The sequence below is a fragment of the Eptatretus burgeri genome, chromosome 5 (assembly GCF_056783735.1).
Source record: "Eptatretus burgeri isolate ZD-2024b chromosome 5, Ebu_testis_v1, whole genome shotgun sequence".
NCBI lineage: Eukaryota > Metazoa > Chordata > Myxini > Myxiniformes > Myxinidae > Eptatretus > Eptatretus burgeri.
Genome location: NC_140965.1, coordinates 31276682 through 31348770, shown reverse-complemented (window position 1 = coordinate 31348770; position 72089 = coordinate 31276682). Strand labels below are relative to the sequence as shown.

The 72089-nt window shown below is 44.0% G+C and overlaps 1 protein-coding gene and 1 pseudogene across 1 annotated transcript; one reads left to right on the top strand and one right to left on the bottom strand.

The window, feature by feature from the left end:
- Positions 1-1049: 1049 nt before the first annotated feature.
- Positions 1050-2888, top strand: LOC147026160 (uncharacterized; annotated as a pseudogene).
- Positions 2889-16590: 13702 nt separating this feature from the next.
- DAPP1 (dual adaptor of phosphotyrosine and 3-phosphoinositides 1) lies at positions 16591-70859 on the bottom strand. Its single transcript, XM_085881279.1, has 8 exons — positions 70582-70859; positions 48144-48266; positions 47738-47874; positions 47456-47586; positions 47168-47278; positions 33112-33197; positions 31635-31722; positions 16591-24433 (listed from the first exon to the last, which is right to left on the bottom strand). Exons 1-8 carry the CDS (start codon positions 70614-70616, stop codon positions 24407-24409), a joined length of 738 nt encoding a protein of 245 aa, XP_085737405.1. The 5' UTR covers positions 70617-70859; the 3' UTR covers positions 16591-24406.
- Between the last annotated feature and the right edge of the window lie 1230 nt (positions 70860-72089).

The following is a 72089-nucleotide window of genomic DNA, read 5'->3' as shown; positions in this document are numbered from 1 at the left end:
CCAAGGCCAGCATGGTCTGGGATGATGCAGTTTGTACAGCATGGCAATCATCCAGGGAAATCATCCTTTGTCTTACTTCCAATGATCGACATGAATCCCAGTGACACCACATGCATCTTCTCAACACTGGAGTTTGTAAGTGAGCATGCCTGCCACCACAATGCCACACCAATCATTACCTTTGATCAACCACTATGTTGGAAGGCCCTCTTGATCATCGATGCTCAACCGAAAGGAAGGGACTTGAGCAACATAGTCATGAGACTTTTAGGCTTCCACACCGAGATGAATTTCCTGGGGTCCATCGGGCATTTAATGGCTGGATCTGGGTTACAAGAAGTTCTGGAGCTCATCGATGCAGACAACGCCGTGGTGCACATGATGACAGGGAAGGTGAATGCACACCTCCTTGTCGATGGTGTCCTCAATGCCATGATTGTGTCTGACGCACGTGATGTGGCTCTCCCTCAACAGTCTGGTGAGCCAGAAGATGCAGATTCACAGGAGATCACTGACTCACAGATGAAGATACTCCAGCTAGAGATGGGACAGGAAACCCTGATCTGGATGAAGTTGTTGTCCTCTATGAACATTTGATGAAGGGATCAGTGCCTGCAGAGGAAGCTTGTCATGCTGATGTGGTGCTCAGAATAAAGAAACTGTTAAGAAACCAAACTGAATCCCTGAAATCCTCCAGTAGGACTGCTGCCCTCTGGTTGCAGTGCATGTATATTGTAGACATACTTTGCAAGTTTCTGAGAGCAGAACGTACCAGAAACAGGGCACTGAACCTTGAGGCAATATCAGAAATGCTTCCTTTTATAGCAGCATCTGAGCACAATCTCCACACGAAATTGGCTCGGATCTATGTGCAGCAGATGTGCAAGCTCCAGGAGGAACATCCAGATGTCTACCAGATAATTGAAGAGGGATTCCATGTGGTCAGAAGAAGTGATCGACTATGGGCTGGCCTGTCCGTAGATCTCATCATTGAACAAGTGCTAATGAGAAGCATGAAGACCAGTGGTGGCCTCACAAAAGGGCGAGGGATGACAGAACAGCAGTGAGTAACATGGCTCCTCGCCATGCCAGTTTTCGCTGAAGTCAACAATGCCATGCAAGAGCTAACAGGAGTCAATTACAACACTGGTGAGCAAAACAAGGACATGACAGATGCAAGGTAAGCACGTGACCTGAAGGACACACACGCAGTTTAGAACTATCTACATGAAAGAAACCCCTTCTGCCCTGATCCAAGCTTGCGCAGTGTCTCGACTTTGGTCCATGCACACACTACTGTGAATGTTGAAAGGTAAAGACCATCGAGAACACCATCTTGGCCAGTATGGATGGACACACCACTGCTGAGTACACATTCATGAAAAGGGATCAGGCAATCACCTTGAGCACACAATCATCAGTGAAGACTGGTGGCGAAGCAGTGCAGGTGGATCCTCAACTACTTTTCCAGCGACTCACAGTTGCTGCAAAAGCATCACGAGATTTGGCGTCAGTATTCAAGTATGAGCTGTGCAGTCATCCACCAGCACTGTTTGACACCTCCCTAATGTGTCGACATCCACAGAAGCCAGTGCGAGCAGATGCCATCTGGGCCCTCCTCACACCTGACCTTCCAGGGATCACAGGCCAGGTTCAGTACGTGCTGGATGGTGGAGCACTTGTTCAGCGCATCCCATGGACACGTGGATCCACATACAATAACATCTGCAGGTTGTACACCGAGTATGTCACAATAAAGTATGGGGAGGCAATTGTCGTTTTCGATGGTTATGAGGGTACATCCACCAAGGACATGACACACCAGAGACGAGCAGGTAGGAGGACTGGAGCAACCATGACTTTTGATGAGGGCATGCCTGTTACAATGAAGAAATAAAAGACGAGTTCCTCGCAAACAACACAACCAAGCAACAGTTCATCCACATGCTCAGTGGCCAACTGCAGAAGAAGAACTGTCAGACTATCATGCTTCAGGTGATGCTGATCTCCTCATAGTGCAGAAAGCAGTGGAGTCTTCAACCACAACAAAGACTGTGCTCATCGGTGATAATACAGATCTGCTCATGCTCCTTATCTACCATACCAAGCTCGAGTCACATGACCTCTTCTTCCAACCTGAGCCAAAGAAGAGCACAAATAACCCACATGTCTGGAACATCAAGGCTCTCAAGCAGCAACTGGGTCCCAGTGTGTGCACTCACATTCTCTTCAACCACGCGATCCTTGGGTGTGAAACTACATCCCGCCTGTATGGCATTGGCAAAGGAGCCGCCCTCAAGAAATTCACAACCAGTGATGACTTCCGTGAGCAAGCTACAGTGTTTGACACACCGTCAGCTTCCACAGCAGATGTTGTGACAGCAGGAGCGAATGCTTTGGTCTGCCTGTACAATGGTAAGCCTGGGGAGGGACTCAACTCACGATGACACAAGCACTTTTGTGAGAAGGTGGCTACTCGAACTTATGTACAGCCACAGAGCCTACCACCTACCTCTGCAACAGCAAAGTACCACACTCTCCGCGTGTACTACCAGGTACAGCAGCAGAAGGGAACCGTGGATGAACTCCTGCCGCCAGACTGGGGATGGAAAGAAAGTGATGGGGGGGCTCAACCCTGTCCAAACTGACTCACCACAAGCTCCCCAGGAACTACTGCAGGTCATCAGATGCAGCTGAAAGACAGTTTGCAGCAGCCTTAGGTGCACATGCAAGAAGCACGACATTGAGTGCTCTGTTGCATGCAGCAACTGCAAAGGATCAGGGTGTGCAAATTCATTTCAGACTGAATGTGATGACGATGACGATGATGAAACCAGTGGTTGAGTAACCAGACAACCTAAAATATTATGTTGCCTTATATAGTATAATAGTGCTATTATTTTAAAATAATGTCTTCAGAAGCACATGACTTTTAATCATTACACATTATTAGTTGTGTTGAACATCAGTGCATGCACTATTAAAGTATATATGCCAGGCCATAATAAATGGATTTAAATCATTTCGAAGTCTTATCTGAAGGCACGGGTCATCTCAAAAATAAAACCAGACCATCTTCCAATGGAAATGTGTTTAGTATTACATTTATAGTTTGAGCATTGCTAAATATCCCATTATAAAGTCGCAAAAAGTGGTACCAGAGTACGGTTAAGGAACATTTTGGAAATCAAAAAAAAAAATTTTAAAGTAATTTTAATAATTTTAATTTATAAAAAAAAGATATTTCCACCACTTGGATTCATTCGGACTTTTTATGTTATAGAGGAGGACACATTTATGAGTAATGAACAGTCATCAGATTTTCTGTTGCAATTTGTGAGGTTCAGTCCTTATTTGTTATAAAATGCCTGGACTATATGTTTCCAACAATACAGGGATATTGATATCAAGGATGTCCTCTCTTTCGAACTGTCCCCTGTCCCAGCCTCCTTGTTTGATGAGAGTGGTGCAATGCGGACTCAGTCGAAAGCAATCCTGAAGATGAAACTCCAAGTTGAGCAATCAAGTCGAATGCAAGGTTTCCAGATGCTGTCATCATCGATGAATGCGCCATGTTATGGACTGTACATTGGCCCACAAATGGGACAGTTGAGGATTATGTGATAAACTTCATGGGAACCATGAAATACCACCTGGAGGGTTGTGACGTATACCTGATTTTCGACAGGTACATCAAAATCAGCACGAAACAAATGACGAGATCCAGTCGCGCAGGTCATGATTCAAGTCGAAAACATCAACTCACCTTACACACAACACTTCCAGCGCAAAAAGTGGTCCTAAATGGAGCCTACAACAAAGTACAACTGATATGTTTGATCTGTCAGTATCTGATGACCCACATTGTGGACAACCACACCAAACTGGTGATCACCGGAAAAGATCCCACACCAGTACAAGTATGGAACAATTCCACTCTGCAGAGACAGGATCTGAAAACACACCATGAAGAAGCAGATGTCATCATCATCCATCACTTAGTTAGAATTGTGTCAGGTGTCAGTGGTGACTCACACATCAAAGTGATCTGCGACGATACAGATGTCTTTGTCCTGAAGATTCATTTCTACCAAGGAAAAGATGACTGTGGATGTCAGCATGGAGAGTCCGTGTGCTGGGAGGGCGAACGAAGACATTCGCCAAACAGCACTGAAACACAAAAGCATCGCCAAATATCTGCCTGCTGTACATGCTCTGACCGGATGCGATACTGTGTCGTATTTGTTTGCCATTAGAAAGGCCACAGCGCTGAAGGTACAAATGGGCAGACATCATCCCACCTTACTTGGTCAGGTGTATGCAGACAAGGAAAAGATGATATCTGATGGAACTACCTTCATTGCTGCCTGGTATGGTTCCAAAGTCGAAGGTGATATGTCCACACACCGGTATCAGTTGTGGAAGTCTAAGATGGCCTCCATGTAACTTCGAACTAATATTAGACTTTCAGATGAAGTCAAACTCCATGATTACCTCTGCTCCGAAATTGAAGTCATTGCCCTTATCGCATGATGCCTTTGTTCAACATGTGCATCACGCTCATCATCAAGTCATTATATAGAAATCGGCCACTCAGTCAGACCCTCCGAACTTGGATCCCATCAAGTATGGATGGCAAGAAGGTGAGGACGGTGCGACGTTGTGTCCAACCACACTTCCACCTGATGTGTCTGCTGCACCAGTCACCATTCTGCAGCTGATCAAGTGTGGATGCTCCACCAGCCGGCCATGTTCCACCGGGAGGTGTGGTTGTGTGGCAGCACAGATGTCATGTTCGATGTTTTGCAGTTGTAATGCTGCATCAGACTGTTGTTACGAACAGACAAGGGCAGTAGCTGCTAATCACGATGACGATGACGAAGATTGAACATAATGTAGAACATTGCATTCTTAACAAAGTTAATATTTGTTTGCCTAAAAATAAAAGGTAATTTCAAAATCATATACATGTACATACTTACTTAAAGACATAACACAAAGTCATCGTCCACTATCCACATGTATCCGGATATATTTGTGTAAAAATCGTATTCCAATATAATCATCAATTCATTGATCACTGCAAGTAAGTTACTTCAGCTGTCATTGACTATTATTGTGTGTAGTATTAATATTTGAGGGTTCATCAAATTCAATTTCTTACTCGAAGTGATCAGTGGAACTGAAAAATAACCATTTTTCATATTAAAATGGTGGCAAACTTGAAAATATGAGACAGGTCTGATATATACACCTTAAATTTTATCATTATCGGATTCCTTGACCATGAAAATATGGTAGTAGACACCAAGATTGTGTTTGTAAGTGCATTGGAAGAGAAAATACAGCCCAAAACAGAATTTATCAAAAGTCGGTGGCGGCCATTTTATTTTACGCCTTAAAAAAAAAATTCCTCAAGGGTGCGAGTCTGGCACCCGGCTGATTCCGATTCAGGATAGCTCAGAGATGATGAATCAACCAAAAAAAAAAAAAAAACTTCATAATGACACCAGAACATGCTTTTTCACATTTCCGCTGGACTATATTCACCATCACCGCCTTACCGCAGCACAAAGCACCATTTGCTGTGTTTTGTACATAAGTGTTGAGGAATTATTGACCTTGTTGTGATCGTTGTAGAAGATGGTTTTTACAAATAGGAATTCTTATTATTTAACTGATTAGAAGAAAATTAACTTATTAAAAGGTGGTGTCAAAGGTCAAAGGTCAGAGTCAGTGATACGTTTTCTTTCCCGGGATAACTTGAGAACGCCTGAAGTGTTTATCATCAAACTTGGTACAAGTATGTGTCATGGCACATATATAAATAGATTAGAATAAGGGGTCAATAGTTCAAAGGTCAAAGGTCATGTTTGGGAAAAATGAGATATTTGAGAACAGCTGAAGTGATTTAAATAAAACTTGGTACAAGTATATACCTGGTGTTGGCTTCATGGTTTGAGTGATGGGCTTGGGATCCTAAGATCCTGAGTTCAAATACCATTTGGCTGTTTAATTAATTCCAGGTGGGGTTGACTGTGCCTGTCATCCTTCTCAGGTTGGCAAAATGAGGGCTGGCTTGATGGGATTCTGTGTTGGAGTAGTGACTTGTGCAGGATTGTACCTTGTGCAGTTGATCCAAAGTGCAGAATGAAAGGCTAAGCAGATGGTTTTATCCCTCGTGCTCTCTTGCTTTGGAAATCACGATCTGTAACTTACTTCTCATCCTACAATCTACTCTACTTTAAGAAGAATGGTAATTCCTACATTTTGAGGTTGCATCACATTTTCAGCTGACTTCTGTTGCTTCTTGTCTTGGTTTGCATTATTGAACCTTCCCTTAGCCCTTTACTTGGAGTAGCTTTATACCTTGGGGGTGATTTTATTTATTTATTTCACAGCTCAACTGTTGGCTGACGCAAAGTAGTATCCTACCTGCTTTGTGCTTCTTTTTTTTCTTCCCCCCCTCCCCCATTTCACTTTAAATTGCTACAATTCTGGTTATTTGTGCTTTATGAAACTTGTTAATTTTTTTTTCTGTAAAAAAAATTAAAAATTGTATCCAGACCATCACAATCTAAATTCATCCTTGTCCCACCCAACAACCTATCCAAGTTTTATCAATGCATCAAATTTTGATATTCTCATATACATCATGTCCCTCCACCTTCTATGGCAGAGGTGGGGGGGGGGGGAATTCAGCTGGCCATGGTTACATTGTGGTTGAAGGCATTGCAAATTGTGAATAAATATTGTACACAAGATGAAAACTAAAGGTGCATCGAGGGGTCGTTAAATGCTGACTTCCAACGAAAACGACAGAAAATAATATTTTGGACAAGTTGGTTTGGTGATGAGGACAAGCTAATTCGATTTTGGTTCAAGTCTGGATGCAGATCTGGCCCATCAGAGGGATACAAAATTGAAACAGTTAATTTGTTTGTTTGTCTTGTCTTTTTTTTGGCCTGTCTGAGCAGGATATTTCATTTATGGACCAATTCAGACAAACTTGGAGAGATAGGGTATGTGACATTCATTAGATTTCAATAAAGATCTGGATCCTAGAATTTTAAGAGTTCTCCATTGAGTGATAAGACCAAAAACAATATATAGGACGATACTTTAGATGGATTTTTGACAACTGTGGACAGGTTGGGTAAGTGACAGGCTGGATCTGCCTGGACCTGTTCTTATCAGTGAATACAAAATGCATAAAGCGTTTAACCTGGTGGCGGTATGTGCTTCAGCAAGTGCCATTCTAGTTTACACTTTGGTTGCTCAAAGAAATATAGCAACACTCAACATTCATCAAGGTCATAAATGATTAACACTGGTCTGCATCATTTCAGAGGTTTAGGATTTCTCAACGGTTCTTGCATGCCGAATGTAGAAATGTATCTCATTTCGCACAATCAGGTGAAGTTTTTTTTTTTTTTAATGCTACCAATTTTAAGGAAAAAAAAATCTTTTTTTAAATTCAAAATCAGACTTGCATTGACAAATGTACAAACTATATATAAAATGATGCACAAGTACCATTAATGTGAAATTCAACATTAAAAAGACGAAGGAAAACAGCGACTGAAGTTGGGTGTTGCCAGAAACAACGATATATCTTTTTCTGAAATTGAAATGAAAGTAATTGAGAAGGCACTTTCTTCCACATTAAGTGTACTTGTGTGTCATGTGTATAGTTTGTACATTTTCTGTCACTAAGTCTGATTTTGAATTTAAAAAAATGCTAATTAAAAAAACAAATTTTGATTATTTTTTTCCTTAACATGGAGATAAAAACTTGACCTGATTGAGCGAAATTAGATACATTTCTGAATTCAGCATGCGAAAAAATATAAACCATTGAGAAAACCTAGACCTCTGGAAAAAAATTTCAAATGCTGTCAGTATGTTGATCCCATTGACCATAATTCTTCTGCAAGAACTACCATACTATGTTATTGGACTTGCAGTGGTTTGAGACTTGCCTTGCAAATAGAAAACAGTTTGTCGTTTTAAACGATGAATCAAGCCAGAAACTGGTCACATTTGGTGTTCCACAGGGCTCGATGTTGGGGCCTCTTGATCATGATGACTAATCAATCCTTTGTGGTGTGCTGTTTTTTTATTTTTTGGCTTATGACTCATCTTTTCTCATCTAGATCCACATATTCGTTAATGGTCAATATTCAACTGGAACATGTTGATTGGATAATGACATAGGCTCTCACTAAATTGAAATAAAACGAACTCCATAGCTTTTAGTGATACAATTAAGCCTGGTGTTGGCTTTGGTTAGCGTGGTGGCTTGGGATCCTAGGGTCCTGAATACACCAGGAGGTTGACTCAACCTGTCATCCTTCCGAGGTCGGCAAAATGAGTACCCGTGTACTGGTAATGGGGGCCACTGCATCAGCGGTATAGCCGTGTCCCAACCAATGATGCAATCAGCAGCCACAGGCTGCACGAGAGAGAGAGAGAGAGAGAGAGACACACAATTTGTGCTTCCGGTTCTGGGACCCAATTTTTACGAACCAAAAAGATTTATGTAATAAAAAAAATAGGAATGCCACATTTCTTGGTGTCATTGATTTGTTGAAAATATGAATAATTTATATAAGTGCTGGCATTAACACATTTAATTTCATCCCCCAACAAACAAACTCATATTTACCTCGCGCATGAAAAGCAGGGTTAAGCAATTGGTTCATGTCCGCATGTTCAGTTGATTATCGAGGAACAGCTTAGTTGAAATGAATGTTAAATTTTGAAGAGGAAGACTAGTTTCTTGTTTTACTGTCCTTTGCCTTTGCATTAGTCGCAATCGCATATGCGCAGAGGAGTGAGTATATTTTTGGGTGGACGCTGGACTACCCATATTCTCAGGTTTTCCGTCTGTCTGTGATGGACAGCTCTGGAAGCCAGAGGAGTCAACCGATTTTGATGAAACTTGACTGGTAGGTTCATACCAGGATCTAGTTGTATGCTTTTGAGCACCATTGCTATGGACACCACCGTTGCCTAGCAACGGGACTTTGAAATTTTTGAAAAAAAACCCGAATTTTTTTTCTTTCAAAAATCTGCTTCCACGCTTTTATCTATAATCAACCTCTTTGTCAAAAACTGTATGACTAGTATGAAATTATATTACTATATGCTTTCACCCCAACGTTCGCATTGGGATTCCCTAACGTAGGGTTAGGGAATCAAACACAAATGATGAATGGACAGTTGCTCGTCATGTTTCTATATGGAACAACGAACGGCAAAAATGCCATCTGGTGTCTTATCTACATATTTCAAATTCGCCTTAGTCTAGTAACCACCCATGTCGCCTACCGGCTTGTTACTCTGTCTGCCTCGCAGTCAAACAAAATTGAAAATCATTTCAAATAGGACACTCACTCTAAGGACTATATGAAGTACACAAACAGGCACAAAGAACTAATGTAATGTTCGATAGGGTGATTTAATAGATTTGGTAAAATGGCAGTAAACCCCAAATGTTATTTATGTGACTTTAAACCTTTTATTTAATTGTATTATATACTTGGAAACTGTAGAACACAAATCACCTTCATAATACTTCCAGGAACTACTACAGTCGTGGCCAAAAATATTGGCACCCTTGCACTTTTTCATTTTTTCAAATAACACTTTTCTTGAAAAATAAGTTGAAATTCACAAAAGTATCTGAATTCCACAATTATTTATTTCACTTAATATTACAGAATGTGTTTTTTGATTCAGAACTAAATATCCTTTTTAAAGCAGGAAAAATAAACCCCCTAGACTATATTCGGCAGCACTCCCTATGGACAAAATAACTGCAGTCAAGCACTTCTTATAGCCATGAATGAGCTTCCTGCACCTCTACTGTCAGTTTAACCCACTCTTCTTGTGAAAACTGCTCCAGTTCTCCCAGATTTGAAGGGCACCATCTCCCAACTGCTGTTTTCAGATCTTCCCACAGGCGTTCAATGGGTTTAGATCTGGACTCCTTGTGGGCCATGTCAGCATTTTGTGTTGAACCATTCCTGGGTGCTTTTTGAGGGTGTTTGGGGTCATTGTCCTGCTGCAAGACCCATGACCTTCAGAGACTGAGCTTTCTGACACTGGGTTGAACATTGAGCTTCACAATGCCTTTGTGATCTCCTGATTTCATAATGACATGCACACGTTCAAGGTACAGTACCAGAGGCAGCACAGCAACCCCAAAACACCACTGAAACTCCTCCATGTTTGACTGTTAGGAAGGTGTTCTTTCCTTTGAAGGCTTCATTTCGTTTTCTGTAAACAGATGTGCTTTACCCAAAAGCTTTCATTTGGTCTAGCCTCTCCACAGGACATTCTCCCAGAAGAATTTTGGCTTGTTCAGGTGTGTTTTAGCAAACTCCAGTTGGGCTTTCTTACGTCTCATGATCGACCCCCTTTCATTGGGTTGGCAACGGATGGTATGCGTTGAAACTGTCATACCTTGGGTATCGACTACCAAACAGATTCAAGCTGATGCTCAGAGAGGTACTTTCTCCACCATTTGAACAATCCTTCACTGCAATCTTCAATCGAGTTCTCTTGCGGCCACATCCAGGGAGCTTGACTGCAGTTAGTGCCATGGGCCTTAACATTTAAAATTTTTAATTGTATACATATTATATTAAAAAAAAAATTTCGTCAAGGCTCGTATGACGGTAAACACACAGAACATACAATAAGGGGAGCAGGAGATGGGTGGAAGAGGAGGGGAAAAAAAAAACTGGAATAGACATGAGAGGGATAGGGTGGGATACACAGGGTAAACAATATGGACACTACAGGGACTTTGAGGAAAGCGGTGGGTTTGGGGTGGATTAGCAGGGGAAGATAAGAGATGGTGGTGAACAGCTGTTTTGAAGATCTCAGAGATAGTGGTGAACAAAAGCTTTGTATGTGGTCAGAACCTCAGGTGTGCCAAGGAAGGACTTTGAGGGCCAGATTGGAAATGTGGCTTTCCCAGGGAAGATCATGGCAGATAGTGAGACCCAGAAGCTTGAATGAAAGGACTTCTTCCAGAGGATTGTTGAGAAAGTAGTGGGGGGGAGGGGGTTCTAAACGGTCCTTTCGGAGAGACATGGTGAGAGATTTGTCAGGATTGAAAGACATGTTCCACGTGTTGGACCAGCTTGTGATTTTTTTTTATCCAGATCTGCAGTGAAGAGGCTGCTGCTTGCCGGTCTGAGGGCTGACAGATGTATGGCAGAGGGTGGAGTCATCAGCAGAGTTCCTGATAACATTGTGTGTGGTGGACACAGGAACATCAAGGTCTCTGGAGATAGACTTGTAGCCTTGAGATTGTCCATGCTTGGTTACAATCTTGTGTCTGACGACCTCAGACAATTCTCTGGTTTTCTTTCTTTTTCTCCATGCTCATTGCGCTAAACAGTGACAAAACAGCAGAATGACTCCTTTTCAGCAAAATGACTTTTTCTCAATTTTAACCGGTTGAATGAGTTTTTTTATATATTGCAGGCACCTGCAACTCACTGCAGGTGAGTTCAGTTCCAAAGTAAAGGAGAATCATCTGCTTGATATCTAATTATTTCTAACAACTTTTAAAAGGTGCCGATAATATTGTCTGAGCCATTTTACGATTTCTGTGTGGAATTAGTTAAGATTTCGTGTTTAAAAATAAAAATAAAAATAATAATAATAATTATTTATTTTTGGCACTTTTTGTTTTGTTCGACTGCAAACCAAAAATACATGGAAACCAAAAATTTTTAATTTCAATTTTTTGGGGGGGGGAAGAAATGGTGAATTGTTTGAAAAGTGCAAGGGTGCCAATATTTTTTGGTCATGACAGTATAATCGATTAATATAGCATGCTCGGGACAGTATCATGGTGAAGAAGACTTTGCCAATATGGCTGTGTAAGTAATCACTGCTGGATTTTAAAAATCATTATTTTATTAAAATTGAAGTGTATACCTGAACACTGCATCGGGTATTGTGTTCTATGAACTTTTGTGTACTCTGACATTGTTTACTTGCTTGAGGTAATTCGTTAGTTCCAGATAAGATTTTATCAAAAAAATGTATATATATATATATGTATATATAATTCATGACATCTGTAAATAGAGGTTATCAATCATATACAAACGTTTTCTTGAAAAGAAAAAAATTGGCAAAATAAATGAATTGTACTCATTTCATTTGAGAACCCTTATGTTCCAGCAAGATAAAGTATTGCCAACTTTATGAAATTATTTCCTAATAATTATGAAGTTCACAGTTATTCTACAAAACAAACAAGCATATTCCACCTTCCTTGAGTAAGATCAAATTCTGCAAAGAAAAACTTTTTGCTGGACCCCAATTCGGGAATTCATTAGATTTGGATCTTAAGTGAACTTCGTGCTTTCTTACATTTAAACACGAGCTCAATTTATTATTGGTGGATCGGTAGAGTGGACTTGTAAATCTTTTATTCTGCTTATAAGTGTTTAAAGTAGGTAAAATTTAAGATAATGGTGTAGTTACTAGGTCCACCCCTTTCCCCTGTTCTCTTTCTTATATTTTCTATTCCTCAGACATTATAATGTCTTTACAAATGAGCACTGTATATGTAGATAATAGCAGTCTATATACTACAAGCCGAGCATTTTACATAGATTCCTCCACACTCATGTTGTATACTCGTTTTGTCATTCTACTAATTCGTTTTTTGCTTTGATTTTTGAAGACCATTTGTTTGTTGGTCTTGAGAATGGTTGTATTTTATTTTGTTTGTGGCCATTAAAGAAATAAGTATAGCACATTCTCAAAACATTTTTTTCTTGTGATGTTTTGAATAACTTCACAGAAAAATATTGCATCTTGCACCAAATGAAAAATAATTGTAAACAAATGAGTTAATTGCATTTGTTTTATTATTCTGACTTCCATTCCATTTGTTTAATCCAACCCAAATTCTATAAAATATAATAATTAGATTTGTTCAACAGATACCGGTAATTTAATTCCTTTGGACCAACAGAGGGCGATATTGGCCTAAAATTACGCAATGTTGGATGATCTCACCTGGAACATCCGACTTATTCCCATCTTGTGGGGTTGGCTGAGTGAAATGATTCGGCCCATCTTTCTGGAACCAGCTGGCCAGGCCTGACGTTTCATTGCAACAGGAATTTGGGAATTTGTCCAGGGTGCCAGTGCTAGCCAACCTATTCTTTGTGAATCAAGACAACGTGGGATCTTTAACATCTACCAACTAATGCCGCAGAAGGGACGCCCATAATTTCCATCTGAGTTCTAAGGGAGGACACACACACACACACGATGACAGTTTATAGATGGGTCGAGATTCAAACCCGGCTATAGACAGCTTGGAGGCGAGTGTGTAAACATTCACACCAAGCCCAAAATGACTGGACCGTCCAGCTCGGTTAACATGAAGCCTCCGTCCAAATTTTGCCAATGACATCACTGGGTGAGAAGCCAATATTTATTGGCATCTCACCCATACAGAAATGGTTTGTCGATCGTGTGGAAGAACTTGACTTGCCTGGACAGAACCCTGACTTCAACCCCATCGAACACCTTTGGGATGAATTGGAACACCAGTTGTGAGCCAGACCTAATCACCAAACATCAGTGCCCGACCTCACTTATGTTCTTGCGGCTGAATGGAAGCAAATCCCAGTACTGATGTTCTAACACCTAGTGGAAAGCCTTCCCAGATGAGTGGAGGCTGTTATAGCAGCAAGGGAGGGGGGGGGGACCAACTCCATATTAATACCCATTATTTTTGAATGAGATGTTGGACAAGCAGGTGTCCACATAATTTTGGCCATGTGTATATACATACATATACATATACGGCACTGTATATACATATACAGTGCCGATAAAGTCTACACCCCCCCTTTCAAAATTTCCACCTTTTGTTGCCTTATATCCTGGAATTAAATTGCATTAAATCAGACTTTTTGCACATCATAGCCCAGAACTTCCAAGTGAAAAACAAATTTCAGAAAATTAATTAAATATACAAAACTAGAATATCTTGGCTGGATAAGTGTCCACCCCCCCTCCCCCCACCCCCCGAGTTAATACTCGGTGGAAGCACCTTTGACAGCAATTACAGCTACGAGTCTGTTTCGATGGGTCTCTACCAACTTTGCCCAACTTGATTGGATAATATTTTCCCATTCTTCAGTTCAGGCTCTGTCAAGTTGGGTGGCAGGCATTGATGGACTGCATTATTCAAATCCTGCCACAGACTTTTTTTTGATTGGATTTAGGTCGGTGCTTTGACTGGGCCACTCAAGGACATTTATCTTTTACTCCTCAGCCACTCCAGTGTATCTTTGGCTCTGTGCTTAGGGTCATTATCATGCTGAAAGGTGAATTTCTGTCCCAATTTCAGCTTTCTTGCAGAGGGCAGCAGGTTTTCCTCCTGGATTTTTGTGTTTTGCTCCATCCATTTTTCCTTCTATCCTGATAAGTGCACCAATCCCTGCTGATGAGAAACATTCTCATAACATGATGCTGCCACCACCATGCTTCACAGTTGGGATGGGGTTGTTTGGGTGATGTGCTCTATCTGGTTTGTGCCAAACATAACATTTTGCATTTTGGCCAAAAAGTTCCATCTTGGTTTTGTTAGACCAGAAAACTTTTTGCCACATAGCTTCAGAATCTGTTTTTTTTTTTTAATTTTTTTTTGCATACCTCAAACAGGACTCCAGGTGGGATTTGTTTTGAGTAAAGACTTCCTTCTTGCTACTCTACCATGCAGACCAGACTTGTGGAGTGCTTGGGATATTGTCACATGAACAGAGACCAGTCTTTGCCCAAAAGCATGTAGCTGTTTCAAAAATCCCATTGGCCTCTGATCAGTCTCCTCCTTGCTTGGTCATCCACTTTAGAGTTTGGAGGGATGGCCTGATGTAGGCAGGGGTCTTGGTGGTACCATTCGCTTTCCACTTCTTAATGATTGTCTTGACTGTGCTCCAAGGCATATTCAAGGCCGTTTAAATATTTTTATACCCATCCCCTAATCTGTGCCTTTCCACAACAATATCCCAGAAGTATTGAAAGCTCCTTGGTTCTCATGCTTGAGTCTTTGCTGTGAAATGCACTACCCAGCAGAGGAAACAGCTGATTTTATTCTGATATTATCAGAATCGCTACAATTTAACACAGGTGGATGCCAATTAACTGTGATTTAAGGTGATTGGCTACACCTGATTGGACTTTTCTGACCAATTGCATGTGTATATATTGAAAAATAATTACAATAAATCCTTGGTGCTTCTTGGATAAGCGCATCCATTCCTATACTGAACTAATTTACGACTGCGATTATAAGGGGAGTAGACACTTCTCCAATCAAGATATTTTAGTTTTGTATTTTTAATTAATTTTCTGAAAGATGAAGACTTTTTTGCACTTGGAAGTTGTCGGTTACGATGTGTAAATAAAGGGGGGAAAGTCTATTTAAATGCAATTTGATTCCAGGGTATAAGGCAACAAAATGTGTTGATTTTGAAAGGGGGATGCAGACTATCGACAGGTATGTGGTGGTCATATGGCAGCTTAGCTGCCGGGTAGCTATCATTTCTTGAAGTGCAACCGTCGCTGATGCAGTGCCTCTCTACCAGTACACACACTGGAACTGGTACTCATTTCGCCGACCTCAGAAGGATGACAGGCTGAGTAATCCCCCGAGTGTATTAATTCAGCGGCCGACGGGGCTTGAACTCAGGACCCCAGGATCCCAAGCCGCCACGCTAACCACTGAGCCAACACCAGGCTTTTATCGACAGGTATTGTACATCGTGGTGGATATTCCCCACTGCGCAATGAAGACTGCTCTGTCTGAGGAAAGCCTAAAATGACGTCACTACCTACGTCAAGCCATCTGTGCTTTGCATGTTCAGGTCGTCTCACCACGAAACAAGTTCTTCCACTCATTTTAATTCGGCTTGTAAAAAGCAACCGAACCACAAGATTTGTCATTGATCTTGGACAACTTGCACCTCGGGCATTACAAATTCTACATATGACATGTTCACAAGCATCCAGGAAACGCCACTTCTTTCGTTTTTGATATACATGTGTACAGGTATATTAATTCATAAGGATATACTTTTCTGACTAATTACATATACATATATTGAAAAATAATTACAATAAAATCCTTGGTGTTTCTTGGATAAGTGCATCTCATTCCTATACTGTACAATGTTTTGAACACCACAGGTATGTTCAGTATATTGCTCTTGCTAAACCACGAGCACTATGTTGAAGGTTGATTTGTAATCTCTTTCCATTTGTGGGAAAAAATTTTTTTTCATTTTGATATGCCATACTCTTTCGGAGCATTGGTGCTGTCGAAGCAGTTTCCTGGAGGGTTAAACCGGGTGGTTTGCCATCGCCTTCCCAGCGTTGTTTGTACGTGCTCCATCCTATTAAACGCTGAGCATCAAGCAAGGAAGCAGCAAGAACCATTTAAAAAAAAACTTTGGTACGAGTCGGCCAAAGTTTTAACCACCGACGACCCCACCCCCAGTAGAGCGGACGCTCAAACCATTTCGCCACAGAGTCTGGTTGGTGGTAAATAGTTTACCCCAAATGACCGTCAAATCTCAGCACAAAATCCACCCATAAGCAGATGGAATTTTTTTTAGAAATATCAATACATTTTATTAAAAAACGTGCAAGGATTTTTCTTTCAATAACAATGTAATTTTTTATGATTATTATTATTATTATTTTTAAAACATATACCCAAATAAAATTGGATTTTTTTTTTTCATTTTCACAGTTGTAAGGAAATAATGCTTGGTACTCATTTCCAAATATCCATCCAAATGCAACATCGTCCAATTACAATCCACCATGCTCGATACAGAATGTCCATTCTTAAAAAAAGCAATTTCTTTTTGGCAAGGGTTACAATTACGGACGGGTCGCAAATCCAATGCAGGATACTCAACGGAGGGTGCAAGATGTTGGTATATAGCCAGATTGCCGGCAGTTACTCCAATATTATTAATGAAGGACACCAGGTTATTGACATCCACCAATTAATGCTGACAGATGGGATAACAACCTTCATGTATAACTGAAGGACTGCACATGTAACAGACTCCATGTGAAACGATAGTTTATCAAACCCAAGCGAGACAGCTCAAATGTGAGTGCACATACCTCGAAGCTATCAACGATAGCCTTTAAACCGAAAACTTCACAAAACGTTTCATTGCTATGTTACTGTGTTGAAGAAAATTTGTCTATTTCTAAAGTTAAATTTATTAAATAATTTAATTTCAACACAGGACAAAAGGTCATCATTGCATCCGAGTCAAATAAGCATTCGTATTGTTGAGTGTTCAGGCGTGTGTCCACCCACATGGCACACTGAGATGACCATACCCAAGAAGGTGGCAACCACAGCCTGAGTCAAGGAACTGGTTGCAGCCTGGATTCCAAAATGTTGGAGTAAACAGGCCATTTAACCAAAATACCAATGAAACAAGATTAAATCCACAATGATGGGAACAGAAAATTAACTATATTTACAATTCATGTACAGCACCCAAATTACCTTATAGCTATCCTGAACAAAGCACAGACACAAAAGCAACAGTTCAAACAAGCGCATCAGCACAATCTCCAAATTATGAAATGCAGGTCACGGCGTGGGTACGATGAAATGTATTGAGCATGTGTTGATCAACTTGATGATGAAGTGAGCGGTGGAGGCGATTGCAACTGTAATTTACAATGAAGACAATTGTAAACAAGATGATGAAGCAGTCAGTACCAGAAGACAACATTATAATATCAAGTGCCGAAGAAAAACGGTGCTTTGTTTAGCATGTCTGTTAAAGTGTACCGGTTTGCATTGACAATATCAGCATTGCACAGGCCTTCAACCAATGCAACGAAGAGCCCCACAGAAGCTCAGAGGCCTTGCACAAAGCATGTCACAATGAAAATACTCCAGATAACCGAGTTGAGCTCCACCGGCGCTGGGTTCTGACAAATATTGAGCCTCGGGAGGGTCGTTATTTGCCTTCCCTCTTTTGGGCCTCGTCCTGGTGGAGTTTCTCTCTTCATCAAAGACTATTTCTCACTCTCCATGCACTGCCCTCACTCCCCCAGGAATAACTCTGGCTACGGCTTCCCCTCCACTCACACCTCATTTTTTATATGTGTACTGCACTGTCCACCAAAGAGTGATGACTCCATTTACACCTCACTATCCGAAAACATGGACCAACTTCTATTTTCTCATCAGAACTCTCTCTTCCTCATATGTGGCGACTTCAATTGTCATCATGCCAGTTGGCGAGGTGTGGGTACCTCTCTCACCTGTATGGCACCTCAGGAAAAGCTTTCTGCGACTCATTGGGACTGACTCAATCGGTCAATTTCCCAACCCAGATCTCAACCAATGGTAATCCATCTCTTCTGGATCTGATTTTGACAAATTTCCCTGACAATATCTGCTGTTCTTCCTCCGCTCCAATCGGTTCTTCTGACCACGTCCTTGTCAAAGTGGACATCTCTCTGGCTGTTATCAGAGAACCTCCTCACCACCATCGAGTCTGGCATTTCACTCAAGCCGACTGTCAGGGTCTCCAAGCAATCATCAAACTTCTTGACTGGCTACTTGGTCACTTTATGTACTTTGTTGAGGTTTTGTCTCGTCTCAAACGTTATCAAATCAAACTTATTTTGTTATCAAACGTCTCCCATCGCTACTTTCTCCAACATCAACTCATCCTGGGAATTCTTTCAAAGAAACTTGCTCTCCCTCATGCACAGATTTATCCCCTCTCGTCTTCAGTAGTCCTACCCTTCCTCCCGCCCTTGGTTCACTGAAGCTTGTGGTGAGGCAGTTGTCCTGAAACAACTTGCCTTTGCCTCATTGATAGCAAACCCAACTGAGGGTAATCTCAGTTCCTTCCATGAAGCTCGGACCAAGTGTGTATCGATCCTCAGGAGAGCCAGAAAACAACTTCTTTCTGAGCTCAAGTCTGAACTTTCAAACCTCTCTCCCTCCTCAAAATCCTGGTGGCATCCATTCAAATCTGTTTCTGGTGTATGTCCCCCCTCCATCCCCTCCCTTATCTCAAATGGCCACACTGCTGATACCACACATACCAAAAGCTGAATGCCTAAACTCGGTGTTTGCATCTAAATCTTGTGTCCGAAACCCATCGCTTTCTGTACCCCCCTTAGTCGTACACAAATGTCCCTGGACTCTGTGTCCTTTTCGTCTGACAAAGTGGAGAGCTTACTGTAAAAACCTCGACTCAGATTCTGCAACCGGTCCAGACTTCATCAGCCCACGTGTCCTAAAAACCTGCTCCTCTGCTCTTGCTCACCCTCTCTCTGTTCTATTCACCCTCTCATTTGCTCAAGGTCATCTGCCATCTTATTGGAAATCAGTAAACATTCCTGCCCTGCATAAAAAGGTGCAAAAACAGATCCCTGCAACTACAGACCAATCAGCCTTCTCCAATCAGCAAGGTTATGGAATCCATCATCGCTTCAGACATTAAATCCTTCCTCTTTTCCAATGGCTTGATTTCTGATCATCAATTTGGTTTCAGACCAGGTCACTCTACCCTGGATATGCTGCTTCTGCTCTGCCAACAATGGATGGACGTGAAATCAGAGCGGGGAATCCGAGCCGTATCCCTGGACATATCATGTGCTTTTGACACGGTCTGGTACCCTACCCTGCTCACCAAACTCTCTTCATATGGTATCCAAGGCCATCTCCACTCATGGCTCGCAGACTTCCTCTCCTGTCGCAGTCAACGTGTGGCCCTAAATGGAGTTCTTTCATCCCTTCTTCCTGTCCATGCTGGAGTTCCTCAAGGCAGCGTTCTGGGCCCTGTTCTTTTTCTGGTTTCCATCAATGATCTCCCCGACTCTCTGGAAAATCCTCTTTATCTCTTTGCTGATGACTCCACCCTCTGCCGTACCATCGGTCATCCCTCAGACTGGCAAGCAGCAGCTTCTTCGCTCACTGCTGATCTGGGTAGAATCACAAAATGCTCCAACATGTGGAACATGTCTTTCAATCCAGACAAATCTCACACTGTCACTTTGTCTATCTGAAAGGACCGTTTAGAACCCCCCCCCCCCATCTACTTTCACAACAATCCTCCAGAAGAAGTCCTTTCATTCAAGATTCTGGGTCTCACTATCTGCCATGATCTTTGCTGGGAAAGCAACATTTCCAACCTGGCCTCCAAAGCCAGTCGCCGACTCGGAATCCTCCATCGTGCAAAGTCCTTCCTCAGCCCACCTGAGCTCCTGACCACGTACAAAGCTTTTGTCCAAAGCCTGATGGAGTACTGCTCTCCCCTCTGAACTGGTGCTCCTGCCTCCCACCTTTCTCAGTTTCACGCTGTGGAAACCAAGGCATTTCGGATCATTGGCATCTCCCGTGATGACGCTGCGTCTTTAGCCCTCTCACTCTCTTACCGCAGGCTGGTCGGTGGTCTTTCTGCCTTTACCGTCTCCTCTCTGGCCTTTCCCCCCTCCCCCCTAGCTCTGTCTGCGATTTGTCCCAACCATATTTCCGCAAGGTGCTCAAGGTCTGCCAACAACCCTCTTCTGGTAAAACTACCCAAATCACGAATCTCTGCTCATCTTCACTCTTTCATTTCTCTTTTTCCCCATCTTTGGAATAAACTCCCTCACTCTGTTCAATCCCTTTCTTCCTTCCAGGCCTTCAAAACAGCTGTTCACCACCACCTATCGTCCCCCATCCAAATCCTCAATCTTTTCTACCCCCGTTAATACACCCCAAGCCCACCTCCTCCAAATTCCCTGCTTTCCTTACTGAAAGTCCCTGTACTGTGCATCTTGTATACCCCGTGTTCCCCGCCCCATCTCTCTCCCTTCCACAGATCTCCTAATGTCTCTGTTCCCCACTGTTTTGTCCTTCGCACTCCCACCCTCTTGTCTCATGCCCCCCCCCCCTTCACTGTGCATTGTGTGTTAGCTCTCATACGAGCCTCTACAAGGTATTAAAAAAAGGGCAATCATTGAGTGTTCCATGCCACCAGTCAAAACTTGTTTAGGCATGGTTCCACTTGCCATGGATCTAACTTCCCTGCCACTCAGTTGTGAAATTGTCCAACAATAATGTCCACTTCTGACTGATAATGAATTGCTCGTTAAGTGGCATTTTTACAATGATTATTAACCTCTAAGATTGAAAACACTAAAAGATTCAATCACAAAACAATAATAATTGTGCATGTACTGAATTCTTAGTCCCAAAACAACAATGATTAGATCACCAATCATTACATTCAATAAAAGCAAAACCTCAACAAAGTACAGATATTGTTACTTTCGCAACAATATTTATGAATATGAAACCCAGAATGAAAATGTCACCATGATGGATAAAGCAATGAACTGCTTCATGATTGGATGCCCCTGCCCCTTTGTTCAGTACATCGAACATGGTTTCATTATAAATTGTTCTCTCATTATATAAATCATCGGCATCAGCCAGTCATCTGTTGTGGATGTTGAGAATACCAAAACTATAACCAGGACTAAATAAGTTCTGGGAGGTTGGGGGGGGGGGTTGAGTGGAGGTTTGGGGGGATTTGGAATTTTTTTCCTGACACAGACATGTTTCTTTCGCATTAATTCTTAGGGGAAAATTAATCTCTATAAGCTGCATGCAACATTTACTGTTTAAACAAGCTCGAATGAGCTAGGATCCTCGTCCTCTTAATGATGACATCATAAAAACGAATATGACGTCATTGTGATGTATCAGGTTTGCGATAAATTATCTGTGCTAATGCCCGGCTTGATTCCCGCAAACAAAATTCAAACGGCTTGCCTAGTTTCAGTGATAATGGTATAGGTGATTTCCATTAGTGGCGATATTATGACGTCAACTTTTTTTCTCGGAAGAATTTTTAAAAATCGGAGATGGTCACTGCCTGCGCGTGGGCTTTCTGCATATACATGGCAAGTTTCACGAAGATCCGATGAAAACTCTGGGTTGTGAAACAAAAAATGTCAAAAAATAGGAATGACATCATAAAAATTGATATGACGTCATAGTGATGTATCTTATGTGCGGTAATTCATCTCTCCTCATGCCCTGTTCGATTCCCACAAACATAATTTTAAAAGCTTGCCTTGTTTCGGAGATAATTTGTTCGGCGATTTCCATTAGCGGAGATATTTTGACGTCATAACTTTTTTTCTCGGAGAAATTTTCAAAATCGGAGATGGTTACTGTCTGCGCAGGGTGTTTTTACAGATATATGCCAAATTTCAGGAAGTTTCAAGGAAAACTGTAGGCTGTGAAACAAGAAAGTCCACAAGAACAACAACGTGAGTAAGACTTAGAGCTTCTCCTCTCGGATCTAAAAATAAAAACAAATAAAAAAATGCACCAGTGGATATTATATATATGTAATATGGAATGCACCCCATGATGATGACAGACAGCGAGCCAGATATATGTCTGTGGATTGATTCTCTTTCCAAAGTGTGTGCTAGTATCCCCCCGCCCCCCCCCCAAAAAGGTTAACTGATACTGTGGGTAACAGTGTAGCAGCTGACATTGCTTTGAACAGTAGGCAGTTCTGTGTCTCACAGATTGCAACTAAAGCAGGGAGCTCCATCTTAAACTTTACTGGTGTGTGTATCGATTATATATATATATATATATATATATATATATATATATATATATATATATATATATATATATATATATATATATATATATATATATATATATATATATATATATATATATATATATAGGCCCAATCACATCTCTCACCTATAATTTGAGGGGGCAACCAATCAGCTTTCACCTAATCAATCATCCCCAGGTATAGTGAGGACATTATAATTAACTACCCCTTGCCCTTCCAGCCAAAGAAAGCTGCATAAAGTGACCAAGCAAAGCTAAACAAGGGTAAGCCTTTTGCCATTTCAAACCTGACCTGAGTTCCTCTACAGCTGCAGAGATTCACAAGTGGCATATACGTACCTTGTGTAGCTTCTCTTGGTTGCTTTAAACATCTTTCTTCGGCTGGAAGGGCAGGGGGTTGATCATATATATATATATATATATATATATATATATATATATATATATATATATATATATATATATATATATATATATATACATATATTACACACACACACACACACATCACATTGTTGGAATTTTCTCCAAGTTGTTAGATGTTACCTTTAACAGACTTAATATGTCTTTTAACCCTTTGAACCCTGGCGGCCGGTTCACCAGCCGCTATTCAAACTTTCATATACCTGAGCGGACGGTTTACCGGCAGTTATTCAAACCTCCATCTCCCCAAGCGGCTGGATTTTTCTCCAGGGAGCCCAGGGTGGGGGAGCCAAAAGTCCAAGGAGCTCAGGGTTCAAAGGGTTAAATTGCTTAATCATGATTCATGGATCTGAGGTCAGTTGTCTAATACATGGAGCTGCTCAGAGAATAATCATCTTTGTGGTGCTCCAACTCATTATAAACATGCATACCTACGTGAGTCATAAAAGTGACAAATAAGTGTTAATTAGCAAGTTAATGTTAGTTGAAATAAGTTGAAAGGAGAAAGGAAAGCCAATGAACCGATATTTTGTTCTTGTACCTTTTTGCAAAGCATGTCGCAACCACGAGTCGACCTGCTGGTTTAAAAGCAGACCTTTTCAAACGATAAAGCATGAACATGATGCGTTATGCAGAGAAACAAGTTATTGCATTCTGCAGTGTGGGGGCAAAACATCAAGCAATTCAAGGACCAGTGGAATGGCAAAGCAAGTGCTACGTTTCCGCTTCTTCGGTGAGATGCTGTTTCCCAATTTCTCGAATGCTTATGCAACACGTGCCTTACGAGATCAGCTGTCTGTTGAGGAAAGTCAGCAAAGTGGGCTCTGCATGTAATTTTTCTTTTGCTTTCCCCAGTCTGCAGGCTTGGCTGTGGTAAGTCATGTGGTTTCCTGAGCATGGGTGCTGCCACATGATAACCAAAGCAGAAAGGGGGTAAAATTACCAAAGCTCCAAGCACTTCTTAGAACTACATTTTCATCCTGGTACCGGTGACGTTTACGAAAATTAGTGCGAGCGAGCACTTAGTGCCAGTCCGTTACACATTTTGGCATACCGCCACCAGTTTTCACCGAGACCCGTGCCTGAAAAATTGCCTTCATCATTGCCTGGGTACCGGAGCCAGCAACGAAACAAGGCAGATCAGGGGAGATGATGCCCACGCTGCAACGTGGTTTCAGTTAGTTTCGATCTGGAGCCTCGTACTCGGCAGAGAGTCACGTCAAACGCAAAGTTCCCAAGCTTGCTTCCTCCTGCAAGCTTCATAGTGTAGCCATTTTAGTTGCTCTGCTTCCGGACCTGGTTCTGTTACACAAAGAGGGAAAACAAAATAGAATGATTACATCGAACAGCATGGCAAATCAAAACAAAACACGATCATTGCAAAAATTTCTGGATTACATTTCTGGAGCCAGATTTGAAAAGTCACCTGAAAACATGAATTATGTGAACAAAAGGAACACAGTATAATGCATATGACCATTTTTAAGAATGTTTGACAAGCTTCAGAAGCTACCATTTGTTATAAATCAGGGGGAAAGCTGTCCCTGTGAGAGAAAGGTGAGGCCCACACCGCGAAGGCAAATAAGCATACACACAACCTCCTCGACACTGAATAGATGTTCAGTGTCATAAAAGGCCACACCAGCAGGCCATCCAGCCGATCAAGTAGGGCCATTTTGAAAAAGGACAATTTTCAGTACACTGAACAAAAGGACTAAGCAGAATGTGTATGTAAACAATGTTGTCCCACATTGCTCAACTTCAAAAGTGGGATTATGTTGGAGTATAAAAGTATTGGACAAAATTATATTAGTACTATACTGTTACAACAGAGGGAGAATGAAATACGTTAAGCTAGCGTGATCCATATGTTCATGGAGGTTGGATGATTTTCTGTAACCAGGGACAGATTAGAGTGAAGTTGTCCTGTTGAGATATATATATATATATATATATATATATATATATATATATATATATATATATATATATATATATATATATATATATATATATATATATATATATGAGCAGATACCCGTCTACGATGGGTATGTGGGACAAGACGGATCACAATACTCAGTTACAGTAGTTTCTTTAGATGTTTTGCGCCGCATTCAACAGCTCAGTTCATATTGGTGGCGTGTCTGGGTGACCATGGTAGCGTTTGAGACCGGTCGCTTTAGATTGTTGGCCTTGACACATAGTGCCGGATGAGTAACACGAACGATTTGACATATTCATCGTTTCTATAAAACCTCCATCAACAGATTAACAACATGGCAGGATAAAAATCGTAAATGATGAGTTGAACAAACGTCCTGAACTCATGGACTTAGTTAAGTAAAGCACGTCGTCTGGGACCCGGCCGTCGGTTTGCCGCCAAACGCTGCTGATTGTGATGTCATCGGTTCCCTCTTTGAAAATTCTATCTACATTCGATTTTTTGAATCCGCTATCACCTGCGTAAATACATGGAACACATAATGTGAAGATTTCGGAAGTACGAACAGAATATGTTCGGAGAAAAGTGTGTTAGAAGTTGCAGGCTTACACCCATTATATTATGATGACGTGAGGGGTGGTATGGTTGATGTAGAGCCTCTGGTAGGAAAGTGCGATTCATACGTGTCCTCTCTGTGAACGAAGCAAAATGAGAATGGGACAGGACCAGAAGGTATTGTGGCTGTGTCTGTGTCCCGTATGTGGCTTTAACAACCTCTCTGCGGCCCACGATGGCTCGAGGGGTGATGCGACACCAGCCTTTAATTTGGCCATTTGCGAAGCATATTGCTGTTGGCACAGTGGGTCCGTGTTCACAGACCCGTCGACACGACTTAGCAAAACATAAAAATAGAAACACATGAAGTAACTAGAGGGGGAGCACTCAGGAGAGTGCAAAATCTCCGCCGCCAATCCTGCTGGGTCACTCAAGTGAACCTTATATCTTATTCATTAAATATGATGTCAACAGTGCTGACAGTTATAGTTCTTTTCTCCAACATTTTTTTTTGGGGGGGGGGACCAAGTCCAAAATTTAATGGCATGATCCTTGGACCACACCTAACCCCCCCCCCCCCCACCAAGTTTCGTTGAAATCCGTCGAGGAGTTTTTCCGTAATACTGTTCACAAACAAACAAACAAACCGATGTCACCCGCAGGGTGACCCGTATCTTGCCAAAAAGTGACCACATGTAACTTCTTTAAGGTCACACTGAGGTGAACAGACCTGCTATCCACCAGGAGCGACTCCTTGAGGAATATCTTCCGACGAGAGATTCCGATGAGAATCGTTCTACAGAGTAACCATGAAAAATATGCGTTTGCCTCATAACGTCACCAAATGACGTCATAATGTCTCACGCTTGACATATCTAGAAAGCACTCATCGAGGTGTTCAATTTGAGGAACTACATGATATGGTTCCTAAAACTTGAAAATTTGACCTTGGGGTCAAATATGTTTGACCTAATGCGCTAACCATGAAGGTCAAGGCCAATCGCCACCAAAACTTAATCAACTGAGTGCCAGAACATGAACTCTATTCCCATGAAGTTTGAAGACGATCCGATCAAAATTACTCAAAAAATAAGGGTTTCGTCGACTCCCCTGATTTGCGACAAAGTGACCTTGACCTTTGACATTGAACTTCAAATTTTTATGCGCTGAAAGGGACCTCTATAGGCCTCTGATATGCGAAGTTACAAAAATTTCCAATGATAACTGTGCTCTGCAGAGTGATTTATACGTGATTACAAACAAAAAAAAAACATATGAAGGTCAAGGCCAATCGCCACCAAAAATTAATCAGCTGAGCGCCAGACCATGAACTATATTCCCATGAAGTTTGAAGACGATCCGATCAAAATTACTCAAAAATAAGGGTTTCGTCGACTCCCATGATTTGCACCAAAGTGACCTTGACCTTTGACCTTGACCTTCAAAATTTTGTGCACTGAAAGGGACCTCTATAGGCCTCTGATATGCGAAGTTACAATAATTTCCGATGATAACTGTGCTCTGCAGAATTTTTTATACGTGATTATAGACAAACAAACAAACAAAAAAAAAAAACAAAAAAAAAACATACAAGCTGACTAACATATCTTGCAAAACTTCGTTTTGGCAAGATAACAAACAAACAAACAGAAAGGGGTGAAAACAGTAACCACCATCCATCTTCGAAGATGGCAGAGGTTAATAACATGTTATTACACCATGAATAAAAAAGTTCTACTTTTTTTTGGACAAGATGTCCCTTCGGGTCTTTTCCGGTTTCTTTAAAAACAGCCTGCAAACACATGGCAGCTGTGCAGTACCAGGAAAATACTTTAAATAGATAAAGACTTTATCTGATGGTCTCAAATTAGGCCAAAAAAAAAAAATGTTGCATTGGCGTAACGGGTCACTGAAAAATATGGTAGGTCGGTCGGGATCTTTTTTTTTTTTTTTCCTAATAAATCCCTTCCAAAATCTCCCCCGGCTCGAGTACCACCCTTTTTGTCGACGGGTTCTGTCCGAAACACTTCCGGGTTTTTGCGATCGCGATCGCAATCAACAAGATACTTGAAAACGATAGCAAAACAACAAAAATAGCAATAAAATAGGGTCGGCAAAATTTTTCGATAGCAAAAAAACAAAAAAAAAAAACGTAGGGTCGGCGGAATTTTTAGGGTCGGGCGGGTTACGCCAATGCAACATTTTTTTTTTGGCCTTAGTCTAGATCTGTGATTGTGATTGCCGCCTCAGAAATCTTTAAACATTTGGCTCTCCAAACTATTCATAAGTGACAACGACAATAGATGGTGGTGATCATCAGTGAGAAAACAGCCAATAACTCAAAGGTAGTCAATGCTGACAAATACTCTTTTGGAAAGAGTCAGCCATTATTTTTTCAAACACTGGTGAAATTTCAAAATTTCTCTTGATTGAGCACTGCTTCAGCAGTACCTTGTAATGGACTAGCAACCTGTTATGCACTAATAACTTAGCTATAGAAAAGTTTGTGACCAGTGTTGGGCACATCGATTCTCTCTTGCCTTCCACCCCACTCCCCACAGGGCTGTGGAGCATTAATAACACAATCTGGTTTAAATGGTCTTTGCATCATTGAAGATGTCACATGTGGCCATAAGATGAATATATCACACTTTTCAGTTCGTCATACACAGTTCTTCTTTAAATGGACATCCTGGTCAACTGGTCATAAACTTCATCAATATCTGTATTGTTGAGGAATTACCTGAGTTGCATATTCTTGTCCTTCACACTAATTTGAATCTACAATTTATTACCTCCATCAACGAAGGTGAAAGAGGATGTGTTTTCACCCCTGTCTGTCTGTCTGTTTGTGTGCAGGATATCTCAAAAAGTTGTGGACGGACCCGAATGAAATTTTGGGGACAGGTCAGGTGTGTGACAAGGACGAACCGATTAGATTTTGGTGAAGACCCGAATCCGGATCTGGATACAAGAATTATTTAATTTTAAAAGTGATTCTTCATCATTGAGAGATAGGGCCAAAAACGAGATACAACATAATATTTCAAATATACCCATCAGAGATGGGGAATCCCCCACCATTGAATGAAAAAGGTCATACATATTCCAGATAATGAGGGAGGTGAATTGGAAACACGACACCATTTGGTCATAATCTCGAAAAAGTTCCCCAGGGGTGAGGAACGTAGCAACCAAAAATTATTGAAATCAGATAAGCGGTTTTCCATTTGTTACAAAAAACATTTTTTTCAAGAAGGGCACCCCAGTCGGCCATCTTGGATCCGGCCATGCCCAAAATCAATAGGGTTCTTCCTTTTCAGGTGGTACATGTGTGACCCAAATTTCAAATCAGTATGGCAAACAGTTTATGAGTTATCACCCTCACAGCTATAAATGTTGACGCCCAGCCAGCCAGCCGGATGGACAGATGGACGGACGGCCGGCCAGACAGCCGGACGGACGACCCGGGTGACAACAATATCCCCCTTCCGCCACGCGGCGGGGGATAAAAATGTATTGGGCCCGATACATTCGTGGATCAGGAATTACGTGGCGGAGGTATGCACTCTACCGAATGCCCTTCTCGTTGCATTTGTTTCCTGCTCATTTCCCATTTTATTGCGTGTCGAGTATCGACTAAGCACTGGGATGAGGGGCAAAATTTTGGTGTCCTGTCTGTCTACCCTACGTCACAGTGTCCTTTTCATTATCCGCCTACCCTACGTCACAGCATTACGTCGCATCGAACGCACCGCCATTTTGAATCTCGCGTGCTACGTCAGTGAGAGTTTCAAAATGGCGGCGCCCGAGTCAAACGCGCACGAGGACTGCTTTGTGGATCGGTCTTTTCACGGTTAGTTGCGTGTCGAGTCTCGACTAAGCACTGGGATGAGGGGCAAAATTTTGGTGTCCTGTCTGTCTACCCTACGTCACAGTCTCCTTTTCATTGTCCGCCTACCCTACGTCACAGCATTACGTCGCATCGAACGCACCGCCATTTTGAATCTCGCGTGTTACGTCAGTGAGAGTTTCAAAATGGCGGCGCCCGAGTCAAACGCACACGAGGACTGCTTTGTGGATCGGTCTTTTCACGGTTAGTTGCGTGTCGAGTCTCGACTAAGCACTGGGATGAGGGGCAAAATTTTGGTGTCCTGTCTGTCTACCCTAAGTCACAGTCTCCTTTTCATTGTCCGTCTACCCTACGTCAGAGAGTTACGTCACATCTATGTTCGACTCACTCACATTCCACTCACTCTCTGATCTTAATTAATCCCACCACACTATTTTGTCAAAACCTTGTCTAAGATACGGATTCCTGTTTTCGCATCTATGTTCCATCATAATTACACAATGGCTCGACACGCAATGCATGGGCTTCCACTTGTTAACCTCCACCATCGAAGATGGATGGAGGTTACTGTTTTCACCCCTTTCTGTTTGTTTGTTTGTTTGTTTGTTTGTGAACAGTATTACGGAAAAACTCCTGGACGGATTTCAACGAAACTTGGTGGGGGGATTAGGTATGGTCCAAGGATCATGCCATTAGATTTTGGACTTGGTCCAAAGTCCAATATGGCCGCTATGGCGGCCATTTTGAAAAAATATTTGAATTTGTTTTTGCATTTCTACATGTTTTAAGTGATTTCCAACCAAAAAAAAAAATTTTGTTGGAGAAAAAAAAAATTTCGATTTTATTTGAAAAATATTTGAATTTTTTTTTTTTTTTTGCATTTCTACATGTTTTAAGTGATTTCCAACCCCCCAAAAAAATTTGTTAGAGAAAAAAAAAACAATTTTGCAACTTTTTTCAAAAAAATTTCGATTTTATTTGAAAAATTAGAATTTTTTTTGCATTTCTACATGTTTTAAGTGATTTCCAACCCCCTAAAAAAATTTGTTAGAGAAAAAAAAACAATTTTGCAACTTTTTTTCAAAAAAATTTCGATTTTATTTGAAAAATATTTGATTTTTTTTTGCATTTGTAAATGTTTCAAGTGATTTCCAACTCCCCCCCCCACCCCAAAAAAAATTTGTTAGAGAAAAAAACCCAGAAATTTTGCACCTTTTTTTTCAAAAAAATTTCGATTTTTTTTTTTTGGGCATTTCTACATGCGCGTCGATCTAGTTTAGTTTATTCAATCGTGGTTCAGTCGAGTCCGATCCGTTTTGACCTACAATGAATAGGATATCAGGTTCACTTAAGTGACCCAGCAGTATTTGCGGCGGAGGTTTTGCGCTCTACCGAGTGCTCCCCCTCTAGTTATACATGAGGAACTGATTACTGACCACCTACCATTACTTCCCTCCCCCCAATCCCAATCCCTTGTCTGGAAGCATTCTCAGGTGACATTAAGAATGGTACATTGATAATTTCAAAGCAGCAAATGTGGTCTGTTGAACAAATCAAAATGGCCACATATTTAATTTTAACATAATGTACTAACTTCACGGTTTTTAATTCACGTCATCCTTCAACCATTTGAAGAGTCGCCGCAACAAAGATTGCAATTTCTTTCATGAGGCATTTGTCATTATGATCCAAGTGCTTCGGTGCCACCCACACATACGTATTCAAAGACGGAGGGAAAGGGGTGGAGAAAAACAAATTGAGAAAAGGAAGGGAAGGAGAAATGATCAGGGACAGAATGGAAGGTGAGGAAGTGCAAGAGAGAAGTGACGGGAAGTTTGGAGGAGATGGAAATTTTGGGGATCAGAAAGGGAGGGCGCGGATATAGGACAAATGAGGGGCGGTCAGATTATTCCACCATTTTGCCTTCACAAATATGTACCACCATATCCACCTGCTGTATCAAAGGAAGCACAGCTGCACAATTCGAAAAAGTGAAATGCAATCGTGGAAATACCAGCGCATGCTCTACCTCCAGATAGGGAAGCACCTCGATATCACCAACACAAATTTGTTTCTTTACAGTTTTGAAACACATGATATTAATTGATAAACAACAGCATCCAAAGGAGTTACAAGATGGTGACACTGACCACTTTCCAACGTAGGATTCTGATCCATTCATCAGCTTCCAGGGCACTCTTGGCACAGAGGTAGAAGGTGCGTTCAGAGAATACAAGACTAAGGGAAGAAGACAAAAGTACAAAGTAGTTTTTATGTATTAAACAATGATGCTCATGGCAGAGTTTTGCATAAATTATCGTGCAATACATAAATAAAGAGTACAATAGCGTTTGAACTTTGGATCCCAGCATGGTGAGGAGGAGGAGGAGGAGGAGATTAGGACCATACACTGTGCAGAGCATTGGTGCTGCTTAAGCAGTTTCCTTGGCTATTGGGCACAATCCTGGACGGGTCGCCACTCCGACACAGTATACCAGCATGCTGGCACTCACTTTGCGGACCACAGAAGGATGACAGGCCGAGTTAACGCCACCTGGTATTAATTCAACAGCTGAGTGGGATTTGAACTCAGGACCCAAGGATCCAAAGCCCACCACCCTAACCATTAAGCAAACACCAGGCATATATGATGGTGAGCTTGCTGCATATATGATGAATCTGAAAGGCCACAATTATTTCCACCTCACGGGGTTGGCCAGGGAAAATTTTTGGCCGAAGTCTTTTATGGATCAGCTGGCCTGGCCTGATTTAATTAGACCAAGTAGGTTAGAGCAGGAATTTTGAATTCGGTCAGGGTGACGGTTAAAGCTCGCCTACTCTTCGCGAAGGACACAGTGGAATCTTTGATGTCTCCCAACTAATGCCAGTAGACGGGATGACCAGTTTAACGTCCACCCGAGGGACGGCACACACTTTGATGAATCACTCTGCCTGAGAAACACCTTAGAACGGCAATCGGTAGAGCGCATTCGTCTGGCCAGGCTAAACAATTTACGTTTTGTATCCCATTGATAGACCAGATCTGCATCCAGACCTAAAGCAAAATCTAATCGGCTTGTTCTCGTCACCTACCCAACTCATCCACCAACTTTTGTCATAATCCTTCCAAAATTTTTGGAATTATCATGCTATATATATATCATTTTTGTTGCTATCTCTCAATTATGAAGAATTACTGTTTTTAAATATTAAATTTTTTTTTTATTGGATCTGGATCAGGAAGGATTCGAATTCTTCAGGATTCGGATCTTCACCAAAATTGAATCAATTCATCCTTGTCATACACCCATCCTGTCCACCAAGTTCCATCCAAAACATTTTGAAATATCCTGCTCACAGACAGACAACCAGACAGGGGGGAGAGCATAACCTTGGTCCACCTTCGAATATGGAGGTAATCATTCACCTACCACTTTATTACTCTGCATACAAGCTACAAAATGTATAAAAACATTTACTGAGCTATGTTGGTTCATATATCACATGGTATAAAACTATAAGAAGACAAAACAGGTGGGTCTTACTCGTTGCAGATTTCATATACAACTTATTGTTGATCATTTCCATCGTTTCCACATCCCTGATGTGAAGAGGAGGAATCCTCACCAGAAACAGTTGACCCTCTGCAGGCTGTAGTCAAACTGAACACCTGTGCACTGCGTCAGATCTAATGTTTTGATTGGATGAGTATCCTGAGTGATAAAAACAATTAATGTTAAAGTAGAGTTTATGATAAAATGTCTGAAAATATATTTTACAACGCTAAACAAGGAATCTTGGACACAGGAGGAGGCCATTTTGGCCCATCATCCCTGTGCTTCAGCCACACGCCAATGTCTTAATTTATCAATCTACTCACCTTTAATGTACTCATCTTATTCTACACTTTAAGTAATCAAAGTTGGCTAGATGAAAGGGGGAATTAGGGTAGGATACTGGTAAACCCTTTGAGAGATGCTGTATGATTTTTAGCATCCGTGACCCAATACAGACAGGCTCGACAGACAGTTGTGGAATTCTAATCTGAAGGACGGTGTGCTTCAAAATGCAGCACCCATTGCAGGCACTGTGCTAAGACGGCAGTTTGGTTCATATTTGACTGCGCAGGAGAACGTCTACGACCAAACATCTCAGAAACTAGCCAGCTACCAAAAGAGCTTTCCCTTCCGTAAATTAGATGTGGCTCAAATGTGCCCAAATTTTGTCAGAACTTGGTAGTTAAGTCTTCGATGACTGAAAGAAATGGACATGAGAAAAGGATATTGGGTTAAAGTTTAAAAAACTAATGAAATATCGACAAAGAGCGATGGCAAATGTGTCAATAAAGGCAAGTCGGCTTCAATGGTTTGTCGTGAACTGCGCTGTGTGGCTTGGCCCACTCATATGTTTTTTTGATTTACGTGGTTCACACAGATTCGTTTTATCTCTCTCTGTACATCTTTTGGCAAATTTAAGTGACAAACACTTGAGGAGTATCATGTCACATGCAGAAAATTTCACCTCCATGCATCTTGTATTTGTTATTTTAAAAAAGGCTTCTCAACATGAGGTAAGCAAAAAAAAAAAACACTCCTGAGATTCTGAAGCCATGTGGCAAAAAGTTTTGTGGTCTGACAAAACCAAGATGGTACTTTTTGGCCTAAATACAAAATGTTACGTTGAGCACCAATCCAACACAGCGCATCACCCAAAGGGACTGGGGCACTTGTCAGGATAGAAGGGAAAATGGATGGAGCAAAATATAGAAAAATCAGAGAGGAAAACCTGCTGCCCTCTGCAAGAAAGCTGAAACTGGGACGGAAGTTTACCTTTCAGCACGACAACGACCCGAAGCACACAACCAAAGCTACACTGGAATGGCTAAAGATCAGAAAGATAAATGTCCTTGAGTGGCCCAGTCAGAGCCCCGAACTAAATCCATTCGAAAATCTGCAGCATGACTTGAAGATTGCTGTCCATCAAGGCTCCTCACGCAACTTCACTGAGCTTGAAAGGGCAAATACTGCCCAATGAAGGTGTGCAAAATTGGTATAGAGACCTATCCCAATACACTCCCAGTTTGCATTGCTGTCAACACTTATCCAACCAAGATATTGTGGTTTTGTATTTTTAATTAATTTTCTGAAATTTGTAGAATTTGTTTTTCACTTGGAAGTTGTGAGTAATGATGTGCAAATAAAGGTGGGGAAAAAAAACTGATTTAATGCAATTTAATTCCAGGCGATAAGGAACCAAAAGGTGAAAATTTTGAAAGGGGGTGTAGACTTTCTGTAGGCACTACATATGTATATATATATATATATATATATATATATATATATATATATATATATATATATATATATATATTTATATATATATATTGTTACGTTTGAGGGGGGGTATGCATTCAAAGGGTAATTAGGATGTTTAATTAGGTATGCCATGCTGTTCGAGTTTACCAGGATCTCGATGTAATAAGTAGTAATTCAGTGGTGATAAGTTGTCTAGTAAATGTTCATTTCTTCAAGGGGGAAATGATAAATGTCACGTAATTAGATAGGGACACGGGATAGGGTAAGTGTGTCTGCGTAAACCCCTTTTGGTATTCTCTGAAGACTGGCCGTGACGTCACAGGACAGAGCAGCGGATGGCTCCGCCCCGTGATCACGATTGGCAGAAGGCGACGGCAGTGGGCCAATAAACGGCTCGATTGGAGGTGACGAGGGCAGAAGGATAAAAAGGTTCTGTTCGGGGTCGAAAAGGAAGAAGAAGAAGAAGAAGATTACAACCAAAGATTACATTCTTCTTTTTGATGTGGAACCTGTGCTGGCAGAGAGCGTCCTGGTGGCTGTGCTAAGTTGATCGTGCTCTTGATCATGTCTGGGAGCCTTGCCGAGCCTCGTGCCTCGCTTTGGTTGGCTCTAGGGTTCTGCTGACTCGGAATACGGGGTCGGGCGGCGGGTGGACCTGCCTCCCTCTCCTGCTCGCAGCTTGGCGCGGGAGCTGGTTCCCTGGCGGCTGTGGGCGAACTTGGGCCAGGACCAGGAGCTCGACAGCACCGCGGTTTCTCCTGCCCCTCCCCCCCCGGCGAGAGCAAGGCCGGCTCGTCCGGCGCCGATCCAGGGACAGTTGCGTCCACACCACGGTCCAGCCTGACCACCAGAGATAGCTACGTTTTGTGTGTGTGTGTGTGTGCTTGGCGCCTTAGAAGGTTTGAGATCTCTTTATTCATTGGAATTGTCTGTGTTTTTCCCCACGCCCGATCCCACACCATCCCGTCGAATCGCCCCGGATCCCTCTTCTTGCCGAGTCTTGTTATTTCTGGTCAATAGTAAAAAGAATAAACATCATCAACTCAGTGAAAAGTGACTCGTGCCACCTTCCTCGTCCCGTTTGCGGTAGAGCGATTAGAACCGCCGTCTTTGGGTTATATAAAAATAAATCGCCTCCATCGTTTCGGTTCATTCTACGTTGGCGGGACTGTTCAAGTCCCGTGGACGTCACAATATATATATATATATATATATATATATATATATATATATATATATATATATATATATATATATATATATATATATATATATATATATACATATATACTATCCCTGTGTCGTAAAAGGCGACCAGGGTTGCGTCAGGAAGGGCATCCGGTGTAAAACATGTGCCAAATCACTATGCGGATCATACGGATGATCCGCTGTGGCGACCCCTAACGGGAGCAGCCGAAAGAAAAAGAAGAAGATATATATATACATACATATATATATATATATATATATATATATATATATATATATATATATATATATATATATATATATATATATATATATATATATATACACACACACACACACACACACACACACACACACACACACACACACACACCAGCATCGATTGGCTCGCTACACTCACCTCAGGACATGTCACTACAGTGGGACAAACACTGCCCCATTATTCAAAACAAATTCCCACTATGCAATTCAAAACACCTCACCATACGTCGCTGTAGAACCAGGCTTGTTTTAACTGAGGATAAGTACATGAGTTACACAAAAGTAAATTCAAAATTTTACTTCAGAAATCAATTTGTAATATTTGTGATATTACATTTTTATTTATGAGCAATTGAAGTTGAAGATTTAAGTTAAAAAAAAAAAATTTTCAAAATAAAAAACAATACCCTTTGGACATACACAAGGGAGGCACAGGTGCATCTTGGACGTTTGGTACGATTCCACAAAAGTCTGAGGCAGTAATCCAGTGCAACACAACAAAGACACTATATATATTTTATATACGTATACATATACATATACATATACATATGGGCCGTCAATAAGTAACCTAAAAATGGCGATAAAAATTCGAGAATTTAATGTGTGTAGTTGCAGAAGATATGTTATACCTATCGGTAGGAATCATGTTTTGCCTGTTTTAGATCTGGCAACATTGAGCATATGACGTCAGCAGAGCAGTTCCAAGATGGTGGCTCCCTTCGAAGCATACTCCAGGGAGGAGTAACATTCTGTCATCTGTTTCTTGGGAAGTGAGGGAGTGAATCCCAGTGAAATCCATCGCAGAATGAAAGTGCAACATGATGATGCTGTCGTGATAAACATGCAGGTGTACAACTGGGACAGGAAGTTTGAAAGTGGAGTTTTTTTTTCAGTTCGGGTGCGAGTTGTCTCGGCACCCACTTTGTGGAACCCCAGCACGTTGCGAATGATTAGGTGCGCTGAACCATGGCTAATGTTAAATTTGGAGACAACTTGATCCAGTGTAATGCGACGGTTTTCCCTTAGCACGCGCTCAACTCCTGCAATCATGTCTGGTGTGTCGGCTGTGTGAGGCCGGCCCGAGCATGCAGCGTCTGTTACATTGGACACTCCACTTTTAAATTTCCTGTCCCAGTCGTACACTTGCTGCAGCGATAAACATGCATCACCATCTTGCATTTTCATTCTGCAATGGATTTCACTGGGATTCACACTCTCAAGAAATGGATGACAGTATGTTGCTCTTTCCTGGTGCATGCTTCGAAGGGAGCCGCCATCTTGGAACTGCTCTCCTGACGCCGTATGCTCAATGTTGCCAGATCTAAAACATGCAAAACATGACTCTTACCTACACATACATATATATATATATATATATATATATATATATATATATATATATATATATACATATCATATTGTTACAGTTGTGGGGGGTAGATGGAGGAATTTAATCGGAAAGTTAACACTGAATAGAGTTCTTTGGCCCGTGGACGTGTAGGACACATCTCAATGTAATTAAGTAGGGAGACTGTGAGCTTCAGTGTTGTGTCACCACATGGGGGGTGGTGCGGTGTTAATTTGATCAGGATTAAGGCTAAGTTCCCCCAGTATGTAATTGCCCCCCTGTGACTTTTCCCTCCGTTTTCGTATTACAAACACCATGGAAGAATTGCGTTTTTATAACATGACCAAGTAAGAAGAAGCCCCGCCTCCAAGGGTGACGGCGGGCGAAATCACGCCCCCGAGGCTGATGATTGATGGGCATGACGTCAGAAGCTAGCCAAACATGCCGAGCGGGCGGAAGCCCCGCCTTCCCGGGTTTCGTGCGAGCAAGCCATGCCCCGGAGAAGGAAACGGGGGTTCGGTGTGACGTCAGACAGTGAGATCTGGAGGAATGCATGAAGTCGGTGTGAGGAGGGCAGTTGTAGTCGTGGTAGGAACGTGGCTTTGATGGAGGATCCCACTTTGCTCTCCTCTCGACACGACGAAATGGTTTTCCTTCGATGCATGAAGAATACGGCATGATTCTCATATTCGTGCTGAGGCGATTTGGCTTGCATGGTGAAGCGAGACGCTGGCCATCGATTCTTGGCTGGTCGTATGAGATGGGTCTCAAAGCCTCGTGTATGTCACACCGAAGGAGATGGTGCCATTCTAAGCTGCACGGGGTCTCTGAGCCTTGGTGTTGAATACCGCTCACAAATTGCCTGATAAACGTTCCCACTGCGAGAGATCAACTTGGTGCTATTTCACATGCGTCTACATGTGCAGGACGATTCCAAGTTCCATAAAGACCATCTCTGGACCAAGCTAAGTGCCAGAATAAAGGAAGGATTTGCTTTCATTTTGTTTCCCTTGTCCGTATTTAAGTCTGTGTGGAGAAGTGCCTCGACTTTAGGATTTATTTACTTCATGTTATCATAACCTTTTGAATTCTTGTCCCTTGTAAATATTTATCTATTTTCATTAAATTCCGCAGTTATAAGTTGCTGCATCCGTGTATTTGTCGTGGGGTTCGAGTATAAACCTCCTTGGTTTATCTGTGCCTCTATCGCTCCGCAATTGCGCCCTGCACTTCCCGTGCACGTGATAATCTCCAAGGATCAACATGTCCGCTTCATATTAAGGAAAATAAAAATAAAAAAACGTTCGGATTTCTGGGCTGGTGGTGTTTTTTTTTTCTTTTTCTTTTTTGTAAACATTGTCGAGGCTCGTATGAGAGCTAACACACAATGCACAGCAAGGAGCGCATGAGACAAGAGGGGTGGGAGAGGGAAGGACAAAACAGTGGGGAACAGAGATATTAGGAGATCTGTGGAAGGGAGAGGGATGGGGCGGGGAACACGGGGTAAACAGGATGGACATTACAGGGGCTTTCAGGAAGGAAAGCAGGAAATTTGAAGGAGGTGGGTTTGGGGTGTATTAACGGGGGTAGAAAAGATTGAGGATTTGGATGGGGGACGATAGGTGGTGGTGAACAGCTGTTTTGAAGGCCTGGAAGGAAGAAAGGGATTGAACAGAGTGAGGGAGTTTATTCCAAAGATGGGGAAAAAAGAAGAATGAAAGATTGAAGGTGAGCAGAGATTCGTGATTTGGGTAGTTTTACCAGAAGAGGGTTGTTGGCGGGCCTTGAGCACCTTGCGGAAATATGGTTGGGACAAATCGCAGACAGAGCTAGGGGGGAGGGGGGAAAGGCCAGAGAGGAGACGGTAAAGACAGAAAGATACAACGGGTTTGGGCTAACTACACATGTACCTATGGAGATATCTCACCTGAGGGCCCTTTATGGTGTAATGCGAATTTACACAGACATATATACATACATATATATATATATATATATATATATATATATATATATATATATATATATATATATATATATATATATATATATATATATATATATATATATATATATATTGGTTCATGAAAAAATATTTTCACAAAAAAATAAGTGACCACTATATTCGTTGTTGGTGTGTGTCTGTCTGTCTGTCTGTCTGTCTGTCTGTCTGTCTGTCTGTCTGTCCCGAGAATAGCTCCATGGGTTTTGATCTGATCCTGATAAAATTTTGGTGGGAGGTTTATATCATGATCTAGTTGTGTTTTCCTGAGAATGGGCGTGCTGCGCCCATTATGGGTGGAGCCACGCCCAAAAAACGTGTGTTTTTAGGTGGTAGCCGATTTCAATTTGCATCTTCTCTGAGGGGGTTTGTCGAATCTGACAGGGGTTTCGGTATTTGGTTAGCCCAATGGCATTTGCATAGCCCACACAGAGCTCGATTTTTCATTTTCGTCCCAAGGTCAAGGTCATAAGGTCAAAAACTTAGAAAATTACGAATTTGACATAAAAATCATACGACCGCCCAAACTTTGAGAGCTAGGATGACAATATTTTTATGCATAATCTTGAGGTCATTCCCCACCTAAAGTCTTGAAACCGTTTTGCTCTCCCTCGAACACCTTACCCGTGGCGCCCCCTTCAAGTTTGTTTTTACGCTGATTTCATAAAAGTATGGATAATCCGAGGAGTGTGAAATGCCATATAGCCTATATGACGTTTTATTGTTCCTGGAATGTTCCAGAGGAAGTTTTGCACCAAAGGTCATAATCCTTGACCTTTGACCTTTAAAGTTCACAAAGGTCAAATTTTCAAAGTTGTGGGAATTGAACCGGGTTTTCGACCTTCTTTGACGAACTAACTCCAATAAGCTATAGCACGTATCCTGTTTCCTTATTTTAATGTCCACAACATTGTTTTGTGACCTTTAAAAGTTATGCAAAGGTCAAATTTTGAAAGTTGTTGAATGAAACCGGGTTTTTGACATTTTGCTGCTAATAACCTGTCACCCGTACCACATCATGTTGATCATTTTTATAACTTGGTCAAAAATTATCACATTGTCTCATCCTTGACTTCTGAAACAATCTACATCATCAAATACCGCTCGTGAACCATCGTCGTCTTCAGACTTGTGTGTGTGTACATATATATATATATATATATATATATATATATATATATATATATATATATATATATATATATATATATTATATCAGCGTGGATACGTTGCTACAGTGGGACAAACACCGCCACGTAATTCAAATCACCTCACCACCATATTATTAAGAACACCTCACCTCCACGTAATTCAAAACAACTCCCGCTGTGCAATTCAAAACACCTCACCACACGTCGTGATAGAGACAGGCTTGTACGTGAGTTGCCATGTTGTCATGATTTACACCAAGCAGAATTCAAACATTTATTTTCCAAATTAATTTGTAACATTTGTGATTAATTACATATTTAGAAGCAATTGAAGTTAAAGATTTTAGTTTTTAAAAAAAAACAAAAAACTTTTTTTTCTCCTCAAAATATTTCAAAAACAATGCCCTTAGGACATCCACACGGGAGAGGTAGGTGAAGCCCAAAGGTTTGGTATGATTTCACAAAAGTTTGAGGGAGTAGTTCAGTGACAACACAGGACAGGACAGACACTGCACAAATATCATGGAGTACGGTTGTACTCCATATAGAGGGATGATACTGGCAAAATAATGGCCACCTATTCAAATGTGTACACAATGATATGCTCATAAACTCCCAAAGAGTGAAGTCATAACTATATAAAAGCCATAACTTTTATTCTCAAGCGTTTTCTGCACTACCAAGACTTAAAAAGATGCCAAAATACATCGCGAAAGTACATCGGGAGATAGCTAAAACGCCAATTTGTTCTTCTTTTCATTGTTCCCTTCTCAAAACAATGTAAAACTGTAGCCTGACCTATCTCAATAACTGCTGAACCCATGATGGTGATTCCAAGGCGAGGAAGTTTCTTTGTCTCTGCGCTCGTGTACAGAACCCAAAAAACAAAAATATAACAAACATTAATCGTTTTATTTGGAAAAGAAATCAAACGGAAATGTGGACTCAACCAAATCAGCCTGGGATTGAGGGTGGAAATGGTCACTGGACAGAACCATTCCAAGCAAAGGTGATACATATCCAAACCATCACCCAAATCAACTGAAACAGTTATTGAAACAATCAAATAATATAGATGGATTTAATCCATTCCAAAAATAACAAAATATATAAAATGTTGAAAATAATTAGAACACTTATAACCCGTGAAAAGTGTCGCCACCGTGAGCTCGAGTTAACGTGACCGGCACCATCTTCGTTAGCACCACTTGGCTAACTCATGTCATGCGTGGATCAAGGTGGTTTTGAACGTGTCCCAGATTGAAAAAGCCAAACAAATGTGAAAATGACACATACTCAGGCTCAATAAATTGCTCCAATCCGCGATGGGAAGGTTGTGGAAAGACGTTTCACAGGTATTCTTACATGTTGTTAAACAGGAATGGTGTAGTTTTACTCTGAAATATCAATGCACTATCACAGCTTCTTATTTGGCATGAATCACATGAACCTTGTTGGTAAATTGATTTGTTTGTAGGTCACAAATTGGTTTATAACTTTTTTTATGAAGGGAGGATTAACAAGTGGATTTATTTTAACAGCCGCCATTAATCCCACCTTCTCGTCAGTTTGGCCGGGCTCAGCCAAGGGAAGCTTGAAACAAGTATTTCATGAACCGGCTGGTGCCGGTGATAACTCGACACAGCTTAGAGGCGATTGTGTGATGGGACGTCCAGTTTAACATCCATCTGAGTGATGGTATACACATTGATTAATCACCCTGCATGTAAAACAAGGGATGACAGCTTATAGCTAGGGCGGGATTCAAACCCAAGCTACACAGCTGGGAACGAGCATGAGTACTTCTTGGCTTTCCTGCCGTGATGTGGCGATTCATTACTTCATCACAACTGAAAACATTTTTTACTCATTGTGATCATATAATTTATTTTGCTGTCCAACCTCCGGTATCAAACCACGGTATCGCCATTGAAGCTTGAAGAACGCGTGCCAAGTGGCTTCAATGAGCACTCCACAAAACAGTTGAAGAAACTTTAAAAAACGAAACGTTTAATTTTTATTTGTTTAGTGGCGGGTCATGTAATGAAAGATCATACAAAAAAGGGGAAATGTCGTGTAAAATAAAATGTCACATTTTCAGTGAGCCAGCCACCGCCAGTTACATCGCAGAACAACACGTGGCCAATGCAGCGAGTGTCTCCTGAACTTTGTTGAAGTCAATCGATATGCAGTATTCAGTGACAGTGCAAATATTGTTTAACGCTCGCCAAGTGGCTCAAGCACTCAAGGAAGCACTCCAACGAAACAGTTGATAAGGAACGGCTGACTTGGCAAGCAATGATCCATCATATTAAACACCTCCTGCAGCCACCCAAGCAATGTCCGAATTAGACAAATTAACACTTTTTTTAGGAGTCGGAACTGCTGCTAAGTTCAATTCTGGAGCTAAAGTTTTGTAATTCAGCTTAGTTTAAGAGATTTGCGAGGTTATGGAATTTGAGGAAACTAGTACGTGCCCATTAAAAAAATAAAAAAATAAAAATAAAAATAATAATAATGATAATAATAATAAATAAATAAACCACACAGGCCGTTTCTTCGCTCTCACGTGCCCGTACGTTGTAACCCGTAATGGGGAAACGTGGCTGTGCTTCCCTTCCCCATCGGCCACGCCCACGCAACAACGTGTCTTCCCATTGGTTGGTAAATGAATGGCCATAACTTGGGAAGCACTTGTCTGATTAATATCAAACCTTGAAAAGGCACATCCTCAGGTCCCCAGCAATATACCTGGCAAGTTTCAATTAGATCGGACCTGAGGTTGTCGAGAAACAGCGGTCACACACACACACCACACACCACACACACACACACACACACACACACACACACACACACACACACACACACACACACACACACACACACACACACACACACACACACACACCTGGAATTATAGATAGATTAAATAAATCCACAAACGCTGGCGTCTCCAGACGTTTATAAGCATTGCATTGTACCCAGCGATTCGTAGCTATGATGGACAGGCATTCGATAACATGAATAAGGAAAGTGAAAAAAACAAGTCTGAAGATGACAGTGGTTCATGAGCGGTATTTGACGATGTAGATTGTTTCAGAAGTCAAAGATGAGACAATGTGATAATTTTTGATCAAGTTATAAAAATGATCAACATGATGTGGTACGAGTGATAGGTTATTCGCTGCAAAATGTCGAAAACCCGGTTCGATTCCCACAACTTTGAAAATTTGACCTTTGCATAACCTTTAAAGGTCAAAAAACAATGTTGTGGACATTAAAATAAGGAAACAGGATACGTGCTGTAGCTTAATGGAGTTAGTTTGTCGAAGAAGGTCGAAAACCCGGTTCGATTCCCACAACTTTGAAAATGACCTTTGTGAACTTTAAAGGTCAAAGGTCAAGGATTATGACCTTTGGTACAAAACTTCCTCTGGAACATTCCAGGAACAATATAACGTCATATAGGCTATATGGCATTTCGCACTCCTTGGATTATCCATACTTTGATGAAATCAGCATAAAAACAAACTTGAAGGGGGTGCCACAGGCAAGGTGTTCGAGATAGAGCAAAATGGTTTCAAGACTTTAGGTGGGGAATGACCTCAAGATTATGCATAAAAAATATTGTCATCCTAGCTCTCAAAGTTTGGGCGGTCGTATGATTTTTATGTCAAATTTCGCAATTTTCTAAGTTTTTGACTTTGTGACCTTGGGACTAAAATGAAAAATCGGACGACAAGTTTTCGATAATTCATTTTGATATTCAAATACCGAAGAACCCATTCCATTCAGTCAATTCCCTAGGAGAAGATACATTTTTAATCTGACTATCCCCCAAAAATTGGCTATTTTTGGGCATGGCTCCACCCACAATGGGCCTAGCCACGCCCTCATCCAGGAAAACACAACTAGACATTGATATCGAACACATAACCAAGTTTCATCAAGATTGGATCAAAGTCCACGGAGTTATGCTCTGGACAGACAGACACACAGACATAACGAATATAGTGGTCACTCTGGCTGGCGCTTGTGAACCACCAACTTTATTGTGAAGAAATCTTTGTGACCTGTTCCAAGTCAAGGTATGCTTGAGCAGGCCAAAACACATGGTGGCTTCAGACCCCAGCGAGGTAACCCAGGATACGCCTTAAGACTCCAGAGAGCGAGGTGGCTGAGGATGCACCCAATAAAGGATATAATCTAACAAGTACATTAATTATCTTCACACGGGGTGTTTTAATTAACCCAAACACCCAATTTTTACTCTTGCACTTCCTTGGAGTTTTCTTAGAATGCATGCAAAGTTTCAGGCTACAAGGTTTCATGGTTTTGGAGTTACGAAGGAGACACACACACTGACACACACAGATGACAAAATTTAAGCTCCAGAATCGAACTTAGCAGCAGTTTCAACTTCTAAAAAAAAAAAAAGTGTTAATTTGTCCGATTCGGACATATTTGACATTTTGGTCGTCTCCAGGAGGTGTATGCTTAACATGATGGTTCGGTGATTGCTAATCACGTGCCAAGTGAGCTGTTTCTTATCAACCGTTTCGTTGGAGTGCTTAAACCATTTGGCAAGCCCTCTACAATATTCGCAGTCACTGAATACTGGATGTCAATCGACTGAAACAAAGTTCAGGGGTCACTCGCATGCGTTCTTCGCCACGTGTTGTTCTGCAGTGCAACACGTGGTGGCTGGCTCGCTGAAAATATAAAAATTTATTTTCCACTACATTTCCCCTTTTTGTCCGATCTTCAATCATATTACCCATCACTTTGGCATCGATAAGTACAAATAAAAATTAAACGTTTTGTTTTTAAAACTTTCTTCAACCATTTCGTGGATTGTTTCATGAAGCCATTGAGTGCACGTTCTTCAAGTTTCAATCAATGATGATACCACGGTTCGATACCAGAAGGAGGAAAGCAAAATAAATTATATGTTTACAATGAGTAAAAAATATTTTCAGTTGTTATGAAGAAATGAATCGCCATATCATGGCAGGAAAGCCGAGAAATATGCGAGCTTGCTCTGTGTCGCCTGGGTTTCAATCCCGACCCAGTTGTAAACTGTCAACCCAGTGTTTCACAGGCAGGGCGATTCATCAATGTGTGTGCTGTCTTTCGGATGGATGTTAAACTGGGCGTCTTCTCTGCTGGAATTTCCTTCTCTCCCCCCTCACCCTGATACCACCCCTCCCTCTCACTCCCAACCCGAACCCTCCCTCTCCATCTCCCTCTCCCCCACCACACCTGCTCCCCCTGCTTCCCCACCCTTCCTCCCTCCCCTCTATTGAGCATGTATGAATCAGCTTTGAAGTGAGCCGACCGGAGGGGTGCAAATGTCGCTGCATATACGAGCATGCATGCATGCAGGCAGACCATTGCCAGGTAGACAGCGTGGGCATTAAATACTCCCACCCCAGGTCTCCAAAGTATCCACCTTCGTGTGTGTGTGTTCAGTCATTAAGCACAACTTATCATTCTCTTTGCTACCCCCCCTCCTCTCCTCCCCCTCCCTCTCTCTCGCTCTTCTCCATCCCATCATCGCTCCTCCTGCCTAATAAAATACAGCACTCTCCTCCATCTCTGTCTCTGTCTCCCTTCCTCGCACCCATCCCACCCACAGTGTATATCAATGATTGGTGAGGCGTCGCTCTCCCCCACCCCCCTTTTCCAAGCCCCCCCACTCCCTCCCCCTCCCTCTTTCTCACCTCACCCTTAATATACCAATCAGCGAAGTGACGGGTTGTATTTGTTAGTACAAATATGTGGTGGATATAGCACCACCTTTGGTTGGAGCCGGTATTACAGATATATCCATCCATCCTTTGGGACCATACTCTGTGCAGAGCGTTGGTGCTGCCGAAGCAGTGTCCTTGGCTATTGGGCACAATCCTGGATGGGTCGCCACTCCGACACAGGATACCAGCATGCTGGCACTCATTTTGCCAACCTCAGAAGGATGACAGGCAGAGTCAACCCTACCTGGAATTAATTCAACAGCCAAGTGGGATTTAAACTCAGGATTCCTGGATCCCAAGCCCACCACCCTAACCATTCAGCCAACACCAGGTATGGTATTACAAATCGTCTTCCTTTGTCTTCTTCATTATATAATGGAGCTTTCTCAAAATTATGACATGGAGTATGATATGTTGCGATCAATAAAATTTCTATTTTTAAAATGCCAAAAATTATAAAGCGCATTTCCAAAAATGTGCCACAGCACATGATGATTTCACTGGTTGCAAAAAAAAAGAAAATAAAAAGAGGTTGAGTTGAGGGTAATGCTGAAAATCAGGGACACCATATTGGGAAACAAAACCTGGCTTAAAACTCTACATAAGAATTGGATTCATCTCCAAACTTCACAGCTCACCTGTCTATCTTTGAAGTACTTCAGCTCGTATCTCTGCAATGTAAACCAGCGAGTTTTCCAGGTTTTAACGTGGTTTCCAAGTTTTGTCAGGAAGCCTTCTTTAGATCCCAACTGAAATGTCAAATTAGATAGCATCCTCACTTGACAATTTGCAATAAGCAACCAAGATACACCATTTCATTGCTTAATATTTTTTGAAGTGTATAAATTTAAGGGGACAATAATGTGTACATTAAAATGAACACAAAGCTGGTACGGTGTTTCTGCAGAATGGAATGCACCACATACCGATGGTACATGTGCGCTGATGCTGTCGCTGCTCTGGCCCGATTTAAGGGCAGTGTGCACAATGACCGGATCATAAAAGGTTGGCTCGGCAACCTCCCGAGGATAAGGAAAGCGCACGCGAACCAATGCTCCTGCAGTTAGGAATGAAAGTCAGAAATTCAATGCCGTTCCCAATTACTTTACTTCCTGTACATATCCTGCAATATTATATTTTATCATCTGATCTTCTTTCTGCCTTTCGGCAAGTGAAAGAAATTCCATCAGATGCAAAACTGTTCTCACCGGTCTCACTGCCAAGTAACGGCTCATTTGCGAGGTGGTCAGCAAAGGCTTTAACAGTGGAGAATGAGCTCAGGCCAAAGCTGAAGCCAACCTTCTCTGTCCATTCAACCTGGAAGTGCTTCACCGAGTCCTTTGACCTACAGTGCCAAAGTACAGTCATGTGATACGGGAAAACAAAGCGGGATCATAAGAAGCAACGGATCAGCAAATTGTCGATGTCACAGCCTCTGGTAACGATAGAAACTATACATATGCAAGAAAGCAGCTTGATTTTATTTTAAAAATGGTCTTGCAGTTGGACTGCATAGGCCTTAGTTTGAACCACGGCTTTAAAACTTGCAAGGTACGTTTAAGTTAACTGTAACATGTACAAGTATTCCTCTGTTCACAATGTCGAGAGAAGCACCTGACAGCAAGTGCATAGCTCATGTCCCTCTCTTCACGCCGCCGGAGCAGGTAGCTGCCATCTCGGCCATTGACCATGAGCAGAGCTTCAGCTGCATGCCGGGAAAGGGGTCCATGATACCATCTGAAGGGCAAAAAGCAAAACAAAAAATACATTATCTTGTTGTTAACAAAGGGATATTATCTAGTCAATACATAATTTTGCCAAGAAGCTTCAGGCTGGAAATATTTGGTGTGGTTCGATGAACATACACCAAAACACTCTTATATGAAAGAATCCCCGAGACCTTTAAGATTATTTTACAAAATATAGACCTAACAGCCGAGTTGAGGGCCAATGCGTCAGATGACAAACTCCATGATTTGATTCTGTAGAATCAATCCCAGGCTAAACTCAGAGGCAAGAAATCCACTACTAAGCTACCTTGTAGTTCTCAGGAAGACAGACTCCGTTTCAGATAAAATTGCCAAAACATGATAACATAACATTACGATGGTGATGGTAATGAAAAATAATAACAATAAATAAATTAATTAAAAAGGACAAGGACCCAGAGGCAGAGGTGGATGAAAGCAGTTGGGTGTGGGTTGAGGGTGACGAAGAGGGATATGGCTTTGGAAAATAAGGAAGGGGATTTTTTTTCTTCTTTCTTTTTCAAGCATAAAACCCCAGGAAACGGCAGCTGATTACTCAATAAAGTATTTTTTCAAGTGTCTCGACACATGGAAGTGGAGCTTGTACCAAGAATCACATGCAGGATGAGGACACTTGGACATAGTATTTTTACAGATGGTTTACAAAAACCAATGGGGAAACAAAGCACATCAATGTAGTACACGAGATTTCGAACCAAGGATTCCAGCATCTTGAGCTACGGATCACCAAACAGACCAAGTGTCGAAATGAAAAACTATTTTGGGTACATCGTCACCATATCATTAAAACAAATCTTGGAACAGTTACTGGTAAGATTGCAATTGCAGTACCATGTGCTCATCATGAAAAAACAGTAATGTCACTCGGCAGTCAAACCCGTCATAATTGTTTGTTCATTATCTCCGCCACCGAAAATTAAGGAGTTTATGTTTTCACCGCTTTCTGTCTGTTTGTCTTTGTTAATTGCCAGAATCCTTTGGATTTCGGCAATTATGTTGGTCGGTTGTGTGTGTCATTCTGTGTGTGTGTCTGTCTGTTTGTTTGTGTGTTTGTTTACCCTGCAGCAGCCACACCGTTTCAGCGATCATGACCAAACAGAGTACAGACGTCGGCCATGGTCCAACTTAGACACTTGTCGTTTTTGGTGAATCTAGATCAAAGGTCAAGGTCAAGGTCACAGAAAAACCGAAATACTTATTTTCGCAATAACGTCCGCTAAAATGGTCGTATCGACTTCAAACCAAATCCAAAATGTGCATCTTCCAATTCTGCATCCAACCATATGTCTCATTGGGGTGTCACACCAACACCCTTCTTAGCGGTCGGGGGTCGAATGTCAGGGGGGTCGGGTCAAAACTTTCAAATTGCGATAAAAACGCCATTTCAAGTCCGATTGACTTCCAAGTTATGATCATGACCAAACTCAGTGCTATAACTCATTAAACAGTAGCACTATTGACTTATAAGAACCAAATTGATTTCCAGGTTTTTGTTTTTTCAGACATCATGGAGATATGACAAAGTTATTCCAGCAATTCCTTGCTCAACGAGTAATTTCATTTGTTTGTTTGTGTACAGGATATCTCAAAAGGTTGTGGACGGATTCCACTGAAACTTGGTGGACAGGTTGGGTGGCAAGGACAAATTGATTTGATTTTGGTGAAGATCTGAATCCGGATCTGGGTACGAGGATAATTTAATCTTTAAAGTGATTCTTCACGATTGAGAGATAGGGCCAAAAACGATATAGTATTGTATAGCATGATATTTCAAATATGTATTGGGCTTGATATGTTCTCGTGGATCTGGCATTGCGTGGCGGAGGTACGCGCTCTCCCGGGTGTCCTTCTAGTTCAAATTTGGCATTGTTTTTCAAAAGCATGTTACGCTCCAAATATGACTATTACACTTTGTTGTCAGACAGTGAAAACAGCTCCTATGTTGTAAAACAAACCTCTAACCAAATGCAAAACACACTGAGAAATTACAAAATTTGATTGTCTTCGCAGGAGATCTCAGTCAGGTCAGGTTAGATCTGTGACCTGCTACAGGTACCATGTAAACCTGTACTAACCTGTTCCATGGTCGGGTTGTCGGCGACTAAACCGTCTCCCCCACCAGGTTTTCTGGTGAGGAGGGTGTTTGGATATGGACACCCAGCAGGATTAAAACCAAAACTTGTCAAAGGGCGGAGAAGCTCCTTGTGAGCCAACGGCCATCCATATCTAGTGCCCAACTGTGTCTGCGGACGTCCTCCTGCAGTTGGGTTACTTTTTTATCAGGAGGTTGGTGGCAGGATTTGCACTCCGGCCACCGTAAAACCCTTCATTCCGCAAAAAAAATCTGAAAACCCACTCCTGGGAGTACCTCCTGTGCAGCATCCCTTCGCAGGGCAGCTCACCGGATGACGGGATTGGGGCAAAGCCTCCGGGACCCCCAATCTTTGATGATAGGAGGGAAACCACGGGGTAACATTCCCGGGTCAGATTGTGGGAGAGTGTGTCGGAGTAGTGCTGAGGTGTCATCCACCAGACGGCGGTCTCCTTGGGTTAACCTGAGGTGGTCCCTTCGGGTGGGTGCCTGGAATGTCCCATCCCTAAAAGAGGATGATCACCTGTCTCTGTTATCATCTGAGCTCAAGCGTTTGGACATCGGGATTGCAGCACTCTCTGAGGTTCAAAGACCAGATTGCGGTGAGATAATGGTGGGTGGTTACACCTACTATTGGTCTGGTCGCTCTGATGGTTACCATACCCAAGGAGTTGCTGTAGCTGTGTCCAATAAGCTGACCCCAATGATAATTGAGATAACACCGGTCAACGAGCGTATTATGAGATTAAGGATTCGTCACTCCTTAGGTGTCATTTCCCTGGTCTCTGTTTATGCTCCGACTGAGGCGAGTGATCTCACCGTGAAGGATGCATTCTACGCCATGCTCGAGTCTGTGGTTGATCAGTGCCCCAGACGAGATACACTTCTAGTCTTGGGGGATTTCAATGCATCGACTGGAACTGATAGGGATGGTTATGAGGTGTGTGTTGGTCTCCATGGGTCAGGAACTATGAACCAGAATAGCACTAAGTTCCTTGACTTTGCAAGAAGTCATGGACTTAGGGTGGCTGGTTCATGGTTTCAGCGCCCACAAGCTCATCGCTGGACTTGGTATTCCAACGCTGGCGGTGCGGCAAAGGAGATTGACCATGTCCTCATTGACGGTTGATGGAGGATGATCCAGAACTGCAGGGTCTACCGGAGTGCTCAGTTCCTAAATACTGACCACAGGCTTGTTGTAGCAACTCTAAAGCTGCACCTTAAATCCTGGAGAATGGTACCATCCCAGCTGAGGCTGGATGTTGGCAAGCTCAGGGATGAGAGAGTAGCTGAGGAGTTTGCGAACAGGCTGAGTGGACACTTGGGGGTCTGGGTGCTTTGGGGGGTCCTGAAGAGTTGTGGAGTGCCTTCAAGACCACCGTCCTTGTTGTTGCCGGTGGATGTCTTGGAACTCACCGCAGGGCAAAGAAGAATTTTGTCTCTCAAGGGACACTGGATACCATTGACCAGAGTCGCAGGGCCAGGCTGAATGGTAGAGCTGAGCTGTTCAGGGAGCTGAGGCATAAAACTGTACATGCACTGAAGGTGGACAGGGAGGCCTGTGTGCGAGGAATCTGTGAGGGGGTAGAGCATCACCTGTGGACAGGTGATTCTCGTCTTCCTTACAGGGGAATTCGCGCATTGGGTTCATCCAAGCCCATCCCTCGGAGCACTACAGTTCGAGCAGAGAGTGGTAGGCTCTTGACAGAGGAATCTGAAGTGAAGGCCCGCTGGGCCGGTTACTTTGAGCGGTTGTACCGGGCTGATCCCCCAGCTGTCGAGTTGGACGTCAAGGGTGTTACAATCCCTGTTGCTGACCCTCGAATCAACTGTGGTTCACCTTCGCTTGTGGAAACACGGACTGCGGTGAACCGGTTGAAACGGCGCAAAGCTCCAGGGATCTGTGGCATCCATGCTGAACTTCTCAAGGATGGTGGAAATGCTGCACTCGTGTCATTGCATGCAGTTTTGTGCTCTGCCTGGAACACAGGCATCATCCCAACTGATTGGAAGAGGGGCCTTGTTGTTCCTCTCTGGAAAGGGAAGGATGATCGCCAAGACTGCAACAACTACCGAGGGGTGACGCTGCTCTCAGTGCCGGGCAAGGTCTTTGCTCGGATAATTCTTGATCGGGTTCGCCACCATCTGCTTGAGCACCAGCGTTGACCAGCAGTCAGGCTTTACACCAAAGAGGTCAACGATTGACCGTATCCTTGCTCTTCGTGTCCTAACCGAACGCAGACGAGAGTTTCGGCAGGGGCTGCTTGCAGCCTATGTTGATCTCTGTAAAGCGTTCGATTCAGTGAATCGGGATGTCCTCTGGAGGATTCTTGGTCTTCGTGGGGTGCCACCAAAACTGATCGATCTGATGTCTGAACTCTACTCTGGTACTGAGAGTGCTGTGAAGTGTGGTGGTACCATCTCTGACTTATTTCCAGTTGTTACTGGAGTTCGTCAGGGGTGTCTACTGGCCGCCACACTTTCAGCACTTGTATGGACTGGATTTTAGGGAGGATGTCGGAGAGATCAAGCTGTGGTGAATCGTTTGGGAATGTCAAGATCTCAGACCTTGATTTTGCAGATGATGCAGTCATCTTTGCGGAGACTTTAGACATCCTTTTGGGGGCCCTCAAGGTGCTGAATGAGGAGTCGGAACCGCTGGGATTATGGGTTTCTTGGGTCAAAACTAAGATCCAGGCTTTCGGTGACATCTTGGATGCTGCTGTCCTGTCTGTGTCTGTTTGTGGTGAGGATGTTGAGGTCGTGGAGAGATTCAATTACCTTGGCAGTGATATTCATGTCTCTGCTGGCTGTGAGTCAGAGGTCAATTGACGTCTGGGTCGGGCCTGGGGAGTTATGGATTCACTGGATCATGGGGTGTAGCGCTGCCGGTACCTGTGCGGGAGGACGAAAGTTTGAGTCTTCAGGTCCTTGGTACTTCCAGTCTTGCTCTATGGATGCGAGACTTGGACTCTGACCAAGGATCTGAGATGGAGACTTAATTCCTTTGGTATCAGGTCTCTTCGGAAAATCGTTGGCTATCGCTGGTCGGATTTTGTGTCCAACGAGCGGTTGCTGAGAGAGACTCCGATGAGATGTGTTACCTGCATAGTCTGTGAGCGTCAGTTGCGGCTGTATAGACATGTGGCTCGTTTTCCTGACGCTGATCCTGCTAACCAGATTCTCTCAGCGGGGGAGTCTCGTGAGTGGAGGAGGCCAGTGGGCCGACCACATGCCTCGTGGTTGCAGCAGGTTGACCATCATCTCAATGAGATGGGGATGGGCCTGGCATCTGCCTGGGGGATGGCCAGACGGAGGCCCCTGGAGTACCGGCGGAAAGTGGACGCAGCGACGCGCTGTTCTGGCACATGCTCCCATACCTGACCTGACCTGGCAGGAGATGAAACAAATAACACATCAAATGCCAATGTATCACATTAAATTACTGTGAAATCTAGCATTTACAAATGGATTTTTTAATGACGAGCAGGATTGCTTTAATTTGCAAACCTATTCATTGGTCCAATGCGTGAGACAAAGCAAAGAATGTATTTGTTCACCGTCAGCTCCAGTATATATTGCATTATTTTTGTCTGTCTCTGATCGTGTCTTTTTGCATGACCCAAGTACAATTTTTCCCTTCCATTTCAATGCTAATATTTTAACTTTGGACCATACTTTGTATTTCATCAGAGAAGTGTCTTTGCCTTGAAGGTCTGTCACCATCTCTTAGTGTCCCCAACAGAGCATGGAGGAGAAACGGGGGAGGGGCGAGGAGAGGTGGAGGGGGGGGGAGCAGGCCCACCAAGTTTCTGATTGGGGACACCAAGAGCCCACTGTAAGTTATAGCAATAATTTATGATTTATTCAAGGTGTCTGCGTGAGCTCGCCTACTTTCCATGAAGGACATCGTGGGATCTTTAACGTCCACCAACTATTGCTGGAACATGCAGTTTAACGTCCATCTGAGGGACAGCACACACACTGATGCCTCACCCTGTCTGTGAAACACCAGGATGACCATTTATAAGCTTGGCCAAGATTCAAACCCAGGTTAGACCGCTCAGAGGTGTGGGCACACACCTCCGAGGTTATCCTGCCAGCCCAAGAAGTTTATGGCTGACCTTAACATCAACTCTGCATCAGGGACAGTGGGAAGTCTGCACAAATCCCTTATTGTCAAATTGACATCTGCTCTATTTATTCTTAGGAAAAGGTTCTTCACTGTGAGCTACCTTTCATCTCCCAAGAAATGTGTTAAACATAAACGTTTTGTAAAACAAGAATGGAAAGACCGATTAATTTTAGCTATAGGAGACCAAGCAGGTAACTTATAATTGTGAGCAATAAAGTAGGAAACCATTTTCCAAGGCAACATAAGCCACTTCACCGCTTCGACAGTCTGATCAGATCATAAAACAGCAGTTCACTGGGTTACTCAAGAATGACGATGCTGTTCCAACTATAATAGCAATGAATCAGGGTCCTGAACCTCAAACAAAAACTTCAAGGTCATGTTTTGACATTTTTCATACTTTCTACACAGTTTGGCACCCAGTATTATTTAATCTTTTCACCTGTGGCATTCAAGGTACTACTTCAGGCAAGGAAATGAATGGCATGTGACTGCCGACAGTAATATATTATTGTCTTGTCTGTTAAGGCTGGAAATTTGAGACAAATTATATTCCTGAGATAAAAAAAGGCTACTCCATACTAAACGTCGAGTACCATTTAGCCAATAATTCCTCAGCCAATAAGGTCAGATCAGGAGGTTCCTTTGTTTCTCACCTTATTTATTTATGGAAATAAATAGTGCTTTCTTCTCTGACATCACAAACAGGCTGGTGTACCTCATGGTGTTCTGCGGCTTCTCATTTTCACCTCGAGCTTTCTTTTTTTTTAACCTCCTTAAGTGCAATCTCTCACCGTCCCTCCTTTGCCCACGTGTTCCCACCTGATGGAATACCTCCCTGTGTACATACAGTGCTGTTCTTGAGGAGTGAACTCCAATTCAATGTGGTAGTGGCAATCCACCACCATCTAATGAATAGACGGCATAGATGCGGTTGCAGAAATGGTTTCTGGAAGTTAAGATTGTACAATTTAGCAATAGTTATTTCCATTGTGTATGTTTAGCATAAGCATGACGTAATTTAATTGTGATATAGGATTTGCGTCAATATTTGTAGAGCAAGTTTTCATCTTCTCTACCTTGTGGTTGTCCGAAACCGCTTTTCCCTTTAAATGCCTTAATAATATATATTTTTTTCCTTTGTAATCTGTCCAAAATGTCCTTTAAAGGGGAATTTGGGAGACGTCGAGGAGGTGAAAGTTTTTGTGCAAAGGGCAAACCCCGAAAATTTGAGAACGAGTCGAGAGGCTCAGGGAGGGGTTCCCCCTTGACTGACGGCTGAACTGCCAATCCGTGTGGGGCAGATGGCGCCACGGGGTGGGGTGTCATGAGAGCAATTAAAAACTCGCACACATGTCCAGTTAGGGGATATTTGGTTGTCCAGCCAAAGCTTTTTAATTCCATTCCACTGTTTCTTCGTTGCCAGTCCAGCTCAGTCTGGTTCTGTCATTCCAGTCAACATTTGCGTAGTCCACAGCCTTAGCCAGACAGGGTCCAGGCAGAGTCGAGCAGGGATCTCATTTCACAGAGCCCAGGAGATTTCAGGGTTCCCGCCTCTCGTCTGCACAAGTACGGTGTGCGCTGAGCCCTTGGCAAGACAGTGGGGCAGTTGGGTCCAGATGGAACTTTTACACCACCCTCGTGGGTTGTAACAGGTATGTGAAGTCTTGTCTCTTCTTCGGTCTTTCTCCTGTGGTGTGCTTTGGGTTATTTTGATAAGGACCTTCAACTTTTACGATACCTGGCGCATATTTCGTTGAAAATAGAATTGTATAATAAGTCTCCGTGTTCCTTATTCCCTCTTCCCCATTCATTAAATACACACATTAATTCACTGGGTCTCCATCGAGCTTATTTTGAGTCAGCACGATTGATAAAAACCAGTTTTATCAGCCCTATTGAGGACCGATTTGGCGGGATGCTTAGCATCCATTTCAAATTTCTCCCCCATTGAGTGTGACAAACTGCTCCAGTCGCCATTTTGAGTGATTACAGAGATGACCGGTACATCGCTCGGACAACTGCGGCATCCCAAACTTGGCTTGGTGTAGGAACAAACAGGCCCTTGATCCGGCCCGAAGTGTCTCAGCTGTTTGGCCAATGAAACAGCCACAATGGTATTTTCAATCATTTTTTAAAAATAATTATTTTTACAAACTTTGTTTGCCACTGATGCACACATATGGGTAGGCCAGGCCTACCCAATAGTTACAAAGGCCCAGCCAAGTGTTTCTTTCTTTGATAGTAGCAAATACCACATGTTGCTTCACCGTCGAGAATACTTGGAAAGGGGGGTGGGGAGAGAGACAGAAAGAGGGGAGAGAGGTGAGGGTGAGAGAGGTGAGGTGAGGGTTAGAGAGAGAGTGGTGAGGTGAGAGAGAGAGTGGTGAGGTGAGGGTGAGAGAGAGAGAGAGGTGAGGTGAGGGTGAGAGAGAGAGTGGTGAGGTGAGGGTGAGAGAGAGAGAGAGTGGTGAGGTGAGGGTGAGAGAGAGAGTGGTGAGGTGAGGGTGAGAGAGAGAGAGTGATGAGGTGAGGGTGAGAGAGAGAGTGATGAGGTGAGGGTGAGAGAGAGAGTGATGAGGTGAGGGTGAGAGAGAGAGTGATGAGGTGAGGGTGAGAGAGTGAGTGGTGTGGTGAGGTGAGGGTGAGAGAGTGAGTGGTGTGGTGAGGTGAGGGTGAGAGAGAGAGTGGTGAGGTGAGGGTGAGAGAGAGAGTGGTGAGGTGAGGGTGAGAGAGAGAGTGGTGAGGTGAGGGTGAGAGAGAGAGTGGTGAGGTGAGGGTGAGAGAGAGAGTGGTGAGGTGAGGGTGAGAGAGAGAGAGTGGTGAGGTGAGGGTGAGAGAGAGTGGTGAGGTGAGGGTGAGAGAGAGTGGTGAGGTGAAGGTGAGAGAGAGTGGTGAGGTGAGGATGAGAGAGAGAGTGGTGAGGTGAGGGTGAGAGAGAGTGGTGAGGTGAGGTGAGAGAGAGTGGTGAGGTGAGGTGAGAGAGAGTGGTGAGGTGAGGTGAGAGAGAGTGGTGAGGTGAGAGAGAGTGGTGAGGTGAGGTGAGAGAGAGTGGTGAGGTGAGGTGAGAGAGAGTGGTGAGGTGAGGGGAGAGAGAGTGGTGAGGTGAGGGGAGAGAGAGTGGTGAGGTGAGGGGAGAGAGAGTGGTGAGGTGAGGGGAGAGAGAGTGGAGAGGTGAGGGGAGAGAGAGTGGTGAGGTGAGGGGAGAGAGAGTGGTGAGGTGAGGGGAGAGAGAGTGGTGAGGTGAGGGGAGAGAGAGAGAGAGTGGTGGTGAGGTGAGGAGAGAGAGAGAGAGAGAGCGAATGGTCGAGGTGAGGAGAGAGAGAGAGAGAGAGAGCGAATGGTCGAGGTGAGGAGAGAGAGAGAGAGAGAGTGGTGAGGTGAGGGGAGAGAGAGAGAGAGAGTGGTGAGGTGAGGGTGAGAGAGAGAGTGGTGAGGTGAGGGTGAGAGAGAGAGAGAGAGTGGTGAGGTGAGGGTGAGAGAGAGAGTGGTGTGGTGAGGTGAGGGTGAGAGAGTGAGTGGTGTGGTGAGGTGAGGGTGAGAGAGTGAGAGTGGTGAGATGAGGGTGAGAGAGTGGTGAGGTGAGGGTGAGAGAGAGAGTGGTGAGGTGAGGGTGAGAGAGAGAGAGTGGTGAGGTGAGGTTTAGAGAGAGAGTGGTGAGGTGAGGGTGAGAGAGAGAGTGGTGAGGTGAGGGTGAGAGAGAGAGTGGTGAGGTGAGGGTGAGAGAGAGAGAGTGGTGAGGTGAGGGTGAGAGAGAGAGTGGTGAGGTGAGGGTGAGAGAGAGAGTGGTGAGGTGAGGGTGAGAGAGAGAGTGGTGAGGTGAGGGTGAGAGAGAGAGTGGTGAGGTGAAGGTGAGAGAGAGTGGTGAGGTGAGGGTGAGAGAGAGTGGTGAGGTGAGGTGAGAGAGAGTGGTGAGGTGAGGGGAGAGAGAGTGGTGAGGTTAGGGGAGAGAGAGTGGTGAGGTGAGGGGAGAGAGAGTGGTGAGGTGAGGGGAGAGAGCGTGGTGAGGTGAGGGGAGAGAGAGTGGTGAGGTGAGGGGAGAGAGGGTGGTGAGGTGAGGGGAGAGAGAGTGGTGAGGTGAGGGGAGAGAGAGTGGTGAGGTGAGGGGAGAGAGAGTGGTGAGGTGAGGGGAGAGAGAGTGGTGAGGTGAGGGGAGAGAGAGTGGTGAGGTGAGGGGAGAGAGAGTGGTGAGGTGAGGGGAGAGAGAGTGGTGAGGTGAGGGGAGAGAGAGTGGTGAGGTGAGGGGAGAGAGAGTGGTGAGGTGAGGGACGAGCCGTGAGGTGAGGGAAGAGAGGTGAGGTGAGGGGAGAGAGAGGGGTGAGGTGAGGGGAGAGAGAGTGGTGAGGTGAGGGGAGAGAGAGAGGTGAGGTGAGGGAAGAGAGGTGAGGTGAGGGAAGAGAGGTGAGGTGAGGGAAGAGAGGTGAGGTGAGGGAAGAGAGGTGAGGTGAGGGAAGAGAGGTGAGGTGAGGGAAGAGAGGTGAGGTGAGGGAAGAGAGGTGAGGTGAGGGAAGAGAGGTGAGATGAGGGGGAGGGAGTGGTGAGGTGAGGGAGTGGGAGTGGTGAGCGGAGAGAGAGTGCCGAAGTGAGGGAGAGAGAGTGGTGAGGTGAGGGGAGATAGAGTGGTGAGGTGAGGGGAGAGAGAGTGGTGAGGTGAGGGGAGAGAGAGTGGTGAGGTGAGGGGAGAGAGAGTGGTGAGGTGAGGGGAGAGGGAGTGGTGAGATGAGGGGGAGGGAGTGGTGAGCGGAGAGAGAGTGCGAAGTGAGGGGAGAGAGAGTGGTGAGGTGAGGGAGAGAGAGAGAGAGAGAGAGTGGTGAGGAGAGAGAGAGAGAGAGAGAGAGAGTGGTGAGGAGAGAGAGAGAGGTGAGGAGAGAGAGGTGAGGAGAGAGAGAGAGAGAGAGAGAGAGAGAGAGAGAGAGAGAGAGAGAGAGAGAGAGAGAGAGAGAGAGAGAGAGAGAGAGAGAGAGAGAGAGAGAGAGAGAGAGAGAGAGAGAGAGAGAGAGAGAGAGAGAGAGAGAGAGAGAGAGAGAGAGAGAGAGAGAGAGAGAGAGAGAGAGAGAGAGAGGCGAGAGAGAGAGAGAGAGAGAGAGAGAGAGGTGAGGCGAGGGGAGAGAGAGAGAGAGAGAGTGGTGAGGCGAGGGAGAGAGAGAGTGAATGGTCGAAGTGAGGGGAGAGAGAGAGTGGTGAGGCGAGGGGAGAGAGAGAGTGGTGAGGCGAGGGGAGAGAGAGAGAGTGGTGAGGCGAGGGGAGAGAGAGAGAATGGTGAGGCGAGGGGAGAGAGAGAGAGAGAGAGAGAGTGGTGAGGCGAGGGGAGAGAGAGAGTGGTGAGGCGAGGGGAGAGAGAGAGAGTGGTGAGGCGAGGGGAGAGAGTGAGAGTGGTGAGGCGAGGGGACAGAGAGAGAGTGGTGAGGTGAGGGGAGAGAGAGTGGTGAGGTGAGGGTGAGAGAGAGTGGTGAGGGTGAGAGAGAGAGTGGTGAGGTGAAGGTGAGAGAGAGTGGTGAGGTGAAGGTGAGAGAGAGTGGTGAGGTGAAGGTGAGAGAGAGAGAGAGTGGTGAGGTGAGGTGAGAGAGAGTGGTGAGGTGAGGTGAGAGAGAGTGGTGAGGTGAGGAGAGAGAGAGTGGTCGAGGTGAGGAGAGAGAGTGAATGGTCGAGGTGAGGAGAGAGTGAATGGTCGAGGTGAGGAGAGGGAGCGAATGGTCGAGGTGAGGAGAGGGAGCGAATGGTCGAGGTGAGGAGAGGGAGCGAATGGTCGAGGTGAGGAGAGGGAGCGAATGGTCGAGGTGAGGAGAGGGAGCGAATGGTCGAGGTGAGGAGAGGGAGCGAATGGTCGAGGTGAGGAGAGAGAGAGAGTGGTGAGGTGAGGGTGAGAGAGAGTGATGAGGTGAGGGTGAGAGAGAGAGTGGTGTGGTGAGGTGAGGGTGAGAGAGTGAGTGGTGTGGTGAGGTGAGGTGAGAGAGAGTGGTGAGGTGAGGGTGAGAGAGAGAGAGTGGTGAGGTGAGGGTGAGAGAGAGAGTGGTGAGGTGAGGGTGAGAGAGAGAGTGGTGAGGTGAGGGTGAGAGAGAGAGAGTGGTGAGGTGAGGGTGAGAGAGAGAGAGTGGTGAGGTGAGGGTGAGAGAGAGTGGTGAGGTGAGGGTGAGAGAGAGAGTGGTGAGGTGAGGGTGAGAGAGAGAGTGGTGAGGTGAGGGTGAGAGAGAGTGGTGAGGTGAGGGTGAGAGAGAGTGGTGAGGTGAGGGTGAGAGAGAGAGTGGTGAGGTGAGGGTGAGAGAGAGAGTGGTGAGGTGAAGGTGAGAGAGAGTGGTGAGGTGAAGGTGAGAGAGAGTGGTGAGGTGAAGGTGAGAGAGAGTGGTGAGGTGAGGGTGAGAGAGAGTGGTGAGGTGAGGGTGAGAGAGAGTGGTGAGGTGAGGTGAGAGAGTGGTGAGGTGAGGTGAGAGAGAGTGGTGAGGTGAGGGGAGAGAGAGTGGTGAGGTGAGGGGAGAGAGAGAGAGTGGTGAGGTGAGGGGAAAGAGAGAGAGTGGTGAGGTGAGGGGAGGGAGAGGGAGAGAGAGTGGTGAGGTGAGGGGAGAGAGAGAGAGAGTGGTGAGGTGAGGGGAGAGAGAGAGAGTGGTGAGGTGAGGGTGAGAGAGAGAGAGTGGTGAGGTGAGGGTGAGAGAGAGTGATGAGGTGAGGGTGAGAGAGAGAGTGGTGTGGTGAGGTGAGGGTGAGAGAGTGAGTGGTGTGGTGAGGTGAGGGTGAGAGAGTGAGAGTGGTGAGGTGAGGGTGAGAGAGAGAGTGGTGAGGTGAGGGTGAGAGAGAGAGAGTGGTGAGGTGAGGGTGAGAGAGAGAGTGGTGAGGTGAGGGTGAGAGAGAGAGTGGTGAGGTGAGGGTGAGAGAGAGTGGTGAGGTGAGGGTGAGAGAGAGAGTGGTGAGGTGAGGGTGAGAGAGAGTGGTGAGGTGAAGGTGAGAGAGAGTGGTGAGGTGAGGGTGAGAGAGAGTGGTGAGGTGAGGTGAGAGAGGGTGGTGAGGTGAGGGGAGAGAGGGTGGTGAGGTGAGGGGAGAGAGAGTGGTGAGGTGAGGGGAGAGAGAGTGGTGAGGTGAGGGGAGAGAGAGTGGTGAGGTGAGGGGAGAGAGAGTGGTGAGGTGAGGGGAGAGGGAGTGGTGAGGTGAGGGGAGAGAGAGTGGTGAGGTGAGGGGAGAGAGAGTGGTGAGGTGAGGGGAGAGAGAGTGGTGAGGCGAGGGGAGAGGGAGTGGTGAGGCGAGGGGGAGGGAGTGGTGAGGTGAGGGGAGAGGGAGTGGTGAGCGGAGAGAGAGTGCCGAAGTGAGGGGAGAGAGAGTGGTGAGGTGAGGGGAGAGAGAGTGGTGAGGTGAGGGGAGAGAGAGTGGTGAGGTGAGGGGAGAGAGAGTGGTGAGGTGAGGGGAGAGGGAGTGGTGAGATGAGGGGGAGGGAGTGGTGAGGTGAGGGGAGAGGGAGTGGTGAGCAGAGAGAGAGTGCCGAAGTGAGGGGAAAGAGAGTGGTGAGGTGAGGGGAGAGAGAGAGAGAGAGTGGTGAGGAGAGAGAGAGAGAGGTGAGGCGAGGGGAGAGAGAGAGAGAGAGAGAGAGAGTGGTGAGGCGAGGGGAGAGAGAGAGAGAGAGTGGTGAGGCGAGGGGAGAGAGAGAGTGGTGAGGCGAGGGGAGAGAGAGAGTGGTGAGGCGAGGGGAGAGAGAGAGTGGTGAGGCGAGGTGATTCAGTGAGTCAGTCTGTAAACACTTAAAAATCATTCTCGCTTGAACCAAACATACAATGTTAATGAAACTAGCCACAAGCTGCTTATCTGATGCCTAAAAAAGGTGTATTGCCCGCATCAAAATCTGCGCTCATCAAGAGGGTCCATGGGTGGGTGGACCCCCCAAAATAGGTATTTGCTCTCTTCTCTGAAACTATGCACACATTTTTGATGAAACCTGACCACAACCTTCATCACTCCTAATGTATCAAAGTTTGTTCACTGCATTAAAAAAAAAATAAGAATAAAAATAAGATCAGGGTCTGAGGGGGTCTTGAATGACTGTTGCTCCTCATCCAGGTTAGCTTCAGAATGTGTGGTTCTATTTTTTAAAAGATATTATAACATGGGCTTCCCTTGAGGTATGAGACTCAAACTGCGGCTGCCACAGTGTAGAGTGACAGTGCGGGTACTTTTGCCGTGTATCACCATGGCTTGCAAACAAACATCCAAGCAGCTTGTGGAGTGCTCGCCAAGGGGCTTAAGCCCTCAAGTAAGCACCCCCAATGGTTGATAACGAATGGCAGGCTTGGCAAATGATCGCCGATTGGTCTAATTAAACACCACCTGGAGTGTCAAACAATGTGTGAATTGGACAAATGAACACTTCTTTCTTTTTGTTTTAGCAGTTGGTGCTAAAGTGCTAAAGTGAGGGGGAGAGAGTGGTAATTGACTTTCGCAGCTCACTGCCGCTAAAATCAATTCCACAGGTTGAATTTTGAAATTCGGCTCAGGTTAAGCGATTCGAGAGCTTATCGCATGTGCCAAAATGAAATAAAGCCATGAACACTGGCTTCTCCGGCGTTTATAAGTATTGCGATGTATCCAGCGACCCATAGGTATAAAGATGAGGTATTCGATGATATTGCTGCGAATTCGCGCCCGCCGGCGTGCGAACAGCCACGTAACTCGAATCGCGGCACGTCGCCCACCGGACGGACAATTCTGTCGTGACCCTCTCGGACTAACGCCGGGAGCTAGTCACGGGTGGGCCTTTCGGCCTCACCACGATCCTGCCAATCGGCCCCCCGCGTGGAATAAGGTTGTTCGCCACACTCGACCTACCTAAGTACCCACGCGGAGGGTAGACCGGGCGATCGCACCTCGCCGCAGATCGACTCCGGACACGGGCCACTTAAGCGACCCGTTCTGTACTATCGGGATAACCGAGCGGTGTTATCGTCGGCCTCGACAATTCCGATTAATTATCGGGCGTATTAAGCCCACTACCAACCCTTTACGTGAAGCAAGATGGAGATTCAATTTAAGAAAAGACGAAGCGAAACGGGAAAACAGATCAACATAATGCACATTTATTCCGCGGCACACGGAGAGCACACATATACAATTAAACGGAATGCACCTACAGCAATTGCAACAAAAGAAACACAACAATGCAGATATACAACCGACTACGCGTGCACACGGCAACACTTACACAGTTTTACTTTACAGACGGCGCCAACAACACATTTACTCAAAAGCAAAAGAAAAGGGCCACCCTCAAAGACAAGGGGGCAGACGGGCCTGTGGGCCAATATTTGCGCGGGACCTGAAAGAGCGGTCAGGTCCGCGAGACCGGGTGGATCCTACCCGTGTCTTGTGATGAGCCGCAAATGTGGCGGCGCGGCGGCGCCCCGACTCCGCGCTCCTTCGCGGGTTTCGTTGGCACTGCTTGGAGTGGGGTGGGAACGGGAACCCCCCTTTTCGCACTATCTCAGAGCGGGGGGAAAAAAGGGGGGAATTGTTGATGCTCTGGGGAAAGAGGATAGCTGGCTTGCTTGGGTCCCGCGACGAGCTACTCCACTGTAAGCTCGTCGCCGACCGCCGTCTTCCTTGCCTTGGACCCGAGCTATTCGATCTCTTCCCCAATTCTCCTCAGCTGACTGCAGCAAACCACCTGTACGCCCTCGCCTCCCGACTCCCTCCCCGCTCCTCCAAGGCTGACTCTGCGCTCAAACCGACTCGACCGCGCTCCAGGCTCCAGGCTTCCTTTCTCTGCAGCTCCCCGACAGACTCCGAACCCCGACAGACTTCGGGCTCCACTTGGCTCTCCGAACCCTCCAGACTCACGGCTCCACAGACTGCTAAAATTCGCCCCGCGCTCGGCGCTTTATAGGCCGGCAGGAGAACCCATATGCAAATTTCTGGATCAGAACGAGCTTGGGGGTGGAGCCACGCTCGCCCATTGGACGGAGGAAAAGGGGCGTGAGTCTCCCCTGATCCTAAAATTTGCATATCTCGATTCTACACCGACGTGCCTGGAGGCGGGGCCAAACCGCCCCGCGCTTGCTGATTGGACGGATCAGAAGTGGGCGTGTCGCATTCCTGATCCGAATTCTCCTCGGAAAGGCCGCATTTTGCACCCACGGCTCGGCGCGCATCTTTCACGAGCCCAGGACAGCCCGATGCTCGGTGCTCACAAGTGGTGAGGGAATGGCCGCAGAAGGAGAGGTGAAGGTGTTGGAGGGTTTAAGGTGGTGGCCCATGGCCATGGCGACGTTTGGAATGGCGGTGATGCGATGTTTGCGGGGGCGAGTTGTGACGGTAAAGGTCGTGGCTGTTGGCGTTGTTGTTGTTTTGAAGCGGAGTTGCGGTTGGTGGTTGTTGTGTGATGGCGATTGAGACGTGGTTGGTTCAAAATAAAGATAGAACAGAAAAACGGCTATCTCAAAGGGTCGCAGCCCGAATGAATCACATTTATTCCCTCTAAACAACGGGTTTGGGGCTAACTACACATGTACTTACAGAGATATCTCACCTACGGGGCCTGAATGGTGGTTTGCGAATTTCCTCAACCGCAACAATATTAATGAAGAAAAAGAAAAAAATCGAGCGTTTTATTGTTAAGAAACCGTTGCGCCTGCTTGAAGTAAAGGCATTATTGAGCAGGCTCAAAAAATGGTGAATTAAGATCCAGGTGAGCACAGAGGGCTGATACAGGGATTGACCAAGGATGAAGTTTTATAAAGGATATAATTAAATAAGGGTGTTAATTATCTTCAAAATGGGAGTTTTAATTAACCCAAACACCCAATTTTCACTCCTGCACTTCCTTGGAGTTTTCTTAGTATATTTGCAAAGTTTCAGGCTGCTCGGTTTCATGGTTTTGGAGTTGTGGAAGAGAGACACACACTGACGGACCGACTGACACTTATTATAGACTAGCAAATACAATCCGTCGCTTCGCTGATGGGGACAATAAAGGTGGGGGAGGGGGAGGGGAGAGGGTGAGGGAGAGGGAGAGGGAGAGGGCAGGTGTAAGGTGAGAGGGGGGAGGAGAAGCAGAGAAGATGAGGAAGGGGGTCCTTAGAAATTTTCTCCGTCCTTAGAAACTCGTTTTCTGACAAGGACAATAGAGTGTGCTTTTTATTATTCATGCATTTTTAATAAATCCAATGCACGGTTTAGACTTTAGAACAATACATTGGTTCCCGGTATATCCAATCTGGACACCCATTGACCACCAAACTACAACAATGCTAAATTAAAGGTACAAAATGATCCACGTTTACAATTAAATAACTTTATCTACACGCTATACACGAAGAAATTTTATTCAAAGTTATCCGATACGGTAGTTGAAGTAAATTGAATGAAAAGTAGGCTCTGGAATCCTATGGTAAGGCTAGCGAGTACGGAGGACAACAGAGAACGGTGGATCCAGGAAAGGTGCCGTGATCAAGCGGTTCGGACAAGACGAGACACCAAACTCCTTTTCGGCACAACGGTTTCGTCAAGCAAGGCAAAGATGGCGGCAACCAACTCGCTCACACGAGCCACCAGCAAGAAGCCTGAAGCCCCCTCCCTTTCTGGTGTGAAATTATAAGAAAAAAAAAGGTCAGAATTTCAGGCTCGCACTACACTAACATGGCATCAACAGATTGCAAGAAAAAAACATTCACAAGCAAAGCAGTAAAATGTTCACAGATATAAGCAGAGCATCAAAAACTTTCTAACATTGACATTTATGGCCAAGACCAACAATAGTGATGTGCAAGTTTCTAAAGACCTTTCTTTAAGAACCGAGACCATAGCAAGTTGTTAGTCTGAATCGGACTTCAGTTGGTTTTCTTTTTCAGATGAAAACTTAATTTTATGAATTCACAATTGCCATATTTATAAATCTAAGACATTCTGCCCTTTGACTCAAAATCTGCATTAAAAGGGTTATGCCATGATGGGACACCTGAGACAGACTCTGCGTATCGGCAACGTAGTTTACCACAATGAAAAGCAATACCAGAAAATATTACGACAAACTACAATTGGGGGCTGTACAGGGTTCAGCAACCCTTGGAACAAGGATTACAATATCAATACGTAATAGCCACGCCAAAAATGTCAACGCATCCCAACTTGATCCTTGAAACATAATCCTAATAAAATAAGGGCATTATTGAAAATGTCACAACAATCACCAAAATTAATCAATTAAATAAATAATTAATACTTCCCTGCATAATCACATTTAATAGCTCCAGTATATTTCTATACTCTAAAATGAGCCGTGCGTGTGTGCGTGTGAGTTTCACCCATTGGTTGGAAAGTTCACCTGACCACCCACAATTTCTACACTACAGCCACCAATTTAGTAACACTTGAGAATGACGCTTTATGACCCTTTCCCTCAAGCAGAGCTTATACTGCGGAGGGTATGCAGGTTTGCTAATATGAGGCCCCACGAGGAGGAGTGATGCAAGCAACATTTTTTAATGATATGATGATGATAGGCTTGGATGATAGGGTAAGGGTTAAAATAGTGCTATATGGCATTAACTCCAAAATGGCCGATGTGTCCCTTACATCACTCCTCCTCGCGGCGCCTCATATGTTCTCTTTAAATTGTGACAGGTTTCTATGAAGTCGGTGATAGCATGATCGGGGAGCAGAAAGCGTTACATATTCTGCTGTTTTGACATGGGAATGCCCGTTTACCTTTATGAATGAGGAGGGTGAGAGTAAAGATGGTAGTGTTGAAAGGTGGGGGGTGGGGGAAGGAGGAGGGGGGTGCATTTTGTAAGGATGATGGCACAGATTTTACATTTTGCTGACAGCGCGATGCCTCAGAGTACAGTCGATAAATGCACGATTCAAAGGATGTAGGGTTATATTACAAAATAATAATAAAATTAATCAGTGTCACCTTGCACCACTAACAATATCTCCAACACAAACCCGCAGAATTCCATATACCAGCGTTCTTGGTATGCCATTCCCGGTTCGTCATGGCGCAGTAGGTGAAGCAGAACGCCCATTCTGAGTATTATCGTCGAACATGTAATGAATGGCTTTTAGTTTAATAACCGTGTGACCCAGTCACCACGGATGTCCCATGGAGCAGTCACCACCAATGTGCTGTACTGCGGCAGTTTCCAATGGAACTCGATGTGGTTTAAGACACCCAGAATAATGTTAAGAGAATCGTTTCTGGGCACACCGCACATAAGTACTGCGCATTTGAAAGCACTCCCGGAAAAAGAAAAAAAAACCGCTTTGATTTTAATCCTGAAATGATCATTTGTTGAAGAGTTGTGGGATGTAGTTTCATTGATCACTGCACACCATTAGCCGTCGTGTGCAGCCTGTGGCTTCTGCCTGCATCATTTTGGGGTCAATGACAATTAAATTACAATTACGCCCCAGTACAAATTTTTCAATTACAATTACATTGCAATTATAAATTTTCAGTTACAATCAAATACAATTATGCTCGCAAAAAATTTCAATTACATTTCTCGTCCATGAGACATCACCAAGTACTCTGTTTTGCATGCATGCTGTCTCTCTGTCTGTGTCTCGTTTGCATGTTGTTTTAGGCATATCTCGGTAGCGACCCCCTCGAAACCTGTAGTCTGTGGTTCCCCAGTTAAGAACGGGTTAAAGATTGTTAATAAAAACATTGTCGTGAATGTTTTGCTTGTGTCGTGTTCCCCGATGTTCCCCAATAAATCTGGTTGGTTCGTATGAAGTTTCCGCGATGGATTAATTTGTGTCGCGTCGAGGAACGATCCGTTCGATTGGCATATAAAACCAAAATGGTTACAGACTGGCAGAAAACGCTCGGCATCTGACACAACCAGTCTGTAACCGGGGTTCTATTTCCCCAACTGGTAAGGTACAAGGATTACGTTGGTATCGCGATTGAAGACGCGTGACCCGAGGCCTGTGCCGAGCCAGCCGGCATTATAAACCCCGGAGACGGCAGTGGTGAGGGTGGCGCCAAGAGTCGGGCGAGAATCCCGCCACCCCGGATCCGCAACAATATTGTTAGTCTTTATACAAGTACTGTATGTAGCATTTGTAAAACCACATTGAAATTGAAAACACTGTGTAATTGAAATGTAATTGATTATTTAATCGATTTATTACTTTAATTACAATTGCACGCATAATTACCAGCTTTCAATTACGATTCAATTACAATTACGCTGTAATACAAAATTTTCAATTACAATTACACCTGTAATTGTAATTACGTAATTGACCCCAACCCTGTGGCTCTGCCACTGATGTAATGCCTTCTATTATCTACCAGTACACTGGTACTCATTTCAAGGGCGTAGCCAGAGGTCCAAAAGCGATGAGGTGAAAAGAGGTAACCTGTTCTATTTAGGTATTGTGATAGAAGTGGAGATAAGAGTATTCAGAGCACTGCCGAGTAGCTTTGGTAACTAGTTTACTCCCCAAGGAGCTCAGATGGCCAGAGGGCTCAGGCCAGATCATATTTCAGGAAATGAGCGAGGAGGCAACTGCCTCATCTGTCTCAGCCTGGCTACGCCCTAGCATTTCGCCGGCCTTGGAAGGGTGACAGACTGAGTGAACCCCACCTGGTGTAAATTAAACGGCCGGCAGGGGTCCAAACTCAGGACTCTAAGCTCTTAAGCCAAACCACCTTAACCGTCAAGTCAACAACAGGCTTTGCACACTATTATGAGATACTGTACATCTCAGTCTCTGTCCATTAACCGTAATCTTAACGAATGAAGGCAGGCATCAGTAATCATTATTGTTCTGTGATGGAGCGAAAGTGGGAGGGAGGGGCGAGGAATCGAGATCTGGGTGGGCCAAGTCTGGCCAAACGTCTCCATATTTGATATCAGGCACAACTAGAGCGCGTACCTCCGCCACGTAATGCCTGATCCACGAGAACATATCGGGCCCATTACATTTTTGAGATATCATGCTATATATCATTTTTGGCCCAATCTCTCAATGGTGAAGAATCACTTTTAAAATTCTAGTGGTCGGATCCAGATCCGGACCTTCACCAAAATCTAATCAGTTCGTCCTTGTCACACACCGAACCCGTCCACAACTTTTTGAGATATCCTGTACACAGACAGAAAGGGGTGAAAACATCACGTCGTTCACCTTCGGTGGCGGAGGTAATGATCCTCTCCATGGAAAAGGATTTGCCATCTTCCCAGTCCTAAGAAACCCATATATATATATATATATATATATATATATATATATATATATATATATATATATATATAGTTTTAAATAAACTTATAAACCCATGATGATCAGCGATACATGCGTGGTTTCAGAACTCCTGCATCAACAATTCCCACTTGTCATTCACAATTGTTTGTTAATATTGATAATAAATACAGAGATAAGATATTACAGCAAGATACAACTACAAGGTATATGATAATAATCGAAGCAGCCTAGTTACTGACCTCCATCCATAAACTTATTTACAATTAACATGGTGCCCTGGTGCCCTGGTGCCATGCCCATGTTGAAACTGCAGCTTCGTCGCTCCAATTCAAACGCTTGTGGTTCTGACATCCTCTCCGCAGGGACACGTAATATGGCGACGATACAGGAACACGACTTCCCATTCCTCTCGAAGGCACAGCGGGATATTCAACGTCAACCGCTGGCAGCCGAGACAGCCGGCTTAAAGACGCTCTCCTCCCCTACAATCGGATAACGCGATCCGTCGACTCCACCGGCTCGTCTCGCATTGCGCAGCCGGTTGTTATCTTCACCTGATCGTTTTAACGGTGGAGAGATCACACACACACACACACACACACACACACACACACACACACACACACACACACACACACACACACACACACACACACACACACACACACACACACACACACACACACCTCAAACGTTTTGAATGTTCTACCTGCGCCCCGCACCATGTACACGAATACACACCTGTCCACACAGGTAAACACACCTGTCTGAACCAGTCCATTTCCCGGGACTGCAAAGCATCAAGCTTGATGAAGCTTCACGATCGGGGATCGCGAACTTCAACCAAAGACTCATTAATGGACTTACTTGAACGTTCGGAGTTCTGCGTCCACGTTGCCCATTGTCCAAACGAAATGAGTTCAAGGAGACGCGTGACGAGGTGCGACCGGTTCTGATTGGTCCACGAGTCCTGGAAGGGACCCAAGTGACCGTGGAAAGGTAAAACGCACGGATCGACAAGGTGCTCGCCTTGGCAGCTCGCCCACGATCGAGCTCAGCATCGTGGTGACCGATTTGACTCCGCCCACCCTGGGAAACTGGCAAAATGTTGGTCTTCTTCTTCTTCTTCTTCCCCTGACCACCCCGGGAAACGAGCACATTGTTGGTCTCTTCTTCTTCTTCTTCCTTGCGTTTTCAGCGCCGTGAGGATCTATATATGCCACACGGCCAAACTCGGGATGGTTCTGGTTTAAAAAGTCGAAGATGAGCGGCAGATCAGACGTTCCAAGCCCAAGCCTCTGATATCGTGTGGAAGAGACGCACTCTGGGTTCATCATGGAGGGGACATTTTAAAAGCACGCGCTGCGAATCTTCAGGTTCCCTACACACGTCGCAAGTCCAGGATGAATGGAACCCGATCCTGTGGAGATAACAATTGAGATGACTGTGCCCTAATTTAAACCTGAGAGCGACCTGGTCTTTGCAGGAGAGCAGGGGGAGCCACCACCACGTTCAGCCTGTAAACTGTAACTAAACCTTCCCTTATTGTTGGAAGGAACAAATGGAGAAGAACACAGGGGGCGATAAAGGAGTTAAGAGCCGCCAAGGAGGAGACAACAAGAGAGAGATGACGGCAATTAAAAACGAATGTAAAATGGCGCACGAGGAACTGACGAAGAGAGTGGAGGAGGTGACACAGACAATGGGAAATATAAACAACGAAGGCGACGTTAGAGGGGGAAATACAAGGGGCGTATCGGGAATTAACGACGGTTAAAGAGGAGGTGGATGAGGTAAAAATCGAGATTATTGAAATTAAAGCAAAACAAGTCTGGAGACGACGATGGTTGACGAGCGGTATTTGACGATGTAGATTGTTTCAGAAGTCAAGGATGAGACAATGTGATAATTTTTGACCAAGTTATAAAAATGATCAACATGATGTGGTACGGGTGACAGGTTATTAGCTGCAAAATGTCGAAAACCCGGTTTCGTTCAACAACTTTCAAAATTTGACCTTTGCATAACTTTTAAAGGTCACAAAACAATGTGGACATTAAAATAAGGAAACAGGATACGTGCTCTAGCTTATTGGAGTAATTGTAATTACTATTACATTTGTAATTGTAAAATTTGTAGTGGGGCGTAATTGTAATTTAATTGCAATTGAAATTTTCCAAAGTTTTGTAATTGTAATTTAATTGTAATTGAGGATGTAATTGTAATTGAAAATTGTAATTGACCCCAACCCTGCACAGCCATGCCCCCAAAATGATGCAGGCAGAAGCCACAGGCTGCACACGACGGCTAATGGTGCGCAGTGATCGATGAAACTACATCCCACAACTCTTCAACAGTTCGTCGAAGAAGGTCGA

Bases quoted from the DNA above. Each gene is read 5' to 3' on its own strand.
- DAPP1 (XM_085881279.1), bottom strand. From the start codon at position 70,616: ATGGGCAACGTGGACGCAGAACTCCGAACGTTCAA. The intron at 47,587-47,737 runs GTGAGAACAGTT...TCCTAACTGCAG, and splicing joins GTTACTTGGCAGTGAGACCG to GAGCATTGGTTCGCGTGCGC. The intron at 33,198-47,167 runs GTGAGCTGTGAA...TTTATCACTCAG, and splicing joins AGTACTTCAAAGATAGACAG to GATACTCATCCAATCAAAAC.